We start from the raw sequence: 71,409 nt of genomic DNA, 5'->3' as shown, positions 1-71,409 counted from the left end.
TACAGACAGCTGTCATGTGGTGGGGCAGTGGGAAGCTGAAAGAATTTAGAAAAATGGTTTGGGTTCCCACCTCACCAAATAAAATTTTGTTTTGAAAACTTAATCTACATTCTAAAAAAGTGCCAAGATAACAGGATTTAAGCTAAGCCTATCTGTTATTTGATTTTACAGGATAATTCAGAGCTCAGAATTACATTAAGATCTGCTGCACCTGAGCAACAGGTGGTAGTTTGGCTCCTCTTATTTCCAGTTTGACCATTAGGACTTGAGATAATCCCTGCTCTGTCACTGGCTTCCCACACAAAGCCACAAGCTTCTGTGTATTGTAGCCCACCTGGAAAAAGGGGTGTAAGAAACCTTTCATCTCACAAGCTCTCCAGAGCAGTACTATACCTCCCACAGAGCATGTCAGAAATTGGTTCAAAGGGCTGGATAACCCTGGAGACTTGAGTAACAGAAAAGCAGAATTAAGGATAAAACTGACAAAATTAAAAGCAGCTTGGATAAAGAGAAAGATGAAGTATACAAGAAATACAAAGTAATCACCAGCAGAAGTTTTCTCCTTTGGTTTTTTAATATGAAATTGAAGCTGATTAGAGCTACTTGAATCCTGAAGCCTGCTGCTGTTTCTTTATGCTCAAAAAGGTCCTCTTACTTTTAATCAGTTAAAATTGTATTTGTATTTTAATAATTAGAAATTATATTTGGGTTTTAATTCTTTTTCTTAATTTCTCTCCTTTTTTTCTGTTACTCTGTTGCCAGGAGCTAAGAAATTACAGTTAAAAAATTAAAAGTCTTTTGTATTTTAATCCCTGTAATTTACTTAGCTGCTGGATGTACAAAGACAAAAGGAGAATAAATTGCTTGAAAGCAGATAGAAGCTTCATTTTCCCCTGCCTTTGAGTTACTGATATCACATTGGACACCACATGGGAGGTTTTGGCTGAGAAATTAGCATGAGAATATCTGGCACATCCTGAAAGATTTTCAAGTGAATTTTCCAGGCAGAACCACTTAGCAGTGAATGCTGAAATACATCACAGTGCTGGTAATTATCAGCTGGTACATGCACAATTTAGCCAAGAACCCCCCCCCCAGTCCAGGGATTAACTATGCAAGAGGGGCCACATGGGCACAGGGATACATGGACATCTCTTGATGTCTCCTTCAACAGCCAGACCCCAGGCACCAAAGGCTTGGTGTACTGTGCTCCTAAGTGAAGACACCTGCTGACATTTCAGCCCTAAGGCTTCCCCAGATTTTCCAAATACCTAGTGACTGCAGCCACAGTTGATGGCCTACAGCCTTACCTTGCATCTTGAACTCTTGCCAGTTGCCCTTTATGGGCTTATTTTGACTTATTGGGGGCCTCAGGTGCAGCCCTACCAAGCTTGCTTTCCTCTCCCACCCCCAGCCCACCTGGGCTCCAGGCAGGGAAAGCAGTGATTTTAGACCCTCATTTCTTACAGGCAGAGTCAGTTCAGGACAGGCTGCAGACAGATGCCTGCACACCCAGAATCAGGGAGGGCTCACATCAGCACTTACAGATTCAAGAAACACAGCAACAGCAGGCTGCTCCCCAACATCCCTCTTGTGACAGACAAAAGAGCAGAAGCTCTGCCCAGGAACACAGCAACTTGATGCTCAGAGGGAGATGCTGCACACCTACCTGTCTTGTGCTCCCCAAGCATGCTGCAGCAGTGCAAGAGGGATCAGGGTAGGGGTGAGGCTTTTCTGGGTTGCTCCCCCTCCACATCAGCTTTCAGAGCCTTGCAGCACAGCCAGGCTGCCCTCCAGCCACCCTGCTCAGCACACCTTCTCTCCATGCTGGTGCTGGGGTGGGAAATGCTGGAAGACCAGATGGAGAGTTCACATTCTCCTCCCTGCTCTCCAGGGGTTTTCTGCCTGTATACAATAAACAGACAGAGATGGAGATTTCCTCCAGGGCAGGCATGGACTGCACACAAGATCATGCAAGAAGCATGCTTAGCATAGCCCTCTCTTCCCCTCTACTTGCAAATCCCCCTACCAGCTTTGTTATTTCACTTCATCTCCCAGCTCTATAGCTTCCCTCAGTAATGCTTGAAGAATACACATCTCTTAAATTCAACACATTCAAACAAACATCAAGGCTCCATACACTGCTTTCCTTCAACCTATCCCTTAACACTCACCCTGGTCCCACAATTACCTTCAAGCCAAGCAGCATCTTCATAGCAACATGAATCTTCCCAAACTCATCCTCCCCCTGCCTCCCCCATTAAGACCTGGTTTAAACTCACCAGAAAACCCTGGCTTGCCCTGAAGCAAGTTTTTGTAATCCCCCATCTCCCACAGGCCTTTGCAGCTCTGGAAGCAAAAGGTGCAAACACTCAGAGCTGCACTTAGAGCAGGTGAGGGTAGTTGTGTACGTTCAATAGGAGGGGAAAATGGCTTTTCTCTCTCTGGCTGTGACAGTAATGTCCTAGAGTAAGCCAGCTCTAACTGGCTACTCTGGAAAACTCCTTCCTTTTGTTAGCAGGGGTTTTTGTGCTGTAACAGTACTTGGACATGTGGGGTAATAAGGGCTGTGTATGTAAGGCTCCTGATGCATATGAGAGCTTGGATGTCAGAGAAGTGACACTTGCTTCTACCTGGATGCTGATCAGATTAGATATGGACCTGTTTTTTAAACCTCCCCATTCTTAAAAAGTATTACTCCTGGCCCTCCTCTACCTGAGTCTCTCCAGTGTGCTACAGGCATCAGTTAGCCCCAATCCTATGAGAGAAGAAGAAAACGTTTTGCTTATGTTGACTCCTGGGATGCTGGGGAACAGTGTTGGAGTAACTGAACAGAGTTCTCCAGGGATGCGGTGGCATGTGCTGGGGCTGGAACCCAGGAGTGCTGCAGTTCAGCTGCTTAAAGTATCCTAGCTCACAAACTTAAAATGCATGCCTGGGGAAGGCTTTCTAGAAGAACATCTTTGGAGCAATAGAGCAGCCCCAGTATGAACAATGAAAATTGCATCCTAGGCAACCCACCTCACGTGTGCACAGATCTTTCTTGAGGTTCTCCCCCTTGCTCATATTCTCTCCTTACTCTTGCAAGCTCTGGTGCCAGGGACAGGAAGAATGGGCTTAAACCTGCAAGATGCAGAGTTTGTGCTGCCTGCAGGCAGAATGGATGGTGCTGGGTCATCCTTGGGGTGAAACCCCGGCAGCCTGCTACTAGCAGGGAGGATGTGGCACCAGGGCCCCACACTGCACTGGCTACAGCCACTGCTGAATGGAGCACAACCATCTGTGAATTTACTATTCCTTCTCAAATGCTAATTAGTTATTTACATAAAACTTTGGAACATTTTAATTAGTTGCGTTAATTTAGAATTCAGAGAAAGAGAGCTATAAAAGTCTATTATATGGGACGCTTATTCAAATGAAGCTTGAAATGGCACATGGTGATGTACTCTCAAATCTCCTGCCAACACAGTGAGAAAAAAAAGAGAGGGTGGCCAGGCTTTGAGCAAGGCAGCAGGGAGACTGGCATTTCTGCTGCCCTGGATAGCGCTGAGAAGCTGGTTCTTGTTAGGGAGATGGTCCTTTCCAGCTTGACAGACCCACATTCTCCCAACATCATTGTATCTGATGTGTCCTCCTCCACAGGGGAGCATTAACACTTTTTTATACTGGTCAGTTATTTTTCCTAAACTTGTAGGAAGTTGATTTGAGATGATTCAAATCAGACTAAAAATGGTCAGCAGTTTGTGGAGCCACAGAAATGAGATGGATGGACACCAGTCCATCTGTCATATGGTTACACTGCCCTGTTTCTTTAGATTAGGTGATGAAAACAAATGGACCTCCAGTACAGAGTTGCTGGGTGGGCTTTAAGCTGCCCTAGGGCTGCTTCACATGTCTTTGCCATTCAGCTCAAGCCCTGGTGTGGGCATTGCAGGTCAGCAAACCTCCCTCCTGCTCTGTGCAAGCTGTGACTGCACTGACATTGTTCCTATGCCATCCCTGCCTCAGCTGGACCTTTTTCTCAAAGCAGGTGGAGAAGGACTTTCTTTCATCAAGTTTTTCCTTTCCCCAGCACTAAATTCAATTAAAGCAAAGCTGCCTGTATGTGGCTAGACTGATAACTCTGTAAATCCATCTGTCTCAACTTGTTACAGAAACTAAATTACACCATCACCATTAATCCCAAGATAGAGAAATGCCCAAGCAGCTATATAAAATAAAAGACACTCTGCCCTAAGATTTCATCTGGCAGGGAAAATTGTTTTCTATATAAAATACAGCACACACTACCTCTTGAAGTTAAAGACTTGATTCAATAAATCTAGAATTACTCCAAGTATATTTTTACTTGGAAACCGTCTCCTTTGAAGGAACAGAAGCTCCAGCATCATGCCCAGTTGTGTGTGATAGAGCTGCTGCCTGGCAGAAGAGCTTGAGCATGGAGTGAGGGAGACACGATGCTATATCCAAAACATTACAGACAGAACTCACGGGTGGTGACATTGAACATGAAGGGGAGACACCAACTGTTCTCTACTCCATGGCAAGACACCTGTTCTCTTGGGGCTCACAAGAAGTCTAGGAATATTTTAATGTCATTTTCTAACAATCTACAGAACATTAGGAACACTGGATTGAAGCAGATCCACTGCACTAAAATCCAAGGGCCAGCTGGGCTCCCTGTACATCTTTGATGACCCATAATCTGGTGTTTCACAGCCTGTTGGGCAAATAATGCTACAAAGACTATTTTGTATGGTTGGTTTGGTTTGGGTTTTATTAAACAAAAAGAAGGTTTTGACTGCATAGGTGCTATGGACATCTATTTCTCTTCACAGATGCTGGAAAATATGTCTTTATCAAAGATGAAGAGCCTGGAGATACTTTGAGAATCACTGCCACCATCAAGGTAAATTGAAAATATTCTCTGGGCAAGAATTTGCTTGAATGCAACAACAGCAGGAAATGAAGCTAGAAGGAAGGCACTGGCAGCCAACTGGCAGGTAGATCACAGGTGTCAAACCCTTTAATCCAACTTTTAAGGCCCAGCAAAAAATTCTACAGCCAGTATATAAATGCCCCATGAAATACAAGGCTGCTGGAAATTATTGAGGACATGAGCCAAGCACAATTCAGAAAGAAATTGGACATCACCATGGAATAGGATAATCTGTAGAACAATAAAGTATTTATTGTAAAGCCTTTCCATTTTGATGCATAAACTAGATTCACACTAACAGAGCTGCAGAAGAAACACAACTCATAATTACTTTCTTACTTTCCTCTGGCTGTAGTGGGTGCCAGGACACCACAACTGTGCTCAGCAGAGCAATCCCTATTTCCAGTTTGGGGCTCTTGCTGTTTATTCAGAGCTTGCCCATTGACCCATCTTCCTGTCACAAACTGATTAAGTGCACATGTCAGAAGGACTGACTGCAATAGAAAGCAATCAGTGAAAAGGAAAAGGGAACCAGAGGGTATAAAACAAGTGGCTTTTCAGTAGAAACCTCACTGTGAAGGAGCTGGAAGGCATGGAATGGTAGAGGCACATATCAGGGTAGTCCAGAGGAAAGCCATGGCCATGGCCATGGCTGGGGAGTTCAGCCCAGAAAAAACACCTGCAGTGTTGTGTTGCCCTGACTATTGATCCCCTTCTGCAGGTATACAAAGGTACCTCCCAGGGTGGGCTCAGAAAGGTAGGCACAGCATCACCTCACTATGCACATGATGCCCACCCCAGAGCTGGTTCCTACCACCCCACCCCTCACTGGTCTGCCTTAACATTGGCCAATATGAAAACCTACATGGAGGACCAGCTTGTATGCAGCAAGGACATGCTGCCTGGGCCTTGAGTGGAGGGAGCAGACCCTCTGTCATCACCGAAAAATGAAAAGGCTTGGTCTCAATGTCATCATTTGCTGGATTCAAACTGTGTTTTTAATTAAACTGAGGAGGAAAGGATGGAGGGGGAATGATAAAACAGGGTTTGGGCTGTGCCAGTTGTGGCTTTGGTTTTAAGTTTAGTATCTTTGAACAAAGAGAAGTGGAACACCATGTCAGAAAACAGTCCTGCAGAGAGTCAGTCCATAGAATCAGGGCCGAGGACGTTAGGAGAATATGTCCCAGTTCCAATGGCCAGCCAGTACCTCAAGCGACAGTCTTGCCATCTCCCAGGCTGCCCAGGTTTCCCTAGGGCTGTATCCAGGCTGAGAGGAAGGGGTAGATCTTCCCTTACCAGCTGGGAAGGGTGGGTAGATCTAACTTTACACTTCATCAGAAAACAGTTTCACAAAGCTTGTGTACTCAGGTGATGAAGAATTGCACTTGGCAGACAGCAAATGCACATCACATCCTGTAAATCTTTCCTAAAAGGGCATCACAAATTAATCTCTCTGCTGGAGTTCTTCATTTTTTTTAGAGCACCATTCATCAATTTAATTTAACATTACTTCAGTTGCTAGGGAGCCATGATTGGAAACCTCCACCAAACAGGTTTGAACTCTAATGCCTGGCTATCTAGTTGGAAAATACTCAAAAAACCCAAGCTGAAGACTATCCTCTGCAGCCACACTGCACAGAGAGACCTGGAAATGTTTCCTATTAGATATAATAACACTGTTTATTAGTCAAACCTTGTAATTGTTGGAGAGAATAGCAAAATCACAAAAGGTTCAATAAAAGTGACTTGCAAATTAATCTCATTACGCTTGAAATTGAACTGCTTTCCATGCTCCTGGCAGAGATACCTCAAGGATACTGAAATTGCCTGTGCCTCTGTATTGCATTTCCTATCATGATCCTCCTGCTTTACACAGGAATGCAGTAAGTCTCCATCAGGTCAGTGATGGGAAGGGAATATTTACTTAGTGATGTGTGAAATGATGAATAAAACTTCAGGAAATTTTCTTGGGGAGAGGGCAGTGAGGGGAGAGCTTTATTACATCAGGTCACCATCAGCTCTAGAAATCCAGAAATTCTGCACATCTCTCAAATAAAAAGCATCAAACAGGGGAAAAAAAAAAAGAAAGGTTCCATGCTGGTTCAAATTTCTGCACATCCGAAAATGTATCTTCATTTCAATTAAATCTTGACCTATTTTAAATCAAAAGAGCCCTCAGTGTCTTGCTACTTCAGAAGACTGGCATTGCTAGCAGGATGCTGAAATCTCAGGTCCCAGCTCACCAGGGGGTGATGGAAGCTTTCCTCGGGGCAGCTCCGTGCAGCTCCAGCAGGTCTGTCTCTGTGGGGCCATGGACTGCCTCCCACGTGTGCCCAAGTGCCTCTCTCCATTGCCAGCCCTGCAAGGGAGGGCTCGAGTGAGCATGAGGAGCGAAACAGCTTCTCTGGTGTCATACAGCAGGTCTCAGATGTACCAGCAACTGGAACCATGAGAATGAATCAGGCCCCCCAGCTCCCAGCCCATTACCAGCAGAGGCTGGAGCATCACACTGAAGCCCACCATGGGGACACAAAAGGACACCTGAACTGTCACTGGAAAGAACAAGACAGAGAGGCAAGTAATTTCTCTAGATGACTGCTTTCAAAGAAAAAGATGGAGTGATGTTTTCAGTAAGCTCCTGTGACATAAATAATAAACAACCAATATAGTATCTGTATACAGACACACACACATGCATTATGAAGAGCTCTCCTTTACTCATTAATTCCCTTGAGAGTTAGAAAATCACAGCTGAAAACAATTGTTTGCATGCAGGCACAGACAGAATTTTCTGGGTTTTATTAAGACAATACTGTTTGAAAAAAAACCCCACCCCAAATTAACATGGGCCATACTGAATAATTTTGTCTATAAAAATAAAGAAAGTAAGGAAATAAAAAAGCTGATCGATTTTTATATTTGCAACTTTGTAAGCTTTATTTTTATAACACTGTTCTTCAGACCTGACTAATTCAACCCTTGCAGAAGGCTTCTAAAAACCCATGTACTGCACTGGGAGTGCAATAAAATGTATTAATAAATATTAATGTAATAAACCAGCATAAAACAGAGGCGGGGGCACTTACCAGAAAAAAGGCAAACCCTCTTGATTTGATTTTAAGTGGTCTCAGGCCAGTGCTTCCACTTTTCTGATCCACCTTCAAAGCCAAAAAGTTTCCCAGCTCCTCCAGGCATACTCCTGTGCCTGAGAACTGGAGGGGTGAGTCGTGGGCCAGTAACTCTGCTTTCCCCCGCCATTCCCAGCTGTCACCACCAGCAAGGGTGGGCACAGGAGTCCCACTGCTGCCCCAGCACTTCCACATGTGTGCCACATCTTCAAACTGCAAGACATGAATCCTTGAGCAGTAATATTTAACCTGACATTGCTGGACATAGGAACATTGGGAAGGCCAGAATAATGTCTACCAGAAGAATGTTTGATGATACTGATTAAAAAAAATTATTAAAATAGTATATGTTTTCTTTGGGTTTGGGAGGGTGAGATGCTCCCTGGGTTCCAGGGAACCTGCTTTGGCGGGGGGTTTGGACTCGATGTTCTCTGGAGGCCCCTTCCAACCCCTACAATTCCGTGGTTCTAACATGAAGTGTTGTTCAGTCAATATTTCCTGCAGCTTTTCCTGTTTATTTGCAGCATCCCCCTGACTTTATTCCTGATCTTAAACACTGAATCATTGCTCCCCCTGCTCTTGGAATCAAAGCAGTGCAAAGCACTTTTATTTACTGAATGCCATTAGGTCACAGTGATAAAGTACCTTGCTAAGATAGAGCTGTCTTTGCCTGATAGCACTTCACCAAGTCCCAGACACAGTACCAAACAGGGTGATGGGAGGAAGAAAGGACAGAGCTTCCGTGTATCTCTAGGCTAATCTTAAAGGTTAATGGAAAGAGGACAACAGTTTTATTGTGAACTTTTTCTCTGCATATTAAACCTTCTTTCTTGTGTCAAATGCAAGGCTGTGTGTTCCTAATTCTGGTACAAACAGTAGCAAGAGTTGATTTTACCCGTAGTGCCCCCAGATTTTACCTACCTCATGCCTGGAGAGTTGTTTCAGGATGAAGTGACAGATCTACTGGCAATAAGAAAAGCACATGCCTTTTGGATATGTAACTGAAATGCAAAGGTCTCACCTAGCTGCTTCCAGAAGTACCTGGCTACAGCAAGAGAGAAGAGTGGAGAGCTGCTCCTTGGGGATTTGGACAGCTCGCTCCTCTGCCAGCAGCCACAGAGGAGATCTGTGGGATTCACCAGCTCTGTTATACCAGGCACACATATTGCTGCTTTGGGCAAGCCCAGCAACCCACCCTGCTTGTTTTTTCACCATCTAAAACAAGCCCCAGTGAGAACTAGTGCGATGGCTGTTCCAGGGACCTCGTTCCGTGGAACTGCAAAACTTCATGGTGCCAAACACTCCCTTGCTAGGGCTCATCAGGAGTTAAACTAACAATAATATCTGTCATAAATACTTTCAGGAATGGCAAAACTTCCCCCTGCATTGCTGCTGTTGAGCTGTTGGCTGTGCCTCGCTGTTGGCAAATACATGCTGAATATTTTTAATGAATTAACCTTAAATTTCAGTCTCTTCCCCTCAGAATATTTCCTAGTGACAATTTGTGTTTCACATCGAAAGAAACTGATCCTTCATTCAAGAGATGCAATGTTTGCCAAAATGGTGTCACAAGAAACCAAACTCTCTGACCCTCACCAGCAGGCAGGACCCAGCTTTACCTGCCCACAGAAGGGACTGTGCTGCTGCTCAGCCATCAGTGCATCAAGCAGAACCCCCATGAGCCTTCCTCACTGCGCATTCCTCCCCTGCATCACCAAGAGATACCTCCACAGTCAATATTTCTGGGGTAGCCATGGCCCTTGAGGACTGGACCTGAGATACACAAGAGCAGAGGTGTCTGCTCAGGGTCACTGATGAGTCCAAACCACACATATTCTTTCTCAAGCAGATGGAACATCTCTGAGCTGTTTTGACACAAGCATCTGGAACACTTCTTTTGCTCGGGCAAGTAATCAAATAATTGTTACCCACGCTATATGTAAAAGAGCACTTAAGCTTGTCCTTAATTTGTAGGATAGTATTTAAGGTTAAACTCATGTTTAAACAACAAGCAATATTTTTTCCTTTAATTAAGATTTATAAGTCTGTAGACTAAGCGATGAAGTCCTAACGAGCAGAGAGCCTAATTATGATCATTCTGTAATTGAAATAATGGTGTGCCTCAGAATAAGACTATTATATTGCCAGATAATGGACTAATGAGCTCCAAAAAAGGTCTGTAAAAGACTCTTGCAGTTCTTATGAAGACATGCCTACTTGTAAACACCTCCACGTATTCGGACATGTATAATGTGATATATAGCATGCCATGCCCCAAGATGTGTATCAAGGTGTTGGTAATGGCTGAAGTTCAAGGGCATTCTTAAAAACAGTAGAATTATTAATGCAAGATAGAAAAAATAATCCAAAGGTGGCTGCATGGAGTGATACAAGAGACATTAAAAGTATAAAAAGGGAAGTCACTGGGAGTCAACACTGCAAAAACAATCAACATCCGCCACAATACTGGACCCATCAGCTAAAACCAGCTCACTCCACACTCTGATTGATGAAATACACTTGAATCCGATATTTTTTTCTTGCCTAAATGACCAGCTCTAATCATGAGCTCCACACACTGCTGCTTCCTTCACCGTTCAGCTGGTCAGGAAAGAAAAGATAATTACAGAATGTTTATTTAGTAATTGTCTGGTTCTATTTTGGAGTTTGCTTCTGGTGCTAACGAATGCGACTCCATTATGTCATTTATCATGTGAACAGTCAGGTTGAGGAGCATTTTAAATCAGGAACTATTTTGGTTTGCATGAGAAATAACCCCACAGAACGACTGACAGCATGTGTGAGCTGAAAAAGTCCATGCCTGAAAATGATAGGTTAGGTGATTTCACCGGATAAAAAACCTTAAGGAAAACTCTTTTCACCAATAGAGGCGAGCGCTCCTGGGAAAGGGAAGAGTTGCAGCCCCACATTTATCCTCACGAGGAAGTCCAGATTGCAAGTTATTTAACTGGCTTGCTAGGAGACATTTGTTTTCTGTTACCTTTTCTGCCATCAACCATTGCAAGGGAGAAACTTCTATTTAGATCTTGAATGTGTTAAAAATTATACTCCAAACCTGACTTAAGTACAGATGAAATAAGTTGTAATTATATCTCAGATATGGCAAGAGCAGGAAAGTGGAGCTAAAGGGAGGCACCAGCCAAACTTTATGTGCAGATACACCTGGAAAGTGATGGGGAGTCACAGGTCCAAACAGCTCCCTCCCCACAACCCCACATTTGCACCAGAAATGTTAAGTTCCCCATGCTGTGCTGCAGCACCAGGTACACAACTTCTTCCTGACTTAATATGGCCCAACACGATGCACTTCTCCATTGGGGTGGCATCTCATGCAGATTCGCTCTCATAAGGACGGGTGTCACTCCTGGCGAACCCGAACGTGGTGATTTGGGATCAGCTGAGAGAAAGGCAGCCAGGAGCACACAACCATGTGAGAACCAAATGGAAATTTCCTCTAAGGGTATTTTCAACCTCAAAATAATTTGCTAGCTGACTGCACAACTGTGGGTTGAGAAGTCTGCTTGAAGTGACTGGTCAAAGAAAAAAAATAACCATTTAATAGGGTGCCCTCCAAGCAATAGCGGAACAGAAGTTGTTTGACAATACTTTGGGTAACATCTTAAAGACTGTGGGTGACTAATAATAGCAGTGTCTTTTTTCCAGAAATATGAAAGTCATAAAAATGATGGTTTAGAGGACCAAAACTATTTATAAACTGAAGAATTCAGTGAAGAGTTTTGACTAAAAAGGAGTAGAGGGGAGAATTTTAATGTGCTCGAAATAGAAATCAAATCTTAAAGAAAAAAATGCAAATTTAAAGTATTTTAAATGTTTTCTAAAAAGTTGAGGGGCTCAAACAAGAAAGGATGCCTTTTGTTTCAGACCAGGTGAAGATTCTATGTTTACCAGGATGAGTAACCTTGCTTTGAGACGTCCTCTAACTTCAGCCTTCTGAGGATGGGCAGAGGACTTCAGCTCACTCAGGATCTTTCATCCATGCTATACATAGAGAAATAATAACACTGACAAATTTAACTGGAAAAAAAAATAATAAAAGTTTCTAGAAGTGTTTACTTCCATGGTAGGGTTTATTACTCATTTCTTTTTGGCCAATTACTCTCTTCAGAACTTTCTCTGGCATTTTATGAAGACTAAGTGTTAAACCTGGGCGGTCGTTTAACTTGCAGCCTGTCAAGCACATCTTTACATCGCCGGTTAACGACTTGTGAACTTCATTGTCAAATGCTGCTTTGCGACTTTGCATCTCCCAGTTGATGGCTCTCTGCCATGAGCCGAGCAACTGCCGGGGTTCGAGGGTGCCTCTCGCCCTTGTGAAATTCAAGTTCATTCTTTTTCTGCTCCCCTCGCTTTCTCCCTGCAAATTTATGACTTGCTAACAAATGCGTTGCTCTTGATTCCCTCCTCTTCAGTGATCTTAAAGATCTCTCTCATTTCATAAGGAAGAGGCAGGTGGGTGATCTGCTTCCAAAAAAAATAAAAAAGTTTCCCTAAGCATGGCTTGTGTCTTAAGGCTGCCATAACATCTATCCAGTTTCCGTTGACTTAATTCAGTCTTTTTTTGTCAATTGTATATCTGTAATTAACTGTCGTAACCAAAGCGTTTTCCTCAAGGTGCCCACATTCCTGTGAGAGCTGTAGGTTGCTGTACCCACACACGCAGGCAGCATCCTTTCATCACTCTTCATACAAATTGAATACCCAATTCGATGGGCTCACTCAGTCCTTCAAAAACCTTTGTCCAAACTTGCTACGCCCTAGGAGGCTAATAACATTTATTGCACCTTTGAAAATTTTGGCTCAATTCCTCTTCCTGCTACAGGAAAGAAAGCAGTCTTAAGAGCTTCTGATTTTTTCCCTTGAAGACAAATGTGGAAACCCAGGACTGGAAGTTACCAGGAGCATCCCTGAGTCCTGCCTTCTGCTTTCACAGAGCTCACCATGACATTTATAATCATACCAATTTCCATTTAAAAATTAATCAATCTGTTAGGCCATTTTACCTTTCTGCTCCAGAAACCTTCCTCCCTCTTGCTTCAGGAGGTAATGGAAGTGTGGGGTGAGCCTTTAGCAGAAGCCACCTATGTCCAAGCAGCATGTGCCCATGCTACTGCCACTAGATCTGGTCCCCTGCAGCTGCAACGGGGCTGTGTCACGCTGATCTGGCACCTGGGGAATCAATGGCAGTCGGGGTGGGAGGAATTACAGCACGTTCCTAGTAATTGTGCAAATGCAAATTTATTACTCCAAAGTCTTCTCTAATGTAAATCCAGTGAGGTCAATGGAGTTAGAGCAAAACTGGACATTCTGCTTTGTCTGTTATGCTCATTTTTATAATGATGGATAGCAGCTATTAAGAAAAAGGAACTTTCAAATGCCTGGAAACACACTAACCTGGGAAATGAGCTGCAAGGATGCCAGGAATCACTTTTTTTGCAGATGGGTAGTCTGCCTAACCACAGCGCTCAACATTGCCAACAACATCCATCAGCATGAACTGCTACAGCTCCATCAGCACAGCCCTTACAGGAGCAGAGGGTTCTGCCCTTTGGCTAAAACACACCAGCCCCTTACAGAGGAATTCCTGATTTTGGTGAGTTAACAGCATCTCCCTTGCTAACCTGCAGCTGCCCTTTCCAGGGACTCTGTCAGGTTTTCTGCAGTTTCTTGAGTTTGGTTCTAAAATCCTCTGTGGCTCGTGTAAGCTTTCTAAGAGTTACACAAAAGGATTGTTTTCCTTAAGAAATCCATAACTTATGCACAGATAAACCGAGAGTCTAAAGGTTAATGTTGCTTCATCACTGCTGAAGTGAAATCAAAGATTTAAAAGGCCATTTTGCAGAATGATCCTGCATTTTTAGGGGAAAAAGTAAACTGTTATTGATTATAATAATAAGCTTTTGGAACGTGCTAATGGAATTTTTTTCATTCACCAGGCATGATGCTCTCTCTTTTTTCCACAACCATTGCAGTTCATTATCAGAAAGCTACTCAGAAAAGCCAGGGTTTGTTCAGAAAAAAATACCAGTGAGAAACCATTAAAGCATCAAAACATCTGTATAAACTTATGTTGAGACAGGAAGAGCTTTTACAGTTAGGTAGGATAAAACCACGATGTTTCCCTTCCCATGATGAAGGAAGGCTCTTCCTTCTTTCTAAAGATCTTTTAATTGGCTCCATTTACCCAGGAAAGACAGTGTGCTACTTCAGCACCTTTTCCCTTTTGCAAGGTGTCAGCAAACCATCAGCCAGCGAAGCAAGGTGTTTGAAAACAACTCCAGAGACCGCTCCGTGTAGGAGTGGCATACCCAGCAGTAGGGAATCACCTAGACGACCACGGCTTATTCAGACTATCTAGCTTTATTAATCTGCTGACAGCCTGACGCTTCTCACTGGCACCAGAGGAGACTGAGGGGTGACCTTATTAATGTTTATAAATAAGTAAAGGGTGAGAGTCAGGAGCACAGAGCCAGGCTCTTCTCAGTCATAGCCAGCGATAGGACAAGGGGCAATGGGTGCAAGCTGGAGCAGAGGAAGTTCCACGTGAATATGAGGAGAAACTTTTCACTGTGAGGGTGACGGAGCACTGGCACAGACTGTTCCAGAGAGGTTGTGGGCATTCAAACCCTGCCTGGATGCATTCCTGTGTGATTTAGTCTGGGTGATCCTGCTCTGGGGGCGAAGTTGGACTAGATGACCTTTCGATATCCCTTCCAACTCCTAATGCTCTGTGATTCTGTGACTCAGTGAGTGAGTGAGTGAAGTAAGCTGTGGCTAATTAATGCCCAGGCTAGACGCTTTCTTCAAAGACTGCTTAAGACAGATGTCGGTCTTGCCCAACTGAAATGCCAGCCCAGTTTAAGCGTCCCTGCAAGCTCCAGGGTCAGGTGATGTATGTTTGAATGTGTTGTGCAGAAGGATGTCAAGGCATCCTAAACACAAACTATGTCCAGCATGTGCAACATCTGTGGGTGAGATACCTGCCAAATGTTGACGCTGTTATCAGGATGAGAAGATATTCCTCTCCATTGACAATCTGAAATAGTTTTAGTTTACATGAAACACAGACTCATAGGACTGGAAAATATCTCTGGCCTTAGGCTGTATCAAAACATTTGTGACAGAGATTTGAATGGACTTAGGTGCAAGTCATGTAAGGTCAAGTTTCCATTTGAGAACTGTTTGCATTAGCAGTCCTACCACCACGGTAACACAGAGGAAGAGACACTAATGATAGTTAGCACATGAACATGGACAACAGCTATTTGCTATATCCTCGGGAATAAACGTAGCTGAACTCATAGCGAAGCTGTGCTTCCAATCCCTCCTCGTCACACAGGGTTTTTATAGAGGTTGCCTCACCGGGGAGGGAGACGCTCTGAGATCTAGTTTGGACACACACAGTATGGCAAAGAATACACAATCTGTGCTAGTCGAGCTCATCTGACGCAGACACAATTGCAATTCCTCGTGCATTTTGGCATACCTGTCTGAAAGCCACACGTGCCTGCACAGCCAGGCACAGGTTCCTCCATGGAAAATGGTCTCAGCAGAAAATATTCAGCCCTTACGCCCATGTGTGGGTAACCTCAGCTTCCCTGAGAGAAGCAGATGGGAGGTCCATGTGCTGCTATGTTAGAAATGTCTGTCATTCTCCCATTTCTTCCATGTCCTGTATCTTAGGTTATCAGGCGTGCTCTTCTCAACGCCAGTTAAAACGTAGGTGTAAAACACAGAAGGCACGTTCATTTATAACTAGGCAGACTATAATTATATGTAGTCTAGGGCTTGTTTCCTGAACTAGGAAGGAGGAAAAATGGGTTAAGTGGGTGTGAGTAAAGCAACAAGCAGGAACATGTCTTTTAGAGGTTATGAAACCACCTTGATCTCCCAGTATCAGAAATGCTGGCTAAGAACAAACAAATCAGAAAACTGCATGCAGGCTGAGAGTTGGGACAAATACAAGAGATTGGGAACTGGCAAGGGAATAGTAACAAGTTTCTGATCCAGCCTAGAAACCTAACATGGCAAGCAAAAATTGAGAAATATGAGGTCACCACTACAGCTTATTTGTGGAAAGATGAATTCAATGAGAAACAGGGACTCTAATGTCACTGTATGAAGCACCAGTGAGACCCATTTAATAATATAAATACTTTTGGTCATCCATATGCACTTTGAGATTAATTGAAATCAAAGCAGATGGAGGGAAGATGTCTGAGGTGAGTTGAGGGTCATTTAGGAAAGAAGATTGAAAAGCCAGTCCTGTGTAGTTTTGAGGGGAACAGGAGCCAAGAGCCATCTCCATAAAAATACCTCAGTAAGGTGCAGTGAGCAAAACAGCTATTGAAACTGAGGTGATGGTGATGCCAGAATATGTGGGAATAAACCAGTGATGGAGATAACACTCCTGACCATCAGGGACATAAGCAGCCCAGGAGAATCTCCCAGAGGAAGTAAAGGGTAGAAAACATAAACTTGTTTTAAGTTGGAGCATGGTTCTTTCACAACAAGGACCGGGGAAGGGAGCAGCAGCAAACCAAGGTCTTCGGCCACTTGTTACTGGAGATCTGTGGAATATTTCCACAGCGGTTGCAATGCCAGCAGCTCCAGAGTCCTGGCGAAACACCAGCACATTCCTCTGCTATTTCAGTCCCCCCCGTGGTTCCACTCAGAAATGCTCCTCTTTGCTCCCTGCCCAAAACTCACCGCACAATGCTGGGGGTTTTGTGCTTAAAAAATGTTTTCTATTTACTGAATTGCTCTTCAAGCTGTAGTGTAATTCACTCTGGGGTGTAACTGTGTTGCATTTTAACCTGCACAGAAATAGCCTGCACAAGCGTGGAGAGGGAGGATGGGAGAAAAAAATAGCAATACAAAAATAATCTTTATGACAGCACTGAGCCCAAGTGAGCAATATTACCCTTATTTTACAGCAGGGAATTGCTGATTCTTTTCATCTCTAACCAAAAAGACTTTGAAACCTTTCCCATGAAAACAGAATAAGCAGGTGTGGTTTGGGGCTTTGCTATCAGCTGTAGCCTTAGAACAATCTCTGGAAACTTGGTCTTGAATCTTAATTCACGAGCCTTTCAATGAAGACTAAAGTTGGCTTTCCATCAAAATCAGAGAAAATTAATGACACTGGCCTCAAAACCCTAATTTCCACTGGCAGGCAAGGATTTTGGAACAGTCTGAATTTCCCAGGGTGTATATGTCAATGACTCTTAACCTGCATTACCAGTATTGCAACAGCGCCTAGACCCTTCCAAACAAGAATAATGACATGTCCTATCCCAGATCTGTATCTGTGGATGGCAGATATTACATAGAACAAGGTATCATCATTATTATTATTTAATTCTTGTAACAATCACCAGAGCAGCTGAGCTACTCCCACAGCTGCATTAAATATCGTGACTAAAATATGCAATCCTTTTGTTATTTCATCTTCCATGAGAAAAGTGGACTGTCGTGTTTCAACAGAAGATTTTAAGCACAAATTTCTCTGTAAGTATGCTGGAAAATGCAGCTCATAAAATGTGCCTTGCTATTCCAGTTTTGCCTATATTCAGTAATGTAGCCAAGTGTAGGGATACCTAAACTAGTTCCAGACAAGATAGCTTGGATACTGAAGCTGTGCAGGTAGCATGGAACAAAACAGGGACTCATCTGCCCTAAGAGTGTGGTAAATTAGTCTCCAGGGAGCTCTGCCTTAACAAGTTACTTTAATACTTGGATGGGTTTGGGTTAGAGATGGCTTGAGTAGAGCTGACTCTAAGCACAAGCCAAGTAGGCAGATTTTCAAGGGCATTCACCACCAGGACATGCAAGCTGCTGAGATAAGAAACTTCCTGCTTAATTTTGCTGTGCTAAAGCCCTGGGAAGGGAAGGGGAGAGATGTACAGGAGGAAGAGCCATTCCTGCCAGAGCAGCAGGAACAGCTCTGGCCTCCCATCATAGCTCCCATCATAGCATCCTGCTCTTCCTTGGGGTCGGGGGCAACTTGAGATGTGCCCACCTTGATGAGCTGGGCTGGGTTGATGGGGGCAAGGACCCCTTTTCACAGCAGCAGTGTGCGTGCAGTGGTGCCTCACACACACTGCCTTGCAGAGAAGACAGGGAGATGTGTGCTAGCCAAGACCGTCAGAGGTTGCACAGGCTGCCCTATCCATGCCCTGCTCTCCAGGACCGGTGTGATGCAGAGGAGCTTTGTGGGGTGGAGGTTTGGTCTCTGAGGTATCCTGGAGCCACCTCCTGGGCATAACGACTGAGACGCTGAACTCAGTCCTAGTGTTGCAGCCTATAGCGCTATGAAGCGCAGCAGCACTTTGAGCTGACAAGAGTTTCCTCAGCGCTAAAGGCTTTGTGTCCGGAGACAATGCTTTTGCAGTCAGGCTGCCAAGAGGTGACAACAGCACAGATAAGTCCAGGCCACTCGCTGCCAGGAGGAATGAGCCTCCTGGCCAATCTGAGCGGAGAGCAAGCTTTACTCAGGGAGCAAAGTGCAAGGGCGCTCTTGCACTGATTGTCACTGCCCACATTCTCTGGCAGGAGGTGTCAGACCAAATTTCTGCAGGTCCTTCTTCCACTCCTCAGCCTATCATTTCTCTTGTAACCCATTGCAGGGGGCTGCTCCCCATCCACCAACAAATTCAGCCTCATCGGGGCTGTACCCGCGGCAGCGATAGAGCAGACAAGTGCCACTTCTCTCGGACAAGGTGGCATCGCGGTGCCCAGGGTGCTGCGCTCCCGCCGAGGAGCCCTTCCCTCCCCGCGCACCACGGAGGGGAGAAGGGGAAACTCTGCTTGCCCGGGGGGCGAGGGGGCCCGCAGAGAGCGGAGGGGGCTGCAGCAGCTTTAGGGTAAAACCAGCCCGCTCTACCGAAACAGGCAGCCGGCGACTCCAAAGGCTCCAGATGCCCCTCGGCCGCCCAGGGGACGCGGCCCCGGCTTCAGGCAGCTGCCCGCCCGCCGGTCCCTCCGCCGCCACCAGCTTCCAGCCGGCGGGACGGCTCAGGCCAGGAGAGGGAGCCGTGGCCGCGTAACCCGCCTCCTCACAGCCGGACCCCGCAAACTGCGAGAGAGACGGGACACCGCGGCAGCCTTCCGCGTTACGGACCCGCCTCCGCTCACGCACCGCCCGCCGGCTCTCCTTCCCCTTACCCCGGCGGCTGCCGGCTCCCCGGAGCGACACCCCGCTCTGCGTGGGGCTCGGGGGCGTCCCCGCGGCACGGCCGGCGGGCGGGGACGGGGAACCCCCTCCCCTGCCGCTCCGTGCGCGTAAGCAGCGCGGCCGGCGGGGAAAGGGGCGGCCGGTGAGCGCGGGGCGGGGACGAGGAAGAAGAGGAGGAGGAGGAAGAGGAGGAAGGGGAGCACGGCGCGCGCGTGGCGTGCCCTCCGCGTTCGCAGGTGAGCCGCGGCGCGCGGGGGGGTGGACGGGCGCGCGCGCGCGTGTCCGCGGAGGGGTGGGGGGGGAACGCGGCCCCGGCGTCCGGCCCCGAGCCCTTGGTGTCCGGCTCCGAGCCCTTGGCCCCGGTGTCCGGCCCGCCCCGGCCGCGAACTTCGCCGTACTCGGAGGGAAAGTTTCTGTCCGGGGAGGCAGTTCCCAGCCCCGGCGGTGCGCGGCGTGGGGCGGGCGGTGGCGGCGCGCAGCCGGTGGCAGCCTCCGCTCGCCGGCCGGCGGCGAAAGGAAGGAAGGAGGAAAGAAGAAGGGACGCCCGAGAGAGCCCGAGGAGCTGCCGCGGCAGCAGCGCCCGGCGTCCCCCGGCCGGAGCCGCCTCTGCACGGTGAGAGCGGACGTGCGCGGCCGCGTCCAGCCCCGCCGGGCCGGGGTTAACGGGAGCAAGGGACGGAGGAGGAGGAAGCGGCGAGCGGGCGCTGTGGCGCCTGTGCTGCTCCCGGAACCGGGGGAACCTCTCCGCTTTCCCTCGGTGAGGGACGCGGCCGCCGCGAAAGCGGGTCTGAGCCGGGCTGCGGGGCCGCGGATCCGTGGGTGCGCTGCTCCCGCAGCCGGGCTGCCCGTGCCGGGCTGCGGGGCGGTTTGCTTGAATTCCCTCCCGCGGGCCAGGGAAATTTAGCTGCTCCTGGCAGGAGCCCTGCGTGCACTGACGAATGCAACTTTAATTTTCATCTGCATTGCAAATGCGTGAGCCTCTGCTACCTGCTCTCTCCTCTGTCAGGAACGTCTTTGAAACGGGAGGGAGGGAGGAAGGGTCAGGCTGAAGCCGCAGCAGGGAAATAAAGTGGAGGAGACACGTCCAAGAAAAGAGCCTGAAAGCGATTTGATGCTGGCAGCAGGATGCCTTTTGCTGTGTATTTGCTGGGGACAACTGTACCCTTATGCAAAGCGGTTTTGGGGAGGGTATCTGGATGGAAAGAGGGTGGTGGGAATCCTTTCCTAAAAGGAAGCAGGGAGGGGAAGAGACCAGAGACCGTCAGGGCTCCAGTGCTTCAGGTGGCCCTTTTCTGTGCCAGTGTCATTTCCCTTCATTACAGTGGTGGTGCTTGTTCCTCAGCCTGGGCTGGTTTCTTGGAGCGTGTCTGTACAGTGCTTGGCACGCTGGGATCCTCATCTCAGGGCCTTGGGATGTTACTGTAAACTGGATTATAAATGCACTCTCATGTGCACACTCTGTCTCTCCATCCTAGCCTCTGCTTTGTGAATAGCTGGTTAGAATGCTCAGATAAATTTGTTTTCTTTTACAGATTTTCTTTTCTTAGAAAATGATAGCTTTTGTGCCATGCATGTAGCTTTGTTGTCCTAGGAAAGGCTTTTTACTTTGGGATTTGGGAGATTGCAGCAAAATCCTTACCTTTTTAAAAAATAATTATTTGCTATGTAATTAAAAAGTGCTATTTTCCTGACTCAATTTTTAGCTGTGGCCCCTTGTGGGTAAGCAGAACTGTCACTGAACTTACACTTCCATACACTGAAGGATTGTGGGCTATTATTTATTAACTGTGCTGTGGAGAGTCCATACCTCATAACTTAGAGGGCCATTTATAACTGGTTGCTTTTGGCAGCTCCAGAAGATTTACTTGCTGTCTCGTGTTCCTTGCAGGAAAAGCCTCTCCAGTTTGGATGGAGAGTGTTGCTCCAGTGCAAGGGCTCTTTGGTGGGAGGGCTCTGTGCTGCTTTCTGCCCCCATTGCCTGCCTGGCTGTGCTGAACAGGCAAGCAGAGAGGATTACCCTCTTGAAATAGGTGCGAAGTTGTTCCTGTCACTGGGAACAGTTCCTCTGTAGGACCAGTTAAGTGGGATGTGGAGAGTAAGGCTGGGAGGATTTACGGTGGTGGAAGCATGCCGGGCACTGAATCAATCAAACCTTAATCTGAGAAGGTGGGAGTTGCTGCATGGAGGTAAAGCAGAGCACTGTGAGGTGAGGGGTTAAGTTTCTAACACAGTGCATCTGTGCAAGGTGGGGTTAAGTTTCTAACACGGTGCATCTGTGCAAGGTACAGGGCAAGTCTACTTGCACGCAGCCTGGTGACTTTGTTTCCATGTCTCTGGATGTAGCTTGAACTCAAAGTGTCTGTGTATTACCGAGGAAGAGCTGTGTCTGCCCAAGTGTGCCCGTGCCTGGCTCTTCCAGAGCATGCCAAGGAAAGCTTGTGTCCAGACACCTCAGGGGTCTTTCCATCCAGACCTCTGGGGCTCTGCATCTGAGCATTAGCCACTGTGCAGCAGGGATGAGCACTGCACAGGTCTGGATTTCAGCAGGCTCATACCCTGGGCTAGGTAGAGCTACCCCAGAGCGCCTGGCAGGATGCACAGGAAAGAGATACTTCAGAGGGTTGGGTGGCGTCTGAGAATGTGGAGGTATGGGAAATGCCTCCTTGCTGGCCCTGGTGCTGTAATTTTATGCTCTGAAATATGCATATAGGAAGGAGGAGGCAGAGAGAGTTTGTCCCAGGTTTATTCCTTCAAGATCTGCATGTGCCAGATGCCAGCACCAGGGAAGAAGCATTTTGCTGTCAGAATAAGAGGCCAGAACATGTTCTTTTATTCCTTCTTCTCACTTATTGTTGTGTTTGGATTTTTTTATGTTGGTTATTTTGGCAGGCACATGATTCATATTCCCTTCCCCATCTGTCCTGGGTCCCCCGCTGTTGTCAAATGTCCTCCCATTTCAGCAAGACTCTGACTTGAAAAAACTTGCTGTGAAGATAACCCTTGCAGCTGGCAGTGCGGGAGGGAAGGTGTCCCAGGTTGGCTCACAGAGCACAGGTCGCATTAGCAAGGTGCACAGTTTGGAAGATTGTAATCAGCATGTGAATTCATTCATGTGTCTTTGAGCATCCATACTGTCCGGTCTTTTTTCTTCATCATACAGCAATGGGGAATGGTTCGGGATTAAAAATAGATGTATGGAAAAACCTATATAAGCTGAAATCTGTGAACAGCGCCACGTTATCCAGGAACTGAAACACTTTCTACAGAGGAGCTCGCAGTTCAGACATTGCTTGCTCTCCTCTCTCTTCCCCTGCGTTTCTCTTGCCACAGCTCGTGGATTTCACCGTCCTCATAAGCAGAGCCAAGAGCCATCTCCTCTGTGCTGCCGGGATGATGCAGCCTGGCCGGCAGCATCTCTGCACCCAATGGGTGAGAGCTGGTGCTCCCCTGGATGTGCAGGGTGGGCCCGGTGCAGAGCAGAAGGATGGCAAAGCTGACTGTCGTGTTTGCCATGCTTGAGCTGACCCCCTCTCGTACCAGCTCTGCAGACAGGGTCCAGCTTGGGGGCCCATGTGCAAGCGGGTTCCTTTCCCTCCACAGCTTGGAAATGCTTTGTTCTGCTCTGCCATTCGCGAGATGTACGACTGAGGTTTGGTCACTGCCGAACTGGAACAGAACAGCTTCTTTGGGGAAGTATTTTAGGCTTTCTCTCCCCCCCCACACCCCGCCAGTGTTTTCACAAAGCAGAAGGCTGATCTCACGTTTCTCAGCCACAGTTTTGTTACATGTAGGGCTTTTGCGTGTGACTGAGCCACATGTAAGCTTGGAGAGAGTGAGAAAGGAAACCCATGTGGGGAAATTAGTTCACATGGTGCCCACGCTTTTGGGCATTTTGACCTTACTCAGTGCACTTGCTGCCTTCAACCTCAGAGGTCCCAATGAGACATATGCACAGATCATGACATTCATAAATTCAGAGTCTTAATTGACAGAGAATAAGATACAGGAATGTGAATGTATAAGCGTATGGATTTTGCTACAGGGTTCCTTAAAAATAGCTGCTGGTAAACCAGGATTTCTACTACTGGTGAAGAATCATATCTTTAGTCAGTCCTTTGCTAATTTAGCAACTCCCAGTTTCATCAAGAGGAGACTGTATCCCCAGGCATCACTCTGACACAGGTTTCCCCCGAGTCTGGATGATTATTCAATTACAATTTTAAGAAAATTACAGTAAGGATAACTGGCTAAAGATAGAAGTCTCTCAGAGTGTTGGGAAAGAGAAGGAAAGAGTGTGAGAGAGTGACTGCTTCACTTTCTTACATGAAAAAAATGCAGAGAATTATAGTGATCCTTAACTTTTGTGGTGAGCATGGTCTGGTCCCTGGTGTTGGGGCTGGACCTGTTTTCCTCCCTTCCTTCTTCATTGTTCCCTCTCTCTCTCTCTTCTGTTAAATGCTGACTCCATATTTCATGGAATATCTTGATTGGGAAGGGACCGTAAGGATGGTTGAGTCCAACTCCCTAAATGTGTATATGAAAGCCATTGATTCTTATGGAGTCTTTTTAGATTTATGTGTGTTAACAAACACAGAATAAGAGATTGCTGTGAATCCTGGGCTGAGTTGGGGAAATGATAGGTGACTGCTTCTCCTGAGGATTCCAGGGAGGTGCCAGAGAGTCCTCACCTTGGAAATCCCACCCAGAGCAGGGTCATAGACAGCTACCAGCTCTCTCTAGGTGTCCGCAGAAGGAGGCTGTATTATCATGCCTGGAAGGAGAACTGGATGGTTATGCACTCCCATCCTACATCCATCATGGGTATTGGTATCCCTGAGCAGGTCTGGAAGAGTGCCCAGTCAATGCAGAAGCATTTGAGGCTGCCCTTAAACCTGGTTACTCTTCTTTATTGCTAACAGCTGGGTTAGGCATGGTTGGGCAAGCTTTACTATTTAACCTTTGGAGGGTGGGGCCTGGCCCTTGGCTTCAGGCAGCGTGGCTGTGGGTCAGTGGGTTGTCCGGCTGCAAGCTGGGAGCAGCTGCAGGCTGGAAGTACCATGGTAAAGTGCTGGTTGTCAGCATGGCATGAAGCTCCTTGGACAGTTCTGTTGTGTGACTGAAAGGCACAAATACTTTAGAAGCTTCTTCAGCTTGAGTAAGAGGCAGGGTGTTATCAGAATTAAGAGGACTAAAAAAAAGAAGTAAGTTTTAATGCCTTTCTGTCTCTTTAACTAGAAAAGCTGCTCTGTGGTTTTTGTGTGGTTCGGTTGTGGGGTTTTTTTTCCTCCCTGTTTTGCTTAATCCCTTGCATGACTGAACGAAAAGTGTGCTGGAATATCTTGACTCTTAGGCCTGATGCTGCCTGCTCGTAAGGATGTGATATTTAAAGCTGGTCGGAGGACAATTCTTATGTATTTTATCAGCTTGTGTGTAAAAGCTTGCAAAATTGTGACCTAAATGTTTATCCTAACTGCTGGCAGGATGCTGGGGAGCTGTTTAACTATATATTTATAACAATTATGCTGCTTGGTGAGAAAGGCATGTTTTCCTCTCAGAGGGAATTTTTGCCTTTTATCTTTTTGCCTTTTTCTGCCCGTGATTTGTAGTTATAGTTGCCTTTCTTTATAGTTTTACCTTTTGTCCTAGATGTAAATAAAGAGCTAATTACAGTTAATCTTAGTGCAAGGGAATGAAATTTTTAAAGAGTGAAAAATAACTCCCATCTGTTAGATTTTTTCAGTAGTGTTTTGGGGCTTGCCTTCTCCTCGGAAAGGAGCCAAAACTTATCTTGCTCAATTTAAAGTTTTCCTTGCAATATTTAAACTGGATTTTTAATCATTTAAAAAACAAACAGAAATGGAAATAGCTTTTCAAATTATGTTTGGTCATGTTCTTAACGTGCCGGTTGCTAAAACCTGAACAGCTCTGTCATATTCCTACTGAAATGAGTTGAAATCCCACTACCAAATTCTATAGGAACAGGTTTGAGACCTTATTCTGGAAAAGCATCTATTTTTCATAGTAGTATATTGCATTTCTGTGTTTCCTGCCTGCTGGGGCTCCATGTGCCCAGCCAACCAGCCCCAAAATTCTTGCTCCAAGGGAGCTGCTGCTTAAGTAGTTACTATTTAAGACAGGCTCAAACCCCAAGTTTTCTGGGGTGGGTACGTGGTACACTCAGCCCCATCAGCTCCAGTGACTGCTGAGCTCGGGGAATTAATCTATACTTCCCACTCCTATGTTATCTTTCATCTCGGCATCTCTAAGCACTTTAGAGACATTAAGAAGCACAGCTGTTGTGTGAGGTGGGGAGAGGCTGTTAGAGAAATGGCTAGGGAAACAGAGGCACAGATTTCAGAAGCCTCTACTAATGTGCTCAGTTCAGGGGACAGCCATTTATAAGCTCTCTGGTGCCTGATTATCAGGGAGGCACTGCAATTTTTCATGCGCAGCAATTGGTGAGTGATGCCTCTGTAGGTTTCATGTAGATTAACCAGAAACCCATATTGCTACCCTAAACTGGTAGACTGTTTTAAAATCTGAACCTTAGAGACTTACAGGAGCATAGTAAATGGCAGTGGCAGGAGCCCACTTTTCTAGGTGGGTTTTTTGTTGTTTTTTAATTTTATTTTTTCCTGAGGTTAGCCCTATTGCAAAAAACAAACCTTGGAAGGAACCAAAAGTGAAACAACCTCACCTCCAGCCCACCATAGCAATGTTCAGGGCCCTACCTACATAAATTTATCAGCAATCTGTTGATTCAAAGCTCTGGGATCTGTAGAAAATGCTTATTCTGACAGTAAGAACCATACAAAATCGCTCTAATACAAATAATTGGATTTGTTCTGTTGAGAAATAGCTGCCTCCCCCCTCTTCCTTCAAGCATAGACACCTCATAGCCCTTGTTTATAAGGAGGGATCTGGATAGTGGGAGGAGGATGTGTATGTTGCTGCCCAGTGTGATAACGCTGGCAGGCTGTGAAGGGCTGGTAGGGCACCCAACCTCACTGAATGAGCACAGATGTGCTGCTGGATCCCCAAGTGTGTTGCTCTAGCAACTTGTGCTGGTTGCAAGGCAGAGCTGATGTGTTGAGGTGACTGAAGGACATGCCAGAACTCAGACAATGGTGGAGTGACATCCATGGGCTGGCTTGTGTCATGTCCATGTGTCCCCCAGCCCCTTCCGTTCTCCTGCAAAAACAGCTGCAGCCTCAGTGTCTCTCCACCTTCCTTCTTGCTCATGCTGCTATGTGGACTTCAAGGACACTCAGTTTAATTCTCCTCTTTCTGGGAGGTCACACACAGACACCCTTGACCCAAAGCTGTGGAGAGATAAAATGCTTTTTTGAATTTAGTAAGGATTTAATAAATGCTTATTGCATTCCCCTCCTGTTGCACAAGGGACCTGCACCTTGGCATTTCAGCCCTGCAGAACAGCCCTGGGTTGTGGCTCCACAGGAAAGCAATGTTTTCCCCTTTCTAAGCAGTTTTTCCCCCCACCCCGCTCGTCTGCCAGGTGCAATGACACTGTAGTTGTTGATAAGTGTCAAAGAGGGAAGCTCAGCCCAACTTTCCAAAGGTACTCAGTGATTGCTTCCTCTCACTGCAAAGAGAGGAGCCAGCCCAGGGCCAGGGTCACTGCACATTTGAGAATATGAAGGCATCTGCTTGCTGGCATTGAAAGTGCTCAGAAATGAAAATTTTGGAGACTTCTCATTTTTGGCCCTTTGCAGCAGGGCTCTAACACCTAGTGGTATTTCCTCCTGTCGCTGCTCCTTGTAGCCTTTGGAAATGTCAGCAGTGCATATATTGCCTTTTGTTTGTCATTCAGCTGGAGAAATGAATTCATTGCCCTCCTGAGATCAATCATATTCTCCCCAAATAATTAATATTGATGACAATCACAGCATACTGCTGCTTGCAGCTCTCTCTCAGCCTTCCCACTGTGTAGGTGCTGTGGGTCACAGAGCAGACCACCTTGCAGGAGGCCCTGGTCTTGGAAATTCGGGGTGTTGTTGTTTGAAGGTTGAGTTTAGAGCTGCGCTGATGGGGTCAGCACAGGCAGAGCCTGAGCAAGTTCCCTGTGATGGCACAGCTTAATATTTGCAGAAGGAAATGTTAGAGACATGGGGAACAAATGTGATGCACGTGGGAAGGATTGTCTCATCATTTCTTTTCCTCCTTTGTTTCTGCCGGTACCTGAATTTTTCTAGTCCCCTTTGTAGAACACAGCTGTGCTGTGCTGACCAGGAAGGGGCAGGCATGCAAAAGAAAGTTGCTCTGGTAAGTCACTAGGAGGACCAAGTGGGTGGGTTGGGAATGTGGAGACCTGTGGGAGAGCCAGAAGGACCTCTGGAGAGCTGCTTGTAAGTGGGATGTTCTGGGAGAGGCAGGTAGCTCCTGGGCTTTCAGTGCCTTTGCTATTCCCTTTTCTATTGCTTTAGATTTAAACTTGATGTGTAAAGCACACTTGGAGAGCAGCCTGCCCGGGCTGCAGGACAGAGAATGAAGCATTTCTTGTCATCTTCTGGTTTGCTTTTTCTTATAAGGCTAATTGCAATTAAATTAACATGATTAATATAAGTGCCAGGTGTGGAAACACTGCATGGCCCAGTCTTGGGAAAGAAAAACTCATTTGACTTGCTTTTACCCTTGAATATGTTGCTTATCACTGGATACCTGGTGTCACTTGAGAAAACCCTCCTCCTGCACCACAGGGAGGTCAGGCTGGAGATCAGGCGTTTTCCAGTGGCAGCAGTGGGGTCTGGTAGCGGTGCTGGAGGTGTTGCAGTCTGCCTGGGGACTTTGTGGCAGTGGCACAGTCAAAGAGATGCTTGGAAAGGGGAGTGAAACACAGTGATGTGCTCTGGAGCATGGTGGTGCTCGGAGGCTTTTTGCCTGCTGTGTCCCTCTCTGGGGGGACAAGGAGTGGAGGATGTCTGCTGAATATAGAGCAGCCACCCTGGGAATGTGGTCTGCAAGCACTGAGGGCTCTGGGGGGGAGATGAAGTGAAAGAGCAGGTATTTAGCCTGCAGCAAGGGCTCCTGCTTAAGAAAAAGCCTCTTGGAGCATTTTTTGAGACTGAGAGTCCATTGCAGCCAGTGCTGAGCAGAGCTGGGTGCAGCCCCTGTTGTGACATTGGGGATGTGCAGTGGGGCCACGCCAGGTTGGGCATGTGAGGAGACCCCTCTCCTGGGAAAGCTGCTCTGGTGTTCCGGAGTCCCAGAACGGTCCTGTGAAAGGCAGTAAGCCAGCTGATAAACCTGCTCCAGTCCACATCTGGATTTAAAGCCTTGGCCTGAGTTCTCCTGGGGTTGCTGCTGTGCAATCTGTTGCACAATGTGGGCGTGCTGCAGTGTCCCCTGGGACAGTGCAATGGCCTTTTAAGGAAGGCAGTGGAGTTTCTTACATCTGAAAGCCGTTAAAAAGGTGAAGAGGCAGAATGTATAAATTAAATACTCGTTTTCAGATGTCTCAGGTGCTTCATGAGAACTAGTCAGGACTCCTCCAGCGAGGGAGGAATCTCACTCCGGATTCCTTAAGTCTCCTCAGGACTTTGAGCCATGTAAGTTGCAGATTTCTTCTTTTTTTTTTTTTTTTTTTTCACAGCAAAGATTAGTTTGTGGGTTTATTTTCTGGTAGTGCAATACGTGGGTATTTCTCAGAGCTCTCCTTTCACTATAACATCACCATCCAAAATAGAAGCATTGTGTCTGGCTTCATGGAAGGTCTCAGCTCTCTTTGAAGCTCTGTTGGAAGCTTTTCATTCCCTGGCTATTCAGACTTAAAAAATAGACTATATTGGCTGGATACCTTTTGCTTGAGCACAGAAGTGCTCTTGTAGATTGGTGTTTGAGCTGCTTGGTGGCCAGCGTGTATGCATTTGTAATCCATGCTGTTTGATTTCATAGCTGTGGCTCAACCTGCCCCTCTTCAGCCCACTCCACAGCTCTCTCGGTGATAGTCCCAGCTGTTTATTTGTCTTGTCCAGGTGTGCATGTATTTTGGAGAGGTGACAGATTATTTAGTTAGTTTATTTTAAATGTATGAAATGCAGCGTGCTCTGCCTGCTAAGCAGCTGCCAGGGTACAACCAGCAGCACCCTGGGCTCCAGCAGAGCAGTGTGCAAGATCTGTAGTGGTTCTGCTTTGCCAAGCACTGAGAAGACCCCAGGAGAACAGCAAAGGGAAGGAGGGGATGCTGACCTCCTTCAGTTATATTTTCAAACCCCCCCAATTACTCTCCATGTGTCTAGATTGCACTTTTTTCCTTTACTTTTGAGGGAGAAAGAATAGCTTCTTCCTCTGAATTCTGATTATTAATGTTAAATCTGTTGAGCCAAAAGGATGCCAGGAGATGATCTCTAAATGCCCATAGTGGATCACAAATTCTCTGCCTGGCAGTTGCCTCCATGTCCCAAACATTGGCACCGGCAGAGGCAAATCTTGTAATACCAAGGAAGCTCCCAGAAATGAGTCGCTGTAAATGAACCTCTCCTCACTTTGCCCCAAGCCTCTGAGCTCAAAAGTGGGGCTGCTGCCTGTTCTGCCTGTGTGAGCTTTTGGTGCTCTTTGAAGGTGAGCTTTGCTCCCTCAGTTCATGCTGCTGTGTTGAAGGAAAAATTAGGACCACCTCCTGGGGTGACTCTCAGAGTGACATGCACACCTGAGTTTGTCATCCCTGTGTTGGGGATTAAGTAAAAAGTAATTATTGAAACCCCAGCAGGCTTTAGCCTGGATGCACAGTGCAGGAAGCTAGGGAGAGGCAGCGGTGGGTGATGGGCAAGTGGAGCCAACTTGGCTGCCTGATGTCCTCAGCTGACAAAGAGCTGTCTGAGCTGCTGATCAAGAATATTGTTTCCATGTTTTTTGGGGGGGGGTTTTGGTGATGGTGGGTGGGGATTTCTTTCATTTTTTTCCCCCTGGATACCTGCTAGACCTGGATGTAAAGCTCCATGTGAGCACTGTAGCTTGCCAGTGCTTCCAGGTCCTTTGTGACAGAGGCCAGTTCTGGCCAAGGAAGACAGAAGATGCTCACTACCAAGTGATGGGGGAGACCTCTCACTAGGGCAGCTTTCTATCTGATTCCCACTAGATTAATTTTTATCTCCCCTCCTCCCACCCCGCCCCCCCTCCTTCCCAAGCAAGTGTGTGATATTTGCTGTGATGCTAGCTGCTGAAAAGGTTTGTCTCCTCAAATCTGAATGTTTCCTCTGGTTCTGATGCTAGAAAGTGCTTTCATAACAGAAACGTTTCAGAACAGAATCCTTTCAGCATGCTCTGTTGTCAGGCGTGCAATAGCCTGGTGAGTGCAGCTTCCCCAGGAAAAGTGGGACTTGAGCAGCGATCTGCCTTGGATGTGTCATTATCAGATGCGCTGATTGGGTCACGCTGACCGCTCCCGCGGTATCCCTGATTGCAGGCCAGGCTTCAGCCCTGGCTGATTCCTGCTGAAGTGTGCCTGGCTGTTAGGGAGCTGCTGCCAAGGCAAATTGGGCTTTCTGCCCTTAAAAGAAATGCAAATGTTTTTCTGAGGACAGCCGTGGGGGCCCTTTGTTGGTCAGTGGCCTTCGTTTGAAGTGAGGAGTGTGGCATAGTGGGCACAAGAGCAGGGAAAGTGCTCCGAGCTGCTCTTGGTGTTCAGGCATCAAACTGCTGCTCCTTTCCTCCCCGTTCTGTTCCTGGAAGTTCTCCTGGGCAGAAAAGGCTGGACTTCTGAGCCCTGTCACTTGTCCTTCTACCCACATCTCCAGAGACTTCAGCGTATCGTTCGGCTCCTTGGGAGGGCTGCCTGCAGGACTGGCCAGCTCGCTGCAGGAGTGGCTCTGCTTCAGGCAAGGTGCGAGGGGAAACGCTGGTGCCGCAGCGAAGGGCGATGTTGTGTAGTACCCAGATGGCCTCTGGAGCAGAGGCGGGGCAGAGATGCTGTGTAAATCCTGGCTAAGTGGCACCAAGATGGTTTATGCTACAGTAATTTCCCCCTTTGTCTGACTTACTCCTGCACATACTGAATAGCAAAAGTGTTTCCTGGAGGGCTGAAGGGCCTTTTCCCACTTTCCATTAGTGTTTTTGCTATTACTTTTCTGCAGCTGCTTTTGCAGTCTGCCCTTTGTCTGCCTTTTGGATTCTTTGAATTTACTTGATGTATTTTCCCCATAAGAAAACCCAAAAAACTCATTGAGCAGCCTTCTCCAGTGATGCTGTGTGATGCTGTAGGGACCCAGGGCTTGTGGGCATGCAGAGATGTGGGAGCGGAGGAGATGTGCCCCTCTCCTGAGCACCAGCCCTCCTCTGCAGGCTGTGTGGTATGGAAGCAAAGCATTTCCCAAGCTAGCCCACCCTGGTTTTTGCTAGCCCTCCTGTGTTTGCATCCCTGTTCCTAGTGCCAGTCCTTGTTCCTAGTGCCAGTCCTGGGCTCTCAAATCCTTTTGGCTCAGGAAGGAATTACAGAAAGAAAATAATATGTAAAACCTGCTATGGCCAGGGTTGGTTTTTTTTTTTCCTTTTTCTGAAACTGCTTGATTTTAAATGCCCTTTCAGCCAGAGCACTTAGTGGCAGGGTTTTGAAGGGTGCTTTTGTTCTGCGTGCCGTAGTGTGACTTCTCAGTGAAAAGCAAAAAACCTGTCAGCTCTCCCTAGGTGCCTGTGGTTGGGAGGGACAAAGGCATTTTCTTGGAAAATGCAGCATTGTTCTGTAGGATTGATACAGTGTCTCTGAGAATAGGTGTGCGGCAGTGGCTTTGAGTGCAGCTCTCTTCGTTAATTATTTGACATCTGTCTTGAGTTTTATAATCACTTGGAAAGCGCGTAGGCTTTGCAGGGTCCATGCTGCTAGAGGCAGGAGTGAATGGTTCCTTGCCTAGGTCTGCTTGGGAAGGGTGTTTTATTAAAAGGTGATTTATATGAAAATATTAACTGTTTTTTTTTCTGCCATGAAGGCGAATTCTGGCCAGTATCCAATGAAAAATCAAACCTTGCCACCACCTTGGGGATAACTTCCATGAGTGTGTTCCCCCTTCCTGATTTTCTTTGATCCCCAGTAGACACAGAAGGTGAAAGTTTTGAAGGAGGAAATGCTCGGGAATGAAAAGGAAATAATTTCTGATTTGAAACAAAATGAATATTTCAAGTTCCTTAAAAAAAATATTCTAGTGATGGATTGTTTCCTCTAACTGCTGTACGAATGATTACTGTTAAAATGTTAATTTACAGAGACATTAAGAATACCTCAGAGTGCTTTGGTCTCATGAGAAGTTCCTGGAGCACTGAGGATGTGTTGGAGCTCTGCAGCCTTCTGGCTGCTCTGATTGCTTGCTTTCTAGTTGTGGTGTGATTCCTGAGCTGCTGTGTTCTGCTGCCCACTGATTTATTGCTGGTTTCCTTTAGCACTTGATTTTTTTAGTTCATTTGCCTGCATACTAAAGGTGAGGTCTGACGTTTCTGGGTGGACGCCGTTGGGTCAACCCTCCGCTGCAGCCCAAGGTTGTCACTCTCTGACCTCTGGCTCCTTCGTCTCCAGCCAGAGGTGCTGGTGTTTTAGTGCAGCGATACCGAATTGTGCAAGATAAGTGGACACCACTGGAATTGCATCATGTACAGGCAAAATGGCAACATGCTTTCTGGTGTCACGAAACAAAGCAGCAGGTTGCTGAGAAAAAGGGCTGAGAAAATGCTTCTGTTCCTGGCAAGGCTGGGGTGGGTTGCAGTCCTGTGGCATTGTGTTCTTACAGGGTTGCAAAACCCATCCTCCCTGTGCAACTGAATGGGTGCAATGTTCTTTTCCTGGTGTTGCTGGCAGAATCACGAAATCCTTCCCGGGGAAGAAATGATGACATTGTGTGGCCGGAGGATCTTTCTCTGGGGTATGTCACAGATTTTGGGCCATTTAAAGCAAAGCATCACAGTGCTAGCAGCACTAGTACGTTAGATTTGGTCCACGTGCTGTGTTAGTGGTACAAATCATCGAATTCTGTGTCATTAATTGAATGTTTTTTTGAGTCATCATATGCCACAGGAAAGGAGCTGGACTGCAGAAGTCCTGCCTTACAGTCCCTCCTTTTCTTCGTTATGTGTGTAAGCTCCCTGTCACTTTAGCAAAGCAGGAGAATCCTTTTCCTTCATCTCAGCAGTCAGGACACTCTACCCAGGAGGTTGTGATGACCCCCTACCCTTGACTTCTATGTATATGCCTTCCACAGCCCTTTGTATTTTGTATAGTGTGAGAGCAGCCAATGCTGTGGTCAGCTGAGTCCTATTCCTATAATGGAGAAATTGCTGTAATGTGACAGGTTCTGTGTCTGTCTGTCTCCGCTGATAAGATCTCCGGAGAGTCTGGAGTGAATCAGAAGTAAATCACGCTGTGCTGCTTGTTTCTTGTTCTACCCAGTGACAAAATCAGCAGGCGGAGCATGGAAATCTCAGAAGGTACCTTGCTCGTGGGAACAGAGACCTGGTGGCTCTTTGAGGCAGTTGAAAGAAGCATGTTCCTATGAGCATGGTTAATGGATGTAAATATTAGCTTACTGCAGAGTTCATGTATCACAGAGTGAAACGTAGTAGTTTATTTTGGCCTTGGGCCATGTAAATGGCCTTGCTCTAAACAAGAGAAACTCATCCAAAGTCAGTAGTTGTTCCTGCTCGCTTCAGGGCTGAATTCAGTCTGATTTGTGCAAAATGCAGGAGAGATTCACTAGAAATAAGGGGGAGTTAGGACATGCTGTGCATTTATCTAATGACAAATTCAGAGGGAACCATGAGGAATTTTTATTATAGGAACAGTCACTTCACTTTTTACACTCCCTCTCTTCCAGCATCGGAATTCCCAAAAGTTCCTGAATTCCCACCAAAAGTGCAGCTTGTTGGTTCTGTCTGTCCAATCTGATGACATAAAGATGTTTTAGCTTTCTTCAGCATTTCTGGAAGGTAGGAGTGCTTTGATTTTGTTTCGTCCCTATGCAGTTAAGTGACATGGGCAGCTGGTTGAAGATGGCAGTAGAGGAGGGCTTGATTGGCAGCTGGCATTTCAGTTTGGATTAAGGAGGTAGGGGACAACCAGCCCTCTCAGCTGAACCCTAGGGCAGAAAACTCACCTTCTTCCCTGGCTTCTTGCTGTGCCTGAAGGCCTCACGCTTTCCGAGGCAGGCTGCAGCCCTTTGCGCGGACTGTGCAGGGAAGAGCAGACTTGCTCTGGATTTCCTTTGTGTCTTCAAGATGAGCGCAGCAGAGGGAAAGCATCATACAAAGGCTTTTCAGATGCCAGCGTTGAAAAGGAAGGATTCAATATCCGCTGCTGGATTTCAAGCAGTACAGTTCACATATCCCATTCTTGTTAATCTCTGCGATCTGTGCAATCTAAGGTGCTCTCTGCTTATGCTCGAAGCCCTTTTGTGTAATACGTATATTATGGCCACGTTTATGAGGGGCCTGTTTAAGGGAGCTCTGGGGCTTCTCTCCCCACCCTTTTAGCCCACCCTGATAGAGCAGATTTCCCTGTCATCTCATGAGCACGCTCCTGACAGTATCACCGTGCTCATTACCGCATCTGCCTGGCGGAGCTGAGATGCTTTGATGAAGTTCAGCCTTTTAACCATCTCTTCTCCCTTTGTGATCTGACAGCATCCAGGAATATCAAATGCAACCTTCACCCCATTAATGAGAGCATCTAGTAAATGTCAGATTTGTGACTACCAGCTTATAAGTTGCATCCTGGAAAACCTAGAAACACAGGGAAATTTAATTCTAGTGAGTGAACAGCTCCGAGAGCCGAATGCCAGCTACCGGAGCAGGCGGCAAGCAAAACTCTGGCAGCACATATTTATCTCAAATTACAGGAAATTGTGCTCCGTAGCAGGAACGGAGGAGCCTGAGATTTGTTTTTTGCCTATCAGTGCTGCTTTGAGAGTATAAACCTTTGTTCAGATCATTTCCAGAAAAGCGTACAGACCCGACGCTTGTTTACTTCAGCGGGGTGGCTGTTCTGAGGAGGCTTTGACTGAAAGAGCTGGTGGAGCCTTGTCCTGCCGTGACCCGCCCGCAGAGCGGGATGAAGCAGTCAGGACGCTGGCAGACTGTCTCTTCGCAGGTCACCAGCAGACCTTGCAAATTCGGACTGTACCGGCATGGTTGTCATGTGGAACTGTCAGACCAGTGCTCAGGGCAAATGCTGCTCACCATCCATCATGAGTGCTTCCTGTGCTGGTTCTTAGAAACGAGTAGAATAAGGTCTTGGCAAAGGACCTTTATGTTTTGGGAGTTGAAGCTTGGGATTCTGTGATTTCTAGCCTACCTTACTCATTATGCTTACAGACATGGACTATTCCACTGACTTGAGTCAATGAGCTCAGCTGCCGCCTTCTAAGCCATCACCTACCAGGCTTGGGAAGCTCATGCAGCTGCCTGCGGGCAGGACAAGGTTGTCATACAGATTCTTTTCTTAAGGAATATCAAGGAAATTAAAAAAGATCATCCCAGAATTAAAGGATCATTGGGTGGGCAGAGGAATACACATGTACACTCAGAGTTAAAAATTACCTGGGGTGATGAAATATTGTAAAATAACCAGAAGCTCTGCATGTGCTTTCTCTCAGCAGGGTGAAGATGGTCAGCACTCTGCTGGTTACGCTCTGGCTGTGCATGGTCACCCTCGGCAGCGGCTCTGGTAAGGATGTGGCGTGTGATGGGTCTGCCTGCTTATTGTGGGGATTGCTGAGCTGAGTCTGGAGAAAGAAAACTTGCTGTGGTGGTTTTCAAGCATGTACAGTGCTTCTGGATCAAATGGTCGCATGTAAAATAATTTAGCAAAATGCACTAACCTGATGTGAGTTCTGTGTGGGTGTCGTGTAATGCCCGTGTACAGAGGCTTATGAGCAGGGTGTAAATGGCAGTTAGCAACAAGCACCACCTTGGCCTAAAAGTGCTTTGCAAATTCAAGTTACCCACTTGCTCCGTCTTGTTATTCCCTTTCCACGAGGGGTGAAACCAGGGCTCAGCACGTGGCACGGACTTGTCAGTGAGTTACAAGCAGGACCTGGTCTTGAACCTGAACTCTGCTATTCCTGGTTGGATCCGGAGGGGGTTGAAATTCCGGCTCTTGGATTCTGACTCATGCCTCCGCAGCGCAAAGGGAGAGGGGAACTTCTCGAGTAAGAGGAGCTCTCATACCCATCTCACTGAGTCACTTTCCTGACAGGAAATATGTTGTCATGCTCGCAGCTCCTCTGGCACGCGTTCAGCCCAGCTCTTGTGAAGAGGCAGATTGTGTGCGTCTCGGCTCCGGACTTCCTATTTGGGGGTGGAAGGAGACAGCATGATTTGCAGGAGGCTAGGGGAAAGGGGGAGGGAGGAAAGAACAGACCCTGGCTTTATAGAGGGAAATATTCAGAAACAGGGGTTGTGCAGCGAGTTCCCCCATGAGCCCTTGTCCCTCTGCAGCACTGGCAGACAAGCTGTAATGCCCTGAGAGGTCGAATAACTCATATATTGTGGTATCCTGGACCATGCTGAATTATTGGGGCCAGATTCACAACACACCTCAGCAAGGCTTATTGTGGAAGCTGAAAGCTTGGGAGGCTTTTCTCCTTGGGTCGACCAAGGGCTGCAGGCATTCACACTTGGGTGTAGTCATCAGTAGGGGTTGTCCTATTCTGGGAAACTGGGCCTGCTGGAAGCAGTGAGCAATGAAAAAGCATGTATAGCCCAGGTCTCCTTCACTAAGCCCTAGGTAGTAAGAGTTCCTGGAGGGACCCATTGACGTGGATTGCTGCTGCTTGCTGGGAAAATCCCTGCTCTGCATGTGCTTCTGGACTTGCTGTTCTGCTCTCCACCAACGCAATATCCTCCTCCTGCTGAGGCAGCATTACGACACCCCACATGCAGTCATCTTGGGCTTTTTCAGAACTGGGAGGTAGGTGCATTTGAATCAGGAAATGTTAGAGTCACTCTGAAAGCTGAGGCTGTCAGCTGTGAAATGAGCACCCTGGCGTTCAGGTCACACAGGCTTGTGCCAGCTGATCTGGCAGAACCTTCCATGCCTTTCTGTAAGGTATTTAGTGCTTTTGAAACAGTATTCCTTTAACAGAGGTTTTCTGTACAGGATGCTTAGAGCTATTGTGGAGTGTAGCAAGAACCTAAGTGTCAAAGGGTGATGCATGGGACACAGTTAAAATATATTTCTTCTGCAGATCCTCTGTAGTGTATACGTTTAATTTTCTCCAGATCCATGGGTGACAGACCCACTGTTCAGTTCAGAGCTCCCTTTTTGTTCCATGGACACCATAAACCACTTTGGGCTGTCAAAATGTCTTCTGTTATTCATGACGGCCTTGGATGGCTGTTTGTACTTGGATGGAGGGGCAGCCGTCTGTGCAGCCCTCTGTTACACTGTGGGGTTTCCTGGGACTGGCACCAAAAGGCAGCTGGAGCTCATTTTACCCTTGCAAAGTCGTAAACACAGACCAGTGTGGGAGACCGGACGTGATCTGATAATGTTACAGCATTTGGGCTCGCTTTTTCTTCTCGGAGCAGGGAGAGTAGGTGAGAGGAGCAGGGTGGAGGTTATCTGCAGGGAATGCAGAAGGTCTGCACACAGGCTGCCACTGGCCCCGTGCTCTCCTAACACCGAGGGAGGCCGTGGAGATGCGTAGGTCTCGCCAGGCGCCTGGCTCCTGAGATATCTAAGGTATTGGTAGGGATTTGTCACTTCTGGTGGCTCTTTGCTATAATGTTTGTGTATAGTGCCATAAGACCAGGCTGTCCTGTTGTGGTTTGCTGGCACTTTTCCTGCCTGCCTTTGTGGTCCTTCCCAGGGAAGCAATGTGGTGAGCAGCACTGACCAGACCGTCCCAGTCCAGGGGTGCCAGCTCTGCTGAGTCCCAAACTCTCTGAGCCTACAGAGGGGATGAAGAGCCAAGACTTAATAAACTTCAGTTATAAAACACCAGCGCTGGTCCAGCTATGATGCAGACAGCTTTTCCATCTAGTTCAGCCAGTATGATTGACAGTCTCCCTGGCAGTGGGTCAGAAAGCTTTCAGCATTGTGCTTCACCTTACTTCTTACTGGAGAGACAAACCTGGAAACTTTCATTTTCTCCAACAATTTTGCCAACAGCACTGTGGCTTTAAACATCCATTCCTTGGGCTCTGCTGTTTCTGCTGTGCACAGAGGCTGGTGCTGAAAGGGAGCTGCAAGCTGGTAGGGGAAAGAAATGTCATCTGAGTAGTGTAGAGTAAAAGATGGAGTCTGAGACTGAATTTGTGCCTGAGCCTGCTACTCACTCATGCCATATGTGTGGGCAAATAAATCTCTTCTGGTCTTGAGAATGTACATGATGTGCAGTGCCTGGGTTTGAATTCCTTACTGCTGACCTTTGGGACACTGTTTGCAACAATACTTGGGATCTTCTGCTTTCCTTGCCTCATCTAAACCATCCTTAAGATGGAAATAAGGCTCTGATCTCTTCACTTGTGTTGTAGGATGCTTAAAGAACCCAGATGTACTAGTATCCACAGGAGGACAGCAAAAACCAATGAACCCAGTTTTGGTCTTCCAGTGAGTTCCTTGACACTACTGAAGTCATGTAAATACACACTGGCTTAAAAGGGATGAAAAACCAGTCTGATAAAGAACGTAACAGCCACTATGAATACGGAATAATGTTATCTCCTTGCTTCCAAACAAATCTAGCTCGTGTTAGGTGCTGACTTGTTTAGAAGATTATGCTGTAGTTGTGCTCTGTTTTTGACTCTCTGTGTAACCAAGCTGCTCTCTCATTCTCCAACAGCTCCCAGCTTTCACAGGGAGAACATTGTGGTTAGGAGTATTGTCTTGGGGAGTTAGAAGGAACTGGTGTGGTGATTTGGCCCTGCAGGTAACTGCTGTGCATAAATGGCCCTTTGGGCAGAGGAAGCACCACTTTTGCATAGGAAACTCCTCTGGCCCCTCCCTGGACACTCTCAGAATGCCTGAATCATAGGATGAACCCAGGACTGGGACCAGCTTCTGCCTGGAGTGACACCCTGGCGTGGCAAGCAGTGGCTGGAGGCAGCCAGGAGCCTCTGTCTGGGAATTTTATTTTGGGCTTTGCTGGTCTTTGCTGGGTTATGAGCATGCCTCTTACACTCCTCCATACCAGAGGCTCTCTGGGACTGTTTTTGTGTGCTCTGAAGTTGGCTCCGAAGCACGAGACATCATGAGTGCTTCTGGATTCAGGCAGTGGCTGGAGCAGCAAAGGCCTGACCACAGCGAGCCAGGAACTGAGGTCCAGTTCTGGAGCTGGAGCTGCCACTGGCACCATCGCTCCTGAGTGCCGATCTGTGCTGCGTGTGCCTGGTGTTCAGCAGAGAGGCAGAGCAGTTACTTATGGCCAGGGGAAATTTGCAGATTAATAAATTACTGTCTGTAAAACACTTTGAAGATGGAAAGCCCTGCACAGCTCCTCAGGACTATTACTATACAGCTCTCATACTACTGATGGGGTTCGAGTGCCCTTATTTTCCTTGTGATTTGTGACAGCCCCAGAAGCTGAGAAGCTTATTTTAGTCTGTAAAGTCAAAAGAAAAATAGATTAAACTGCATTATTGTTTTCTAAAGAGACTAAATCCCTCCCCCATCATCTTCTCCTGGGATTTCCTGACTTCCTCCTACTCTTCCAGTCTTGGCTTCTTGCTGTCCTAATTTAGGACATGATTTTATAACTCTCCGTACCCATCTGAGTTACTGCTGTTGAAGTTTATGGCACTTGGAGGTATGAAGTTACTCAATACTGAGGGTGTTGAAAGGCACACAGCCCTGAAGTGGATAGAGCTAGACCCTCATCCACTTCTGAGATACGACCTCACTTCTGCTTCTTGTCAGCTGAGGAAATAGGTTGTGAGGGGTGAGTTTTGTGCAGGTGTCAACGTGGTGGGACCCATCTGCATTGACGCTAAGAAATACATAGCAGAAATCAGCCCGTTTTGGGTGTGTTGCTGATGTGGTATTGGATGGCTGCTTTTGTTCCTCTGTGTATATCAAATAGGGAATCTGGGAGGGGACATCAGGGACCTGTCTCCTACACTCCTTATCCATCATGTCCCTCCACTGCAACCACACACTTATGTGCTCAGTCTCGTATGTTTTATTGCACACAAGTGACTTCTATCAGTCTCATAGACCCTAACAATGCATTTTTCTGCCTGCTGCATTTTTTCAGTTCCCATCCTCATCCGAGGACAACAGCTGTGGCAGTTTTTTATGTGGACATCCCTGTGGATGTCTCTGATGGGCAGTGGAGCCTTGTTGGCTGTATTTTAATGCAGGCATTAGAGACCCTGGCTAAGTGCAGTAATGAGGCTGCATGGGTTTCACTTAGCAAGCCTGTGGCAGAGCCAGGAGTTGAGTCTGGACCTTGCCAAGTCCCAGCCTGATAATGTGAGGCATGCAGAAAAGCTCCAGCCAGCTTGAGCACAGCTCTGCAATGGTGCTAATCAGGTAAACCTTCTCACACTGCCTTTCCCATAGATGATTTTGCAATGGGCTGTTCTGTTTGGTCTTCATCTCTCCTCCCCCTGTGCTGCTCTGCTTTGCTTCACGCAGCAGTTTCCTCAATGAAGTGGGATGGAAAGTAGCTATTTGCTCCTTTTCTCCTTCAGGCTTTGAAGCAGTTCATACCCCTACCTTTATCATTGTGATCTCAATTTTAAAAAAGCCTCAAGGAAAGCATGTTAAACTTGCTAGAGAAAACAAAATACTTCTCTTCCTTTCTTTTTTTCTCCCCCCCAGTTGCTGGAGGTAACCAGAATACTCTGTGCCACATACAGTAAACACAGCTTTACACACAGATAGGGAGTGAAAGCATGGAGCTCACTGTGGAGGAGTTTTAAGACATGAACAACAGTTACAATTACCCCTATCCATGGCTGTGCTTGATTAAATTGGGATACTTGGAGTCATGAGCTATGGGTTTCATTGCAGTATCATCGTTTATTGGATGTTGTGCCTTGGCTGCTTCTTCTAAAGTCAATAGAGGTTTATGCAGTCATCTTTTTTTTGGTGAATTTGGAAGAGGGGCAAACCATGACACCTGTTTAGTCTTTCAGGATCTAAACAACCATAGTCATAGAGGTGCTTTTAGAAATGATGAGCCAATCTGCAAGGTAAAGTCCTTTTCCTTTTTCCTTCCTCAGTTGTTCTGTCTAAATGATAAAAACAGTTGGGGAGATGGAGAGAGACTCCATCCCTGTGTGCAGCATTCAGTGGAGCTGCTTCTGTAGGGGCATCACAGCTCACTGGCAACGCAGGATGGGAGAAGTGTAAAACCACATCGCTGGTGCTATTGTAGCAAAACTTGCGTGGAAGGGGCTTGGCAGTGTGCTGCGTGTTGGAGCCGCTCACGGGGACGTTTGTGCCAGGTCTGGTTCCACTTCAGCTGTTAGAGGAAGGCAGGGAAGTTATGACATGCCCTTTTTGATGTCCTTCTGCTGGAAGTCAGATTATAAATTCCTGCAGAGCTTGTGCAGGCTCCAGGCTGAACCTCCAAGGCAGTGATGCACTGCAAACAGTTTTTAGGCATTCTTTGACCTTTATTGCTGCTGCAGAGATGGTGGGAACTAAGCTGATCTTGGCTAGGGTTAACCAAGTTCTCTGTCATTCCCACCAATTTCAGTGTGTTTGGGTCTCTGATTTTCTCCCAGTTCAGGGGAGATGTTCTTATTTGTTTTGTTCTATGTTACCCTCCCTCTGCTGTGTTGCATGGTCAGATGAAAAAAACTCTTCAATATGAGGGTGGTGGATCACAGAACAGGTTACCCAGAGAGGTAGTGGAGGCCCCATCCCTGGAGATACTCAAGGTCTGGCTTGGTGGGGCTCTGAGCAACCTGATCTAGTGAAGATGTCCCTGCTTGGGGGGGTCGGACTAGACAACTTCTAAAGGTTACTTCCAACCTTACACCTCCTATGGGATACAGACTGCATGGGGGTGCTGCCCTGCTGCCTTGCTTTGCTGCTCGGCCGCCTCGCAGAGCGTGCAGCCAGGCAGCGTGCTGCGGAGGGCTGGCCTGGTGCAGGATGCCTGTGTGAAAGGCACAACGCAGACGCAGGGGAAGAGTGGGTGCTCCTGGCACCAGTGCAAGTGGAAGGCGCACCCACGCGTGGCTGCTGGCCACAGCTGGTCCCTCCTCTGCTCGCAGCACAACTCCTCCATTCAGCCCAGCTTCCTCTGCTGCCTTCTCACTGACTGGGGGAAGGGGAAACTCTTTTTTTTCTTTAAGGCAGTAATGATTAAGTCTTACTTAATCCCTTCACGTGACTAGCTTTTGCTGCCTTATTGATGCTGACTCTTGCATCGAGCTAACCGCTGGCCTGTCTGCGCTCCCCAGGTGGACCCTGATTCACACCAGCTTTGCTTTAAGATAATGCAGCGGGGGCAGCTGAAGAAAGTAGGAAGATGTTGAGATACTGCAGTCCTAGCTGATGCTATGGCTGAAACGGCATGGGGAAGAGGGGTCTGCCATTTCATTCAACCAACAGCATTGATGGCTTTGTGTCCTCCTGCTGCTGCGTGGTCCCAGCCTGTGTGCAGGGGCCCACCCTTCCCAAGATTAGAGCCGATTAATAAGGGAACATCAATTTGGCAAATGGCAGGGTAATTTGTGCTGATGTGATAGATGGCCTCTTGCAAGGATGGCTCTTTATTATTTCTGTACAGAAATTTTAACTAGGGGAAGCCTTTGTAGCCCCAGGGGAGGGTGAGGAAGGGAAGGGCTGGAGGCGGTGTGGAGCTGGTGGAATTCTGGTGATTGAGATTTTTATTTCTAATGGAGATACTTAAAATGATTGCGTAGAAATGTCTGTGGTGAAAATGGGAGAGCATTTCTTGGTGTGGCCTTAAGTCTGGTTTTCTTTTTTTGATCCATAGGTTAAGCAGTTTGTCTCTTCTTGAAAAGCTAAGTAATCACACCAATTCCAACTCCGTTTTGATTGTCTGTGTGCTTGTAATGGGTGCTGCAGGTGAATCGCAAAGGAGCATTTCAGGGAGTGGTGGTGTGTGTGCAGAACTCTGTTCCCAAACAGGGAAATCTGTGCAATAAGTGAAAGGTTGGGAAGGGTTTCCAGAGGACTCAGTTTTCACCTTTAGGCAGCTGAGCAGCGTTGTTACTTTTTCCACCTCTCTTATTTTTCTACTTTGCATTTGGAGGAGCCACTTTCTTCAGCTTCATTTGGCTGCTGAGGAGTCTCTTTTGGGATGCCTGATGCTTAAGGTTGTTGTAGTACCTGATTTAGAAATCAGGCAGATCTATTTATTTTAATATAAGACGTCCCCATGAACCAGGGTTGCAATGTGCAGTCCAAGGAAGGAAGGTGTTTGGAGTTACCTGTGCCAGTTTATGCAAACTAGTTCCCAGTGTGCATCAGAGAGACTGCCATGCTGCATGATTACAGAGCACCCATCAGTTTGAGGCATCTGCAGTACACCTCATCAGTAATGAGAAAAGAATGACTTCTTTCAAAAGTGTTTTGCAGAGGTGTTTCTAGAAAGATGGGATGGTGGGTTTTTAGAGTTTCGTCGCATCCCTCAGTTATGTGTGTGGTGCTCCATTTGCTGCAGTGTTTTAAAGACCACGGAGTTGGGTGTTGCTCCCCCATCTCTTTACTGGTTTCCCTTCATTAGTGAACCTCTCAAGTCAGACTATGAATGCTGATCCCACTCAATTTAATCAGGAGAGGAGAAACTAATTTCCTAGACCTAGTCCATGAAAACAAACGTGAGTTGCTGCAAATGGGCACAGTACCATAGAAGTCAGTGCTGTTTCTCACAGTCAGAAACAGGCTCATGCATCTTCTTTATGCAATGCCCCCTCAAATCTTGTTACTAGAGGCAGGATGTAGCTCTGTGTGGGTATATGTTGGCTTTTGTGGTGGTTTTCTTGCTTTCCATAGTGGGAGCTGCTTTATGCCAGTGAGATTCAGTGTGAAGTCGTGCCTTCCCCCCACCCCCCCCCAAGGCTCTCTCCAGGTTAGACTGACATCCAAGTAGCTGCAAGCTGGCATTAGCAGCAGTAGGCTCTGAATACCCAATAAAGGTTAAAGTAGTGGGAGTGGCACAGTGTGTTACAGGGAGCTGCTTGATGCAAATAAAATTATAGTAATAATGAGGGCATTCCCTCTGCTTTACCCATGTGTGGGGGGTGCAGCCAGCTGCCCACATTTGACTCATCTGCTACAGTCTGATGCAAAAGTGTCACCATGGCACAGGATGTTGTGGGCACAGGGTGAAGAGCCACATCACAGCTGAGGAGGAAGAGGCTCACAAAGGTGTGTGAGGGGTGCCCTGTAGTCCCTTCAGGTGCCTTGTCAAGTAGAACCCAACTATCTTGGGCATAAAATGTCCCCAGAAATTGAAATAGCAGTACTGCTGTTGGCAGGCTGTGTGGAAGAGGCAGGTTGTGTCGCAACTTCTGTCCTTGGTGTTTTATGCATGAAGAAGGTCCCACTCCAGCCGTGGTGTTCCTGCCATCTCTGTGGTGAGTGACAGGAGTGGCTTTGTTCCCAGACCCCTCAGAGCCGTGCTGGACTGGCTTTGCCCTGGAAGCCAGGAGAAGTTCTTGCCAGTGAGGTGGCAAGCACAGCCTGCAGTCTCAAGCCCCATGGCCACTCCTGCAGTCTGTGGTGTAGCTGCTTGTTAGCAGCATGGTTATGCGCGGTGTTGAGGTTCAGCTTGGAGCACACAGCACCCCAAAGCAAGGTGCACATGGGGAGACTCAGGATTAGCTGTTTGCTGTGACCGTATTGCTGAAGTCAGGCAAATTATCCAGCTCTGAGACAAAATCTCCAGGTACAGCTCTTCGAGTAAAGAAGAATAACAATTGCATCTTCTCTAGCCCAGAAGACAAGACCCATACGCTGCTTTTGAGTAATCTGGGAAGAAAAAAATAAAATAGTTTTATTCATTTTCAATAACTCATTCAGGTAGAATGGGTAAGTAGTTTTACAATGCTGACTTATGAGCTGTTGCAAAATGGAAGAGCTGTTCATGATTGCAGGTTTCATTGATCTTGACTCCAAGAATTTCAGTACTGTGACGTTTTATATAGTTTTCTTCTTCTCTGGTCCTGCCATTTGAAGTATTAAGGACAATTTGCCTTTATCCAGCCCAAGAGGGGACAGTGAAGTCATGTGCTGGTAAGAGAACCTGGTTGTCCCGATTTACAGGCCCAGGTCTGCTCCTTTCAGAAAAAAACATTTCCTTCCCACACTCCCCCAGCCCAGACAGGAATTGGTGCTTTATCATGCAATTAGCAGGCAGCCTTTGGCAGGCTCATTTGTCTTATTTACAAGTCTATGGTCATAACCATGTCTAACCCAGCTACTTGTCTCCACCAGCATAGAGCAACATACTGGTTCCACTTGGCCTTGACCATAGTGATGACTGGTGACTGCACACCTTCCCATGGCATAAGATGTCCAATAGTAAATTGCTCTTTCAAAATGAACCTTGTTGCTGGCTGTGGTAGCAGCTGTCCTGGTGATGCTGTGCAGTTTTGAAAGAAATATCTGTATGTTTCTTTGATGAGCCATGGCACTCTCCAGCCATTTGGACCTGGGGTTCCCACTAGTAAATACTTGCACTCTGTATAGCTTCATTCCTAGGCCAATTCACTCTCTTCTCCTCCAGAAGTAGCACTCTGTCATATGGGTGCTTGGCATACTATGGTTTGCATACGCAGTTTGCGTTTACATTTACGTGTAAACCCACCAGAAAGCATTTCTATTCTTGCTGGCCCAGATTCCCCCTCGCTGTGACTAACTATTGCTGAGCCACAGGAGTTAACATTGCTGCCTTAAAGCACTGTGGGCCCATTTTCTCAAAGGTTTATCTCTTTGCTTTTTTTAAAAAAATTAGGTATGAATTTGGGGCCAAGCTATATGGCACTGTCAACTTAAGGCAGATAAAATGCCAGAAATCCTGCTTTGGGCCTGTGAAGTCAGTTCAGAAGAATTGGGCTCAAAGAGCATATTGTATTCTGGTTTTCCTCTGTGTCCGAGTTCTAATGTCTGCAAACCAGGGAGGCTTTGCAGTGTTGTCTCTGGTGTGCCTGTGATATGCTGAGACACCTTTCCCGGGGACTGCTGCGGGCAACACACCCTCTCCTGTTTGACTCATTTTGGGCTCTCAGACATCAGGCTGCTCTAGCTAATACCTCCCAGCAGCTACAAGAGATGCGCTGGGAAGCGTGCTGTGCCACGCTCTGCCTCGTCAGCGCAGGGAGATGGGAGATGCAGCAACAGCAGCTTCTCCATGCATCTCAGCCAGCGCTGGCAGAGCGTGTTGCTCTCAGGTTTGCTGACACCCTGGTACCATGCTGTGCTTGCACAGGGTCCCTTTGTGCCTGGGTATCCTGATGGGTAGGAGGAACAGAGTGGAAAGGAGCTCTTGGAAGAGTAATGGGCTTTGACTGTGCTGTTTATCCTGAAACTAGTCACTGATGACAAGAATAAATTAAAAAAAAAAAGGCACTGAATAGGTTTTTTTTCTCATGCTGCCCAGTTTCTGTGTCAGCCTGAGTCTGCAGTGAGCCATGCTGAGCCTGTTCAACTGAGCTTGGTAAATGCACCTGGGGAACCTCTGCCACCTCCTCCATACCGTGCCTTCTGCCTCTCAGCCTCCCTTCCCAAACCTGACTGTCAGCAGTTGCTACGTGTCACTTGTACTCCTTGTGTTATAGCGTGCACAGGTGCTGCTTGAATCCGTCACAGGAAAGACAGTCCTCGTTCCCAGAGTCCACAGGCCAGCTGCTTCTGACAGGGGTAACAGCCCATCGCTCTAAGGGACAGGTCATGTTCGCTGTCTTCAGGGTTTTGTTGTTGCTTTGGGTTTTTTGTCTCTTCCTCCAACACCTCTATTTCCATCCTCCCTATCGCTCTGCATGGATGCACACACACCTCTAGCATTCTTTTCATCCAAATTTTATCTTCCCACACTTGTTATTTTTAGGGTTGAATTTCCTTAGAGCTCTCTAGAAGGCTTGGTGTTATGCAGAAATATCCTATCATATTGTCCTCACGGTGGGATAAGTAGCTTGGAAGGAGGGGTACAAATTAAAGTAGAGGCTTGCACGTTCTTTAGAAATGAATGTAGTATTCTTGCTCTGCTTTGTGAAAATCCTGTTTGCTTCTGCTGAAAACGTTACCTTTTTGCCTCTGATTTTAATGGGGACACAGGCAGAACTGTTTTTCTTCTGTAGACTTGCAAGCTAAAGTACCTTGTTCTTCTTCCTGGTTGCAGAACGCTGTGATGACTGGGGTGTGGACACTATGAAGCAGATCCAGATTTATGATGGGGAACCTGCCAAGATCAAATGCCCACTTTTTGAGACCTTCTTGAAGTACAACTACAGCACAGCCCACTCTGCTGGCTTAACCCTGATCTGGTACAGGATTGGGCAGGACCGGGATCTGGAGGAGCCCATTAATTTTCGTCTCCCAGACAATCACATCAGTAAGGAGAAAGACACCCTTTGGTTCTGGCCTGCTCTTCTCAATGACACTGGGAATTACACATGCATGCTCAGGTAGGTTGCTTGGTACAGCTTCTGTATGTCTTCAGTATAGTCAAAGGACTTTCATGGAAGCGGGAGAATGATGCTAGCACCAGATCTTTCTGTAGGGAGAAGACCATTTACATAAGCATTAATGGGAAAAGAATGTTACAATTATAAGACCGCTCAGTACTGAGCCAATTTATATTGTAATAATGCTTGGAGCCTTGCAAACACTAATGAACATGCCTCTCCTTTCAAGCTGCAAGTGTCCATGAAAATATTATTGCTGAGCCTGTGGCAAAATCCACAGGCACTCACCATTAAGAAGCGATCTGTATATCTATAGTAAAAATAGCTTCGGATGCAGGGGTAATGTTTTGACTACATGCTAATTTGGCAAAGATTCATGAGACACAGACTTCTAGGAAATTGAAAGTGTCTCTAAGTGTGGTACAAAATGAACATAGCATCTGCTGTGCACTGAGCACAAGAGCTCTTTTTGATCTTGCTCATGTTGTCTCCTGTCTTTGACCCTATTATCTGCTTTACCAGCAGGGGAGTGGATGTTGCTTGTTAGTCATCTTTATAGGCTTTTCTGAGCTAGTGTGGCCATCTCTGATAGTGTTTTCCTTCCCAATTATACATGAGTTGACTAAGGCTGTGTATACCTCATCAGTGCTATGATGCTAAGTATTACAGATGTGATTTTTATTTCATTTTACTGCTATAGGAATAAACACGGTTCAACTAATCAGCCCTATCATCCTATCTTCTCAGAAATACAACTTACTGCAGCAAAGTTGCATTTCCCTTGGAAGTTGTTCCAAAAGACCAACGCTCTTGTGTGAGCCAGTCGATAAAACCTGCTGAGCAGATGTTCTACTTGGAACACCCCAATGAGAAGATCATATGCCCAGACATTGATGGGTTTTACCCTCCTAGTGTAACACCAACAGTCAAGTGGTACTTTGTAAGAAAGCTCTTTGTCTTATCTGGGTGATGGGGGGATGCAGTGTTGTACCTGAAAAAGCAGTGGGTGGTGTGAGAATCATGGACCTACGTTTCAGTGTCTCCTCTGCGATGAAGCTGTTAATGCAGCTTTACTGATTTTAAGAGCTTTGTTTCCATTGAGTTCAAGGGTAGAACTGCCCTGGGCAAAACATTGAGGGCTAGCACTGGAATGTATACGTGGAGAGTATGCTAGTAGGGATTTAGGATCCTCAGTGTAGGCAAGGCACTATCCCTACGAAGGAAACTGATTCCCATTCACTCTTCTGTAAAAAACCCTACCTGCTAATAAAATTAGCACCCCTTCCACAATCCTTTGGAGCCAGGAAATGAAGTTGTACATCAGGCCTCTGCAAGGACTGTGGGTGCCCTGTTTGACCCAGTCCAGCAAACCTCCTTTCTGAAGATGGAGACATTCTACTCTGCTCTCTGTACTGCTCTGATAATTAAGTGGTTTCCAGCAACCCTCAGGCTTTTGCCTAGAGAACTACTGTTCAGTTTTATTAAGAACTACTGTTCAGTTTTATTAAATTTTGACCTCAGTGTTTTTTCTCTAGGTGGATGCCTTTAGTCAAGAGATAATAAGAATACTCAGGGGATGTGCAGCCAGAGGGTTATGGGATAGAATTCTCTAACTGCTCATAAAGTGCTTTTGGTTTTTTAGACAGAAGGTTCTGTATCAGTGAATTTAATAGTAAATAAGGTTGGCAACAAATACATCTGCTGATTTAAAAAAAAAATTAATTAAAAAACACCCCAAAAAGGGAAAAAACCAAACCCAAACTCTAAAACCCTTCAGGAAAAAGCTTGGGGTTTTATTTTTTTAAATCCAAGAGGAGCAGTTTCACTCCAGTGAAATGCTTTAGTTGTACCATTCATTGAAATTCACATCTCAACAATCAATTAGCAGAATGAAACAAAAAGCCCCATGGAAGTAATTTTTCAGGCAGCAAGTCATCCCATGCCTAATAAAAATCATTAAAAATGGTATATAGCCCCTGTCTTAAACTGCCCCATTAGGATGTATTCGATTTGGAAATGTACCATTCAGAAATAATCTCTTAGAAAATGTGCACATCTTTGGGTTTTATGACAATCAAGATGTCATCTACATAACCCCTTTCTGAAAAGGGATCTCTAGCCTGGTACTTGGCAGAGGTTTCCTGCCTCTCCTGACACACAGAGAAGAATTATTAAGGTTTCTGTACTACAGATTGTCATTTGCTAGTTGCCAATTTTGGGACCTCATCCACAGCTGAAGTCAGACAGAGTAGCTTGATTAGTCCCGAAAGAGTTAGACACTCTGACATCAGTGGGGAACATGTCCTTTAGTTTTAGTGTCCATTTGTGAATGCATCATCATTTTCTTCCTGTCTCCTTTTTACTTCTACTCTTCACTCTGCTGAGGTGCTCACCTTGATTGCAAACGTACTTCTGGACCACAGATCCCTCTTTTATAAAATTGTCAGTATTTAAGGTGGGTTAGAAATAATGGGGTCATGTGCTCCATCACCTCATTTTCAAGATGAACATACCAGTTTGTATTCCAACACGGTCAAAGTTCATGATATTTATGTCCAACCTACATTATAATCCCATGTATCATGGTCATAACTTAAAACCAGATCTCTGTAGTTGCATTTAAACCAATATCTCTACTTTTGAATCCCAAAATTGAAGTATTTTTCTGCCTGACTCCAGAACTGCAACTTGGTGGATGGCTTCTATGATCGATACCCCCAAGGGCCCAAGCTTGTCATTGGCATTGTCCGCAGTGGATATGAAGGGAATTACACTTGTATTGTGACATTCAAGGACCACGGAAGAATTTACAATCTCACCAGAACTGTAAAGATGAAGGTGGTGGGTAAGAATGACTTTAGAAGTGTTAAATACAGGTGGATAACTGCAGAAGTAGTGAAAATGCCTAGAAGAGTCTGTCACAGGATCGATTTGTGGTTGTGCTCGATCTGCATTACCCAGCTGACCTGGTCTATTTTTGCTGGCTGGAGTCAGTCTTGTGTGACTGCCCAGGACATGTTGCACTGGAGGTCCTACCTACCACCCTGTCAAATGCCCCAAACAACAGAGAGGGTGGCCAGGCTTAGTCTGGTGAGTAACAGCCCATGAGATGGCCAGGGCTACCCTCTGCTGGTATGTGAGTGCATAACCCTGGCACTCTCACATCTCCAGTGCTCTTTACTTGTTATTGTTTGTGGGATTGTCCATTTACAGCCAATCTACTTCAGTGGTCTTGCAATCTCAAAGCCTTGTTGGCTGAAGTTGAGGCTGCTGAGCTAGGCAGGGCTTGGACAGGTCCATCCCAGGCACAAGGGCTCAGCCTACCTGCCAAGGACTTATACACAGGGCTTAAAAACCTGGTGAACAGCAGAGCACCTGCTGAGTCCCATGGCAACTGCTGCTCTAAGAGCTGAACTGAATTCTTCTGAGAAGAAATGATGTTTGTGGTTTGTTTTTTAGAAGCAGCAATAAAAAGAAACTGGTATAGGCTGTGCCTGGTGGGAGATGAGGGGTGTGGAGCTCTTGGGATGCAAGAGGCCCAAAATCTTGTATCTAGACTTATCCTAAACTTTGAAGGAGCATCAAAATCTGGGTCTGGCCCAGGGCTTGGGGGTGAGGATGAGATTTCTCTTCACATGGAACTGTGCAGCAGGATTGTATCACAAGTTAGTTTGGAGCATGCGCAGCAGAGTGTGAGGAGCAAGGCTGCAAGGACCCCAAGTTCTCATGAGGTCTGGGTCCCTGTGGGGGACTCTCTGTTCTCTCCTGCAGGATCTCCGAACAAGGCCCTGCCACCACAATTCACCTCTCCAAATGAGAAAGTTGTCTATGAGCTGGAAGCAGGTAAATTGCTGGCTGCCTCCTGATGCTGCCCTGGGGCAGGGAGACCCAGCCAGGCAGAGCAGCTCTCCCCTTCTACTGCATCCCTGGTGATTTCCCTTGCAGAGCATCCAAGCTGCCACAGGTTGCCTGGCAGATAGCATGGGGTGCCAGTTCTTGATGCCAGAACAGGAGATCTCAGCTTTAGAAGCTTATTGTTGCATGTGCAGATAGAATGATGTTCAGGCATGGAGATGCAGGGCTGAAACTGCAGAAGCAGATGAAATGGGGACCCTCAGCTGCTTAGGGAAATTCTGTAGGACCTTGTCTCAGCCCTGTCCCTGGCTGTGGTTTGCTCCAATGCTTCCTTGTTCAGCCTCTCAGTGGCTTCAGCCTTCTGGCCACTTCTTGCTCATTTCCTCTCTGCTTTTGGCCGATTACTTGCTAATTAATGACAGCTCTCCTTTTGCTGGCCTCACAGCATTGTACCACACCCCTTCCTCCACCCCCTCTGTTCAGACTGATAGCTCTTTGGAGCAGTTCCTTATATTGAGTGGATCATGTTCCATTCCGCTGCTGTAATGAATGGTGCTGGTGATGATGATTAGCAGCAAAGCCTTCACTTCAAAGCACAGCTTTTTTGGCTCAGAAGGTCAGACTTCTTACATAGTCACTCTGTAAGATAAAATCACTTAAGGGCTGATCACAAAGATATTGTGCTCCCTGATCTTGAAGGGAAGTTAAATGCCTGAACAAGTGTTCCCACGCCAAAATGCTTTTGTGGAGCTGGATCCTTTGCTTTATGGCATCTATCCCCTGTACAGGGGGAAGATTAACACTGCCCAGCTTTCCAAGGAAGTGGTCAGTATGGAGCATCTCCCTTAGGGTGGGTCACTTGGAGCAGGCAAGAAATTTGCAGCACATTTAAGAAGGCAGGATATTTTTTCTATTTTTCCTGTCATAAATCAACATGTCCGGGGTGTTAAACTGTTACCAGATGTCTGAAGGCGGATGCTGGCCTCATTCCCTCCTGAAGGGAGGCAGAACACAGGCTGGTAGGATCACTGGAGAGCACAGAAGTCAGGGTGATGCTGTTCCTCCTTTGCAGCATCTCACTGTGGTCCTTTCTTCCTAGGAGATGACCTTGTCCTGTCCTGCGATGTCTATTTCACCTTCTTGAAGGACTCCCGAACTGAGGTGTGGTGGACTATAGATGGGAAAAACACAGATGAAGTCATGGACCCCAGGATAAAGGTCTCACAGAGGTAACATAGTAATGTGAACCTTAATTTGTATCTTATCCTCTCTGGAGCCCTGCAGAGGGGTGTGGGTGCAGACGTGGCAGTTCCATTTTCCCTTGCAAAGGAGTGTGGAGTCTCCCGCTTCCCTGTCAGTCAGAAACCCCTGTGTCTGCACCACGCTGTGATGAGCTCCAGGAAGGAGTTTCTCCAGACATGGGCGGTATCTTTTCTTACAGAAGAATTTGAGGGAGCTTTGTTTACCAGTTCACATCACCATTTGTTCAGGTCCTGATGCTGGTACCAGCAGCAGGTGCTGTGGTGGAATGTCTAAAACAGGGGCAGGCATAAATTAATTTAGAGGAATGTTCCCAAATGGCATAACTGATTAAAATGATTTGAAAAAACAGAGGCTGAAACCAGAAATGTAATATTATACCTAGTATTGACTAGGAGCAGTAGAGGTCGTTAGGTGAAGAACCTAAATGAAATTGAGTCCTCTTTACTGGGTGCTGAATAACATGTGGGAGGCAGTCAGTGCCCCAATCAGTTTGCAAACCTGTGCAGAAGGGAAAAGGCAAAAGGAAATACTATTGCCCCATTTTGCAAATGATCAGTTCAGGCAGAGAGACACAAAGTGACTCATCCAGGATTGCACAGGGAACATGACGTCGGCTCTGACTCCTGAGTTCATGAGATCATCTTGCTTTGTAGGCAAGAATTTCCTTTATCTATAAAATGTCATGTGATACAGCTGCAGTGATAAAATTATGGGTGGCAAAATAAGTATCAAGGAAAATCAGATAAAGGAACAGCTACAGCTGTATTAAAATCTGAAACGTGTATTGATTTATAAATATCAGTTTAGGTTTTTGGCTTTTTTAAAAAGAAAATCAGACTATATCAGAGAAAGGGGTGTTTGTCACTAGGAACGAGCTGCAGTTTCACATGGGTAATGCTCTTGCTTTTCTCTTACAGTGAAATAACCAGAGATTTTGAAGACAAAACCATCATAAGGACTCTAACAGTTGCCAAAGCCACACCAGAGGACTTGAAACGGAATTACACTTGCTATGCCAGAAATGCCAAAGGGGAGGACCACAGCCAGGCCATAGTGCGCATGAAAGGTAAAGCGTGTGCAGAGAGAGCACGGGTGTGAAAGGAGGTTTGCTCAGAGAGAGGGCTCTCGGTCCAGCCTTGAGCCTTGCTCTGCAAAACAGCAAGGGAACAAATAATTCCATCAGCTTATGCTGTTCTGTGTGCACTGCTGTTTTGTTGCTGTCATACTGCACAGCCTCTTGGAAGCAGGGAGCAAAGGAAGCTTGTCACATGCACCTTACCATGGTCGAGTGCCTGGGAATTGAGAGGGCTGGACAGATCTGTTGTTCTTGTCCCAGCCATGTACCATGATTGAATCAGATCTGAGGGGACAGGCTGCTTGAAATGATTTCAGGTTGGTTGCGTGAGGGTTTGTGTGACGCAACAGCTACCAGTTGGCGTATTCCAAAGGCAGACTGCGCAAGTTGCCACTGCTCAGGGCGTGAGACAGTTTAACCACAGTGCTCTGTGGTTTTACGCTTTGCTGTGGTGATGCTCCAGTCTAGATACAGCCATCTTGATGTGGATAGTGGGGGCTGATACAGCTCTGTTCAGTGTTAGGGTTTTCCTACACCTTTCTTTCATCAAAGATTGTGTTCCTGTTCCCTGGACTCACCTCTCAGGAATAAGAACTGAGCATTCACACTGTAGGCATGTGAGGTTTCCCGACTAATGAGGGTATTTCATCCTCCTCATCTACCACATCTGTAGTTTCAACACCTGCTTGCTGTAGGTCGGACTTCCCCTCTCATAAGGGATGCTGCCCTGCCTTGTGTTGCTCATGCCAGAAACCTTCTTTCCTCACTCTGCCCTATTAGCATGGGAAGTCTCGTAGAGGTCTTCACTGGAAGAGCTCTTTCTCTTCCTTTTTGGTAGTTGTCCTCCTTTCTTTTTAGTCCTGTTTCTTTGAGACAAACCTTGTCTGGATCATTAGGACAGTACAGTAGACCCAACACACAACCGAGGCAGGCGGAAAACATCTGCTTGTGTGTTCATCCTACATACATAATTCTTCTGGGATGATAAGGTTTGTACATGTATCAGAAATTAACCTAAACTCATCAGATTCCTCTCTATATGGCACTGCCTAAATGCTGTTTTCTAGTGGACTGGTCTGTATGATCTTTTCTCTCCCTCCCTGTCTGGTCCTGGCCGGTTGAGTTGGGTTTACTCTGAGCACACCTGTTTACTTACCACCCCTCCTTTCTACTCTGCTCCCCAGCAAAATCCAAGAACCATCCCCAACCACTGCTAGCAGAGCAACCTTAAGCTAAGCTCATTGCGGACCATCCCACTCCAGAGAAGAACATCAAGCATGCCAGAACCTAACCCTTTGGCATTTCTCATATAGCTATATATGATGGCTCCAGCTCCTTTTATTGTATTAGGTTATATAAATTTTTTTCCTTTTCTGGATGATTTCCCTCTCCTCACATACTGCTGCTGCTCATCACCTAATGAAAGTTGTTAAATTCCTTCCATTTTCTTTTTTGTAATTTGCTTTCTAATAAAGCTTACTAAATTTTGCAGTTTGGTTGATGTTTCCACTCACTGCTGTTCTTTCACTGTGCAGTTTGCCAGCGTGCATGTCAGCTGCCACCTGGATCGCCATAAAAACAGTTGCCCAGGGATACAGTTAGAAGAGATGTTTTCTATCCTTAATGAAAAGCAGCAGCAGTGGTGTGACAGGCACTGTATGGGTTGGAAGGGGACCTGAGATGTTTTGGCTTGATATCCACAGGTTATCCTATTTAAACACAAGAATTTCAGCTTTTCTGTAATGAACCCTGATTCTTCTTTCGTGGTAGAAAACAATCAGGCCATGGCTAGTTATATCCTTGCTGTCAGTCTGGGACAAGCCACGAGAACTGTGTGTGTTGGATGGGGAGGGAAAATGGTGGCCATTACCTTTATTTTGCTGCAGCTGAGCTTTGGATGGCTCTCCTAATAAGTAAATGCTGTTGTGTTGTGCCAAGAGTTTGCATATGCTTCTGAGAAGGTCACATTTGTGAGCTGGCTCTGGACCACGTGGGTGGCTTCTGTCAACAGGTCATTCTAGCATCTGGCTGCTCCCAGATGTGTCCTAGCCTGGGCTTTGACTTGCTCTGCGAGCCCAGCCAGACCTGGTGACCTAGAATGGGGACTCCAGGGTGGCCAGCTATCGTGTGTCCTGCCAGAAAAGCCTTGGCTTGGCCACCTTCCTCTGAAGGGCCAGCTTGGCTCTTGGCTGTTCCTCTGGGCTGTTTGGCTGCATGTGACACAAGCTGAAGGCCCACCTGTTCTGTAAACCTGACCCCCTCTTTCTTTTTGAACCCAGTTTTAGCACCGAAGTACACGGTGGAGCTGGCCTGTGGACTGGGGGCAACCATCCTGCTCGTTGTGGTGCTGATAGTTGTCTATCACGTTTATTGGCTTGAAATGGTTCTCTTCTATCGGGCTCACTTTGGAACAGATGAAACCATTCTAGGTAAGGAATTAAAGGGCTTACATTTATTTTATCCTGCTACAGGCCAGACCCTTCATTTTCATACAGGAATTTTCATATAAGCTATTTTTTTCCCTCTTCACAGCATAATGGTGTTTTGTTTTCTATTTCTAATACCTATATTCAGTTGTGTGGATCATTTGAGAGCAAGGGGAGTCAGACGTGGGTCAGGGTAAAGGAGAGAGCCCCTCTCTATTCTCTGCAGAGGTGAAGCATGGATGTGTCAGGCTCCCTGAGGCACTGCCCTGCTGATGGCTAGCTGTTTCCTCTGATCTAGATAGTCAAGATAAGTCAATTATTTTCATAAATCCCTGGTTTCTCTGGTGACTCTGTGTAAGGCTTTATAAGCCCAGAGTGATTTGCTTTAAAGTGTGGGAAAACATCCAGAAGGGTGGATCTGGAAGTCACCCTTCTTCCACAGCTTCCCTGTGTTTACTGGGAGTTCATTTCTTGGGACTCTCAGCTGAGATTTCTTCCTCTGTAGGATGAGGAGGGTGTTCAAGCCCTCGCAGCTTGTGGTGTGAACCTGCCAAAGGGGTGCGACGGCTCTTGGAGGGTGTAGGCAGGGTGCAAGTCTCTGTCTGGTGGGACTGCTCGTGTAGATAGACAGCAATGAGAGGAAGCAATGTCAAAAGATAAAAGGACCCTGGACAGAGTGGGTTGGTCATCTTGCTGCAGTCTTGTGCCTTTGGTGACCCGGTAGTGTCTGAGTACCTGCATGTTCAGGCTGGGTAGTCAAAGAGGCAGCAGTGTTGTCTTGTAACTATGGAAATGGATGCGTCTTAACGTCAGGTGCCTGGCTCAAAGTGAAGCCTTCCTGTCTCCATATCTACTTTTCCCATGAAGCAAGCTGAAGGCTCAGTATGGGCAGTGTCACAAGTGTCTCTTCTCCTGTTTGTTTTCTCTCTGCTCCCAACTCTCAGACGGGAAGGAGTACGATGTCTACGTGTCCTACGCACGCAACGCGGAGGAGGAGGAATTCGTGCTGCTGACACTGCGGGGCGTCTTGGAGAATGAGTTTGGGTACAAGCTGTGTATCTTCGACAGAGACAGCCTCCCTGGGGGAAGTGAGTATTTCCCAGGGGCTGTGCTCTGTGCACATCCTCTATTGTTCTCTGAGGTGCTGGTACTTGGTAGGAACTGGCCTATCCATATTAACTTTATCCTTTGTGTTGTGTTTTTCCCCACCTCCATTAACAATCTTTTGTTGGTATCTTCTCATGCTTTTGCTTCATGCAACAATGGGGGAGACGCTCCAGGCCACCAAAAAGGCTGTGGTGGGTGAGTGGTGGTTGTTGGTTGGTTAAGCTGCTCTCCCCAGGAGTGATGTGCAGGAACGAATGGTCTATTGACACGAGGGAATTGGATCACTGACCTCCGTGCAGGCCCTCTGAGCTGCCTTAAAAAAAGGGATAAAGTCAAGGCTAGAAAGAAAAGAGGCAGGGGCAATGTGGTACTGGAACAGACTGGTAGCTCACAGAGGGTAGTGGTGAGTGCCTGTAAAAAAACTAGGAATGTCTGCTTCAGAAAGGTGTGGAGAGCACTATGCCAACGTCAATGAAAAGATAACCTGCTGTCTCAGAAGGCCTCCTACTTGCCCTCATTAATTAGAGAGTCTGTGTCTAACATGGCATGCAATTAAGTTGCTATGATTGAGTACTTTGTTGCAGGTAGTGGTAGATTTATTTTTTTCACTGTTTCAAGCTAAATTGTAGAAGGTTCTGGACACAGCACCTGCTGGAGGGATGCAGGTAGTCACCAGTGGAAGTTTGTGAAGCTCTCTAGCTATGTCCCACATGTGCAACAGCAAGGACACACATCCACCCAATACTCAATTTCCAGTGTCCTGTGGGCTGAGATGTCTGTATCATCCCTGATGCCTACTGAAAGATCAAAGCCTGAATTTTTGTCAGTGCAGACCGCCCTGCTTGGAATTCATGGGCTTTGCTTTGGGTCAGGACCCCACTGATGGCAGAATCTGTGCTCCCTCTGTCACCAGTTGTGACAGGAGCAGAATCAGTATGGGATCTTTTATCTTTATCTCTTAGACTGTTGCCAAGACACAGCACCTCTGAGTTTGATACGTGTGCCTTGGGACAGGGAGACAGCTGCAATCCTGGTGCTGTTCCTTCTAGAGATAGCTTGAATGACATGGCTGGGTGCCCTTCAGGCTCTATTAGCTTGATGCCAGTCTGGACTCAGAGCAACTTGTTCTCATCAGTTGTTTCTCAGGTCATACATCTCCCTCCTGTTCCCTCGGCTGCTTCTTGCTGTCCTTCCCCCTTCCATTTGTGTGGTCTCATTTTCTTCCCAGTGCAGCTCTCATGGGCTCCCTGCCCTTCACACTTGATGCCAGAGCACTCCTGTCCCTGCCCACAGGGAAGTGCCTGCCAGCCCAAATCCAGCACAGCCCTCCAGAGAGCTGCTGGGGAGGCTCATCATTGCACTATCATTTGCAAGTCTGCTGGGGCTTCCCTGTTGTCCCTACACTGGAATTTGACTCCTCTCCTTTGTTGGGAAGCTCATTGGGCCAGGAAATAACTTTTGGCAGATGGTTTCATGCCTCCAGAGTGAGCATCTGTGTTACAGGTAGAGAGTTATGTTGTTGTTGATGAAGAAACTGTGGGAGATGGATTATCCTGTGAGTTTCTTGATGGGAACTAATCAAACGTGCTTGACAGCTAAATGAAGTTGCCTGTCAGTGTTGTTTTATTCTCCATTGTATTTTGTGACTAGCCAAGAGCGTTCCCTTGTCAATGAAGTGTGGGAGATCCTGCAGCAGAGAGTGCAAGCACCGTGATTCACACTTAGCAGAAATTTTCACATTAATCACAGAGAGGTGGCTAAGGACAGCCTACCTGCAGATGTTAGAAAATCAAAGAGGATCCACAGTTACTATGATATGTCTTCAGCTCAAAGGGTGTCACTTCTGGGACGCTTCATTAAAAGTCCTCAAAGCAGTTTATTTGTCACTTTTTCTAGAAAAGCTTAAAAATCTGCTTTTGTCAATGACAGCAGCAGGAACAGCTGGATGAGTGACAGGAGTTAGGGTGGTAGTATTTCCAAAGCAAATTAACCCATGAGGATGCTCAGGGAGATTGTAATACTTAATGTGTGTGGTTGGTGTGGGGAAACTGAGGCAAGAGCAGTGAAGGGATTATCCAGAGTCATTCTGGACATCTGCTAGAGGAAGAGGTAAGAGGCATTTGGGCTTCCCAGCATCTCTTCAGGCTGAGTCTTGTCTATGAGGTCCTGTGTTGTCCAGCTGGCAGTTTTCCCATTCTGCTCCAGAGCAGCTCTTTTTCCACTCTCACTAGAAAGAAGCTGAATCTGAACGTACCAGAGCATCCCTCTTGGCCACATGGCATCCCCATAGCATTGGGTGGTGTCATTGCCACCTAGTACAGTGCCCTTTAGATGTAAGTACCTCTTGGATGTCTCCAAATAGTATGGACAAGAGGAAACACATCTGCAGATGTCACTGTATGGAGCAGTGGGTACCAGCCACAGTGTAGGATGCCCTCCCTGGAATTGCTTTCAGGGTTAGGAAGCACCAGCATAATCTCTAGAGAAGGGCTTCCAAGGGATTTTACTTTTCTCTTCAAGAGACACCTGGTATCACGCCAGCAGCTCAGCACCATGTTCTCAGCCATCACTAACCACCTCAATGTTTCTTTCTCCCAGTTGTCACAGACGAAACCCTGAGCTTCATCCAGAAAAGCCAACGTCTGCTTGTTGTCCTGAGCCCCAACTACGTCTTGCAGGGGACACAGGCCCTGTTGGAGCTCAAGGCTGGTCTAGAGAATATGGCCTCCAAGGGAAACATCAAAGTCATTCTAGTGCAGTACAAAGCCATCAAGAAGAGCAAAGTGAAGGAGCTGAAGCGGGCCAAGGCGGCCTTGACTGTCATTAAATGGAAAGGCGAGAAATCCAAGTTCCCAAAGGGCAGGTTCTGGAAGCAGCTGCAGGTGGAAATGCCAGTGAAAAAAATTAGCAGAAGTGTGAGCCTTGATGCGCTCATAGAAATGCCTGAAAAAGGTTTGACACCGTCAGAAAACAAAACAAAAGAAACCCCTGAAAAACCACACATTGGCTCAGGGTGTGGGAATGAACTGGGGGATTTTGCCCTGAAAGACTGTCCCCCAAGCATTTCAGAGGACAGTTGTGCCTCCCTGCAGCTTTTCTACTGCCCTGGCAGTACAGAGACCAAAGAAGCACACACCTCCCCTCTGCAAATGCACGTTCTTGTCATCAACCACACAAGCCCTAAGCTCACGGTCTAAAGGTGGGCTGTCCAGGTGGGCTGCAGCCAGTGCCTTGTGATAGACTGATATTTGTATAGGCCAGTACTCCTAGATCCAGTTCCTATGGGACCTTTGTTAGCATCCCGGACAGGGCTCCTGTCTCTCCTAAGTGTCTTCACTCCTTCCTGGCTGTTGGTCCCTGTTGCAGAGGCTGGAGAACAGGTTTGAAAGGTGACTCTAGAGTACAGCCTTTCATGCATGTCCCAGCTATATATATTCCTGATCACTGTGGGGTCACAGATTTCTGCTTCTTGGGGGGGGGGGGCATAGACTTTTGAGGGTCCTCATCTTTGCTCCCCACATTTCTGTAGGAACAGGTGCATTCAGATAGTTTGTCAATGTGAAGTGGCTGTTAGAAAAGTATTTTTAAAAAAAACCCAACAAACCAAGAACAAGCCAATTTACCTAGATGGTATTTTTATTGTAGCATTTCTTCTACCACTAAGTGGTCAGTCTCTGGGGCTCTGCAGTCTCCCAAGTACTCCAGATCCTTCAGGGCTATCCGTTATCCAGGGGAAACCTCTCAGTACAGGCCATAGAGCATGTCTGAGAGATGCTTCTTTGTAAACTCAGGGACTTCACAAGCACTGCAAAGAACCCCAATTTACTACTGAACCTGCCCACTGTCTCTGTGCTGCTGGCTGTGGGAAAGCCATCATGCAAGGTGCTGCTGAGGCTTCTGGGATGACACTATAAATGCCCAAGTCCCCAGAAGACCCTATACATTTATTTGAATTTATGAAAAACTACTAGTTCTTTCCTGCTGGATAAGACTGTGAGGAAAGGCTGAGTTGGGGTTGTTCAGCTGGGAGAATGGAAGGTTCTGGGGAGACCTTACTGTGGTCTTTCAATACTTAATGATGTATAACGAGATGGGGACAGACTTTTTAATCGGGCCTGTTGTGATAGGACAAGAGGTAATGGTTTTAAACTAAAAGAGGGTAGATTTGAGATACCTGGTCTAGTTGAAGATGTCCCTGCTCATTGCAGGAGTTGAACTAGATGCCCTTTAAAGGTCCATTCTGACCCAAACCATTCTATGATTCTGTGGTCTCTGTCTGGATATGAACAGCATCACCATTCATAATTCAGTGCTTAGGTTTAAACCAGCCTTGGCTTTGCAAAGCAAGCCTCTGCCTATCTTGTTTCCAGCCTGTAGTTGCAGAACAGAGGATGTTTCTCAGCTTCTGCAGCCTTTGCACAAAATGGAAATACAAAAGACAGCTGAGTACCAGTCCTTGCTTCAGTGGCAGGCAGCAGGCATAGGAGAGGACCTGGTGAGTTAACCCCTGGCAGACAGGCTTTTCAGACCAAGGAGGGGAGTTTCCCTTCCCTTGTAGGACAGACCAAAGCGCAGTGGGTTCCTTGCATTGACTGCTACCGTTGTTCACAATGTTTTCAGATAAAGCTACGAGCTCTGGGGGTGTCTCTGTACTCCCATAGCTCCCAGTGCAAGGACCTGCCCACCGAATTGTGGAATTCGGTGTGACGCACACTAAGCTCATGCTTACGATTTGTGGATAATGGTTGCTCCTGAGTCCCCTCTGACTCATGCTTTCACTCTGTTTGTGTCCAGCAGGTAAAGCACAGCCATTCATCCTGCTATTCACAAAGCACTACAAATTGGAGTCTGTGTGCTATTCACACAGCTGAACGGGGAGGTTCGAGGGCAGCCCACTAAACAGCCCAGCCTTAAAGGCGTGGGACTGATCCTGGCATCAGCAAAGCCCCTTGCCCTTACCCTCTCATGATTAATAATGTAATTCCAAGGCAGTGGGGAGCTGCAGCCACCCCTGCCATTGGGCAGGTACTGTACAAACATGGAACAAATAGAGCTCCTTTTTCACCTTCCTCTTCACCCTCCCCCTCGATAATTAAGTTTTCCTTTAAGCAGGTAGAACTGCAGTCAGCTTCAGTAAAGGCAGTAGAGCTCCTCGTCTGCTCAGAGGTGCTTGAAAGCCTTGCTGTTATGAGCTTTTCTGCCATGGCTGTCTCTAGAAGGGCAGAGCTGCTTCCCACGCTCCAGAAAGCTTCATTTGTATGAGAGCACCTAAACCCATGCTTAGCTTTTGTGAAGCCATCACAACCACACCGTTTTGCCCAGCTTCACCTTTCCGTTTGTGTTTTCAGCATCCTTGTAGGCAGCTGCCAGATATGTGGGCAGAGGAAAAGCCCCGAGGCCAAAGCACAACTGTGTTAGATTCCAATTTACTTTTTAAAAAAATTACTAAATAATGCACATAAATCCATTTAACATCCCAGACCTCACCACATGTCACCTTGGGCTGAGGTACCAAGAGAACTTCTGCTGATGTTTTAGTTAGTCTGAGTCTTTTAAGAAGTTACATCCGCTTCATTTATTTTACTGATTTAATTCAAAGAGTTTTGCAAATAAACAAGGGGCCAGGGCTCTCTCTGGCATACATTGTGCTTCTCTGTGGTGCTGTTGCAACCCCGGAATGGGATTACTGAGAGTCATCAGCTGAGCACCCGCAAGGCAAAAGGTGTGATGGTCAGAGTGGACCCGGGAGCTCCAGAGGGAGCAGTGTGGAAGGGATGGTGCTGGAGCAGGCTCTGCTCCCTCGGGAGCTTTATCTCTGGCTTTGCTGGCAGCTGTCAGGCCAGGAGTGAACCCCAGTCCCAGCTGTAACACAGATCTGCACCCTTGGATACATCTGTCATTTCATCCCGTGCCACGTGTGGTTTCCATTATGGGGTCCTGTCACAGCATCTGTCTAGTTCAGTTGATTCATTTGAATTTCTGTGCTCTAACCTAACATTTATCAATATGCAGCTCATACAAAGTTCCTCATTGTTATTTCATGGGGAAACAGCGTGGCACAAATTGGGAAAAATACCTTCCCCCCCCCCCCCCATGCCGTTTGATGTTGTACAGCTGTTCCAGAGTTTTCCCTTTTCTGTATGTTTTTGCCTTTGTGTTATTTGGTCTGTGAAGTGTCAGTATTATTTTATTTTGCTTTTCAATAAAACATTTTCATTTTTGCATTTAAGTCCTTGTGCATTTCTCATAAGTATCATTTTCCTTCCCATTATGTCTCTGGAAGGCCATTAAAGAAAGAGGACTGTGTAGTCCAAGCATCATTTGGGGACATCTCCTTGGGGGGGAGGGGGGAAGCATTTTCCTGGCTGCCTCAGAGATCCTCAGGCATCACCACTGCTCCCAGGACCATGCAAACAGAAATGCAGTGATGTGCAGCATTCAAATGTCTACAGCAGTGGCTGTAGGCACACAGAAAGTCTCTGATCCAGAGATTGCTCGCTCAGCAAGTGCAAGATAGAAAGATGGGAAGGAAACTCCATCTCTTTGCTTGAGAGATCAAGCTAGAGTATTGAACAGAAATCTTGGAAATCTACCCTACCCACAGAAATTAAACTTGCTCTTAAGCCACTTTGCCAATAAGCTCCCAGTTAGTTGGCTAGAAAATGCTCATTTAGCTTCATATTTTCTCATTTAAGCCACTTTCTTGGCTTTTTTCCTTGTTTACGTGCTAGCAGGTAAGTTGAGAGGGGGCTGAGCACTTGCAGACCACTAGCAAATTCAATACTTGTGACAGTCTGTGGGGTATGGGAACTGTGCCCTGCCAGCTTTTACTGGGCTGGGACAAATGTGTGGCTCTTACACTCCTCTCTGGTGTGCGTTAGGGAAGACGCAAGTAAACCAACAGTATGTAGTGTCCTTCATAAATGTGGAGTAATGCTGGAGTGTGAAGCAGATATCCAAGAGCAGCAACTTCCCAGTTCTGTTTGTATCCAACCCTTCACAGCGTTATTGCTGCCTGTTCCATCCTGGGCTGTTGGTGTCACTGGGAGGGACCATCCTGCCTGCACACTGGGAAGCAGCTGCTCAGGAATTTTCCTGACCTGGGATTACGTTGCAAACTGAACATCCCAGGGTATCCTGGCCAGCCAAGTCTAAAAGCATCCCATTCCCAGAAGTAAAACCTGTCTTTGGGAATTTGAGCATTTTGCCTGTCAAAAAAAAAAAAAAAAGCTTCCAGCTCTCAAAAAGCATTGCAAATTCAAAATTGATAAAACCATCACTGCCAGCTCAGTCAAAACATTTCATTTCAGCAGTGTTGGAGTCATTCACATTAATTGAACCTGTGCTTTTTGAGCAGGTGGGTAGAATAGGTGACCTCCCAGGGGCTGCTCCTGCCTGTTTCACTGGGATTCTGTGATTCTGGTTTCAAAAAGAAAGACCTTTCAAACCAGCAAAGGAGCTTTTCCTTTCACAAAATGTTGAAGCTTGCCTGATTTCAAAATAGATCTCAATCAGTTATAGAAAGGTTTGAATGAGGTCTGGACTCAGTAAATTGGGAGATTGCTGCCAATTCTTTGTGCCTTTGAAATAGGGTGGTAAGAACGTTTCGTGGCTTTAAGTGATAATTCTGAGACCTGACTTTATCATCTCCTTTTGGTTAAATGAATCAGTGTTTTCTGGGGAGGAGGGAGGGAATTCCCCCGAACCTTGCATACAAGAAAAAAAAAATCATCCAAACAGTTTGATTTAAGTTCCAGTATTATGTTAAAGAACCAAACAGCACCTTACTCTCTCTATTAGGATATTATTGTTCAATCATTTTTCCTGTCCCAAGTTCTTGGCCCCCAAATAATCTGGTGACAATGAGTTTTACAGCTAGTCATATACCTTAGAAAGAAAGAGGTTTGTTCTGGACAGTATTAAAATTAGATGCATGCAGGTGCAACACAGTGCACCTTCAGCTGTGAGATAAGGAAAGAGACAGCCAAGTGCTGGAAGAATAAGTGGCATTGCCATTGCAGGATAGGAGCAGTACTTTTATTTATATAAAAGACCATTATTCCGCTGGCAGGGAAGGAGGGGAGTCTCCAGGCTGAGAAATCAAGGCTTTAGCTGCATGAAAGGCAATGAAGCAGCAGGTAGCTCTTCTTCCTCGAGCAGCTCTTTGCAATACATTCCTACAAGCGTTTCCTCACTGTCTGCAAGAGCTCGTAACTCCAGTGCCCCCTGCCCTGCTTGAACACCACCTTGTCCTCAGGCCCCCCACCCCACTCAGGCCCCAGTACTCAGTAAGTAAGTTGGTTTTTTTAAAGGTTTCCTAGTTCTGTTAATCAGTTTGGGTTAATTTGCTAAGTGGCACAGCACTTAGCTCCCATCCTTTCCCTTCCCACTGCTCACCCATTAGCCTTACTGCATCCCAAGTCGTAGATAGAAATCCAAGGACATCCTTCAGGTTTGCTGCTTTTCAATGTTCATAATAAAAGAGATGCTGCCTTTTCCTGGCACCATTCCCTCTAAGCATCTTGCTGAGCTTTACAAATTGAAATTAATCCCAAGAAATGCTTTGAAGGATGGTATTCCCCCCCTCCCCCCCATCACAGCTAGACAAACCGATGGAGAGGTTTCAGGCTGACACTTTTACTTTCGAAGTTTGGAGGCTTCCATTTCTAGATGAGAAAGCATGAGGGGAGGAGGTGGGATGGCCTTAGCAGTGCAAGCTGCCATTTATGGGATTGCTTCATTTTTTGCCCTCATGCAAAGGGCTGTGGGCAAGTGGTTCCCAAACAAAATCTACCCTTGATCAAATGCCTGCACTACCCAGGCAGGAATGATCCCATGCAGGGCAGAAATCAAAGTCTGGTCCTGGCTTACCCTGCCATCCCACCTTCTCATTTACCACTTCAGCTTCCTCAAAAACCAACCACAAAGCAAAACTGCTGCTACTGCTCCCGCAGGCCCTGCCAGCAGGAGTGTGGGCAAGTCAAAAGTCACTGGGTTTGCGCCAGGTTTCCCTCTGTGGGGAGGCTTATCTTTGCAGGTATGCCACCAAACAGCTTCCTTCAGCTTTTCTTTCCCTGATCCCTCCCCCTTGTGCACCCCAACTCCTCCGCCCTTGCACTCTTAGATACCACTGAAGCTGTGTTCGACTTCATCCAGAGAAGCCGCCGGATGATTGTGGTCCTGAGTCCTGATTACTTGACAGAGAAGAGCATCAGCCTCCTGGAGTTCAAGCTGGGCATCATGTGCCAGAACGCCATTGCCACCAAGCTCATCGTGGTGGAGTACAGACCACTGCAGTGCACCCACCCCAGCATCCTCCAGCTGAAGGAGTCTGTCTCCTTCGTCACCTGGAAGGGGGAGAAGTCCAAGCGCTCTGGCTCCCAGTTCTGGAAGGCGTTGCGGCTGGCTCTGCCGCTGCGTAGCCTGAGTGCTGGCACTGGCTGGAACGAGAGCTGCTCCTCCCAGTCGGACATCAGCCTGGACCCCGTCCAGAGGAGAAGGAGCCGGTTGAAAGGGCAGCCCGACCCACGGGGTGCCGTGGCTGGGACTCTCACTCCTGGAGGGACAGCCCCAGCCTCCGTATCAAAGGCCAAACACAGAGCCAAGCACTTCCTGACGTGCCGGTGTTGTGGGACCTATTGCAATGGTGGCAGCAGACTCAAGCGCAAGCATCAGGCTGTGGCTGAGCCCAGGTGGGACACTCATCTTTGCAAGCCGGGCTCGGGCAGACCCACGGTGCAGGGGGTTCAGGGCAGAAGTCGACCTGAGCCCCCACCAGCACAGGCTCCTGCTCTCGCCCTCTGCCATTACAGTGACCTGTCCAACAACAATGATTTCTATGTACTCTAGCCAAGAGGCTGAGGTACTGTGGGTGCTGGGATGGAAAAGAAACTCACTGCAGCCTCAGCTAAGATGTTGTTACAATATCAGAAGCTGACGTGGATATTCACCATCAGTCCCATGGCAGTGCAGAGGGCTGCAGCAATCTGAGCCAAGGACCTGCAGCCACACAGAGCAGCGGCTGGGGGCTGCCCACTCGGGTCCTCCTTAATTTAAATTGCAAAGTGGAGCTGAAAATGTGTTTCTCCGGTGTTGTTTTTGACCAGCTGTGGTTGTGTTTGCTGCAGGGCTGCTGCTGGGGTTGGGTGCGGGAGGGCAGTTTCCCAGCCGGGGGTTGGGAGGGAGGGGGGAGAAACTGTGTTCCTGGCAGTAACTTCTGGAGAAGGGGGAGTAAGGCTGCATTTTGCAGAGGATAAAACTTTGTTAATGAGGGCAACGGGAGCCCCCCCGCCCCAATGCAGGAGTGTGCCGTGCAGTGCAGTGCATTATCCACTGTGGTTTAAAAGAACTTGGTCAAAAGTTTTAAGACAAGTCCCTTCTCTCTAAATAAAACTGATTTCTTTAACCTGCTGTTGTTACAAGTACTGTGAGAACTGGTAAATGCTGGAGCCTTGTTCATCAGGCAGTGCCTGGGGAGGTGGTTTGCCCAAGCTGACTGAGGTCCCCTCCTGTTCCCAGTACTTCCAGTGGGCTCCTGGGCTCAATCCTTCTCCTGGCTTTGCCATATGATGAATTTGTTCTGTCAGTTGCGTGGCCTTCTGCACAGCAAGAAAGAAAACCATTACAAATCTAGGGAAATATGATTAAAAAAATTCTCAGGGTATTCAGAGAGCTCAGGGATAGGAGCAAGACCTAAAATGCTCACAGAAACCTCAGGCGCTGAAGCTGAGAGGTGAAAACTCAACCACACTTCATTAAATAACCAAAAGAGCTTTTGAACAGTCTCCCTGGGGCTGCTGTTCCATCAGCACGTTGAGCTGTCTGTCAGCAGTGTTCCCCACTCTCCATCCACAGTGAAAACTTAACTTGCCTCACTCGGGCTTTGTGTGACGACTTCTCTTCCCACCAAGGAAGGGTGCTAAGCCTGGGAGATGCCGCTCACCTTCAGCTGATGCTCAGACACACCTGAGTGGCCAAGATGCTGCGTTCATTTTCTTTCTCCAAGACAAAAAAAAAAGGTCCCCTTCACCACTCTGGTCAGTCTGGCTGCTGCCTCTCAAATTGGCAAGTAATTACTTTTCTTCTGCCTTGGAAATATGACCTGAGGCCTCAGGGTACAGGGTCTGCAGCCCCCAGGACAAACCCTCAGCTGATGACCTCATATGCAGCCTTAGTGAAATTGCTGTGAGGAAGGAAGGAAGAGCCCGTGTCTTGCCCATTTTAATAGCACTGAGGCCAGGTTGTAAACCATAGAGCACTCTCATTCCCTCAGCAGCCCCTTCCCCAGTATTGTGTGCACTTTGCCACAGCTGATGCCTCTTCTGTTATGAGTCTCTGTGAGTTGAATCCTAACAGCCCTGCTGCAAGAGACCAAGAAAACAGAATCAAAAAAACCCTGGTGCTGTGTCAATATCAATGAGATAAGGGCAAAAATCTCCTACCAGCTCACAGGAATTAGAAATTCAGACTCTAGAGAACTCTCCGGGTGTGGATGTCTTTGAAATTTCAAGCAGATACATTTTAAATGGCTCAGAAAAGTTTTGTCCATACGTGGTCATTCACTGCTCAAAGAGGAGAAGCAGGAATGAGGTATTTGGAAAGTGAGACAATTAACTGCAGAATGCTTTGTGAGAAGCAATCAAAGTGCCATTAGCTGGTCAGATGGTTCCAGTTGCTTACAACTAGATGTGGGAGAGTACCCTCAATAAGACTGATGGAGCTGAAAACATGAGCTACAAAATACAACTAATTTGCAACCAATCCACCTCCAGAGCCAGCACATTTGTTATTTGTTGGCACTTTATTTACAAGCAATTTGTTAGCTTTTATTTACAGACTTTGCCCTTATCTGACTGTGATGGTGTCTCTTGGTCAACAGCAGCAATCCAAAAATGCAGGAATCAACAGCTGGAGTTTCCAACGGGCCAAACCCACCTCTTCATGAAGGAAAAATGCAGACTGGAAAGGACCATTGCTTCTCCTCTTGCCTCAACAGAGCTAGTGCAATTTTACTGCCCCTTTTACTATCTACAAAACTGACCCAGGGTTTAGGTTGCTCTTGTAACAAATAATGAGACAAAGCAGATCTCAGTGCATGCAGAGCCTTGCCACTGAGGCCAAGCTCCCACACCCAAAGGTGTGCTCTGTTCAGTGGGTTGCCTTAAGCAAGGACATGGACTAAACCCTGGAACCAGTTTCAGTTGCATATGCTCGTCCTAAGCATGTTGGTTAGAAATATGCCCAAGTACCAGCATGAACTCCTGCTTTAGGACCAGAGCAGAGTCTTTGTTCTGCTCTCTGTGAAATCAGTTAAAATCTGTTTGTGTCCCATCTGACAGTGACTGGTACAGATGGTCTGTAGTCACTGCTCTCTTCTCTAGTACATGTGCATTTGTCAGTGTACAAAAATACAATTGTTTCCAAAGTTAAGTTAGTATAGTACTGTTGTTCTAGCCAGTCTTCTCAAGAGAAGTGTTCAGAGAAGAGCTGAGTTAGCATTTGTGGAGAATCTCTACCATATCCTAATATAAAAAACTTTCATAGAACCTTGTACGTCCTACCCATGGCATGCAGTGGTACAAGGCCACCAGGCCATAATGTGCAGAACCATTTGAGCAGTATTTTTCCACTGTTTCCTTGATGGTTTTAATCAGTGGAAGGCTGATAGTGTCACGAAGACACTGAACTGAGCTAGCAAGGCAGTTTGGGAACACAGGCAGGTCACTCTGTCCATCTCAACATCAACCTGTCTTCACTTTAGTGACTGCAAAGCTCTGGTACCCAGGAGGTCTCTCCCTGCCAAGTTCACTGAACACGCCAATAAGGGGCTGCTCCTCACATCTGACATGTTGGATGAATCACTGACCTGGAGGAACTTAAACAAATTACCTTCCAAACATCAACAAGATTTTTATTCTTGTCTATTACACTAGACCTGATCTCAGAGCATCTGATCCAAGGGTATTTATAGCACACATTTCCCCAAATGATGACAAGACTGTGAAGGAACCAGCAGATGCCAGAAATAAGGAAAAAAATGCTTAAATCTCTTAATCCTCACTCTATTTAATATTTTTTTGTCTACCACAAATCTCTGTTAAGGGCACCTCCACCTCTGGGATGGTGCCTTCCCAGTGTGATATACCCAATGTAAGGGTATATCCCAGGGCCATCTAAAGCAGGTGAAGGGACACCATATGAGGGTATGCCATAGAGGGCACCCATAGCATGGAGCTGCAGGCTGGGGGATGTAGGTGCTCCTGCTCACCACCCAGGCACAGGGCACCACCTGGCACCCAGGAATGTGAGATGCTGTTCTGGAAATGCTTGGGCTAAAACACTGTGGCAGGAGTGGGGAGAAACACTAATGAATGCTGCCCACCCAAATCCATGTAGAAGAGGCAAGGTTTGACTCTCGTTCAGGTGGGTGTTCATGCTATTGTACCATTACTGGTCATGCTGAGGAGAGGCTGCAGCTCTAAAAAGATGAAATGAATGCACCACTCAGGGCCCTCTTGTAAAGATGTTAATGAGGCACATAAATGTTTCAGAATGGTTTGCAGAAGAATATGACTTTAATTCTTCATAATACGAGGCACAGTAATGGCCAGGCACAGGGGGGACAACATTTGCACTGATATGCCTGTAATCAGGCTAATGATTTGTACTTCACTGAAACAGATCTGACACAAAGTCATTCGGCTTAAAAACATCAGAGAGTTTTCCAACTCATCAGTATTTGCTCGAGTGAATAATCAGCCTCACCCTTAATATTGTGCCTGATTGTTGTTTTGCCTGGTTTTTGCTTCCAAAGTTCTTGTTCTACCTTTCTCTGCTGTAGCAAATAGACTTCTCAG

General features: G+C 46.8%; 1 protein-coding gene across 1 annotated transcript; it reads left to right on the top strand.

Annotated features, from left to right (window-relative positions):
- Positions 1-35,878: 35,878 nt before the first annotated feature.
- IL1RAP (interleukin 1 receptor accessory protein) lies at positions 35,879-67,402 on the top strand (the record flags this gene model as incomplete). Its single annotated transcript, XM_084267634.1, has 10 exons — positions 35,879-35,939; positions 47,542-47,827; positions 48,575-48,767; positions 50,507-50,672; positions 51,599-51,670; positions 52,782-52,911; positions 53,863-54,011; positions 56,300-56,449; positions 57,391-57,534; positions 66,678-67,402. The coding sequence occupies 10 exons, from the start codon at positions 35,879-35,881 to the stop codon at positions 67,400-67,402; spliced, it is 2,076 nt and encodes a 691-aa protein (XP_084123760.1).
- Positions 67,403-71,409: the final 4,007 nt, after the last annotated feature.

This window comes from Gallinula chloropus (genome assembly GCF_964237585.1).
Source record: "Gallinula chloropus genome assembly, chromosome: 8".
In the NCBI taxonomy this organism is placed as follows: Eukaryota; Metazoa; Chordata; class Aves; order Gruiformes; family Rallidae; genus Gallinula; species Gallinula chloropus.
This window is presented reverse-complemented; position numbering and strand designations above follow the sequence as displayed.